General features: G+C 40.3%; 2 protein-coding genes across 2 annotated transcripts in view; both read right to left on the bottom strand.

Moving 5' to 3' along the window:
* The window catches only part of LOC120532173 (oxytocin-neurophysin 1-like), a 6,089-nt gene extending 5,232 nt beyond the window's left edge, over window positions 1-857 (bottom strand). Inside the window, exon 1 of the mRNA XM_039758046.1 lies at window positions 727-857. Within this exon, the coding sequence (XP_039613980.1) occupies window positions 727-846 (120 nt within the window). The 5' untranslated portion in view covers window positions 847-857. The remainder of the gene's footprint in view (window positions 1-726) is intronic.
* A 21,488-nt stretch (window positions 858-22,345) lies between these two features.
* LOC120532738 (sepiapterin reductase-like) lies at window positions 22,346-71,709 on the bottom strand. Its single transcript, XM_039759067.1, has 3 exons — window positions 71,318-71,709; window positions 31,652-31,942; window positions 22,346-22,847 (listed from the first exon to the last, which is right to left on the bottom strand). Exons 1-3 carry the CDS (start codon window positions 71,628-71,630, stop codon window positions 22,657-22,659), a joined length of 795 nt encoding a protein of 264 aa, XP_039615001.1. The 5' UTR covers window positions 71,631-71,709; the 3' UTR covers window positions 22,346-22,656.
* Between the last annotated feature and the right edge of the window lie 380 nt (window positions 71,710-72,089).

Genomic DNA, 72,089 nt, shown 5'->3' with positions numbered 1-72,089 from the left:
ATAAGAAGTACATATTTTGAAGTTGGCATCGCTGATTAACATGCACAAATACGAATTACAATGTCGTCTGTACATGTGACACATAGTTACCATAAAAGCATATGAATATGATTAAAGACAAGAAAGTGAAATTACTCTCATTAAGATATTGTTTAGAATTACACTAAAAACTTCAGGGTCAGGCAGATTTGGAATCAGTACTCTAAACACCCAATTATTGTCTAAAGGCACTTCCTCCTTGACAAGTTCTCATCATTTTAAATTATTCTCAGTGGTTTTAACTCTTTGCTTTTTCGTTAACACCGTTCATTTAATTATTATTATTATTATTATTATTATTATTATTATTATTATTATTAGACCAGGATGTCGGCAAGTCTGTACCTCCACCTCTACTGATCTGTCACCAATCAATATATCTGTAGAAGTAAACTCCTGAAGTTACTTCTGCTGATCTGCGGCGCCACCAGTCCTCACTTATTTTCGTCTGTAAGTGAAAGCTGTTTAAATAAGGTCCGGTACTTACATCTGCTACTAACTAAATATCTAAACATTACCTTTAACATTTTAAAGAGACTTATAAAATGAATCGTTGGATGAATACGGAACAGGTGCCCCGTCAAATCTCTACATGATTTAATCAGCAGTAGGTCCGTGGACCAGAGGGCTATACCGCTCCTCATCTCTTCCCATTTACATCTCAAGCTCTCCAAAGCTCTTACTTACCCTCTTGTAGTCAATCGCTGCCCTTTTCCCACCGATGGGACAGTTTGAGATGTAGCATGCCGCAGAGACGGCGAATAGACTGATTAGGCAGAGAGCGCAAAAACTCGGCATCGCCCACATCTCCTCTGGCAGAAATGGACACTGGCACTGGGGGGCGGAGCACACGGCATTTTATAGCGCCCACAACCAAATCACGCACCGCCCTCTCTAAACTCTAAAACAGCCGCTGAGTTAAGCATAGCGGTAATGACATGTAGGAGCTGCTTACTAAATGAATAGGAACACAATGGACCTCTGCTGAAAAATTTGCAGGACAATGCAAAATTTTCTTTGAATTACAAAATTAAGGAACGTTTATAGAGAGCAATAGAACTAATAAGAGAAAGGGGTAAACAGTGCATTTGACTGAAATTAAACAGCATTATCAACAATATTAGAAAATGAAACCAGATTACATGTAATTTCTTGCTTTTAAAGGCATTTTTACAATAAGCACTTCAGTTACAGTTAGTATATTCCAAATAAATAAGTTGAATAGAGAAGACAGTTATATGAATGGCTGGATGCCATCAGGGTGACTTCCATGTATATGCACAGGGGGAGATTAACTAACCTGTGGGTCCCTAGACTTAAACAAGCCTTGGGCCCCCATGACTTTTCTGTTAATACAAATGCCCCTGGCTCTGTGCACCTTACCTTCAGGTAATGACCCATAGCAACCATTCAATGTAAATCACTTTGTGACATTTGATGCACAAAATTGTGCTTTTAATGCTGTATATTATGGGCCATAGACATGTGCCTTATTGAATACCTGGCTTTTATACCAACAATATGATAGCAGCAAAAGTGACTGAAGGAGTAAGAGTGACAATCAGCTAAACAACACAGTATTAGCATCAAGGTCACTTCTGATAGAGTGGCCAGTCAGGCCAATCAACCCACAACATTCAGAAATCCTCAGGTGCACACACAGCCCACAGTAGCACAAAAACACAGTACATGTCTCTGTCTTCACATGTTTTTTATTCTGGTGTTCTTTGCAGCTAAATCCTTTGTGGTTCCTTTGAAATCCTATTGTTGAAGGGTATCACTTTCATCAGTGCTGGGTTTTTCCTGTCCCACTATAGACCTCACTCTAATTTATAATTTATATTTATCTTCTTTGATAAAAAAACACTCTTTATTGGCATTAGTGACAGGTAACCTGGGATGGACTGTGATCAAAAACTGGACTTTTGTTCAGAGTAGCGCACCACAACTGGCCAGGCACAAGCTATTCTTGCACCCTAATGTGGAAAAGATATGGAAGAAGATGATGCACTCTGGTAGCCCCTAACAGGACCAGCCGAAACAAGAAGAAGAAAACTCTCTATTGATTTATAAATATAATGCACTGGTGCTCAGGTTCTACCTTGACCCTCAACCGATTAATCATTTTTACCTTTTTTATTATAAATTAATCATTTTCACCTTTTACTGAACTAATTGTTTAATTATCTAACCTTTATTCCTTATCTTGTTTGGCAGTAAGAAAACTGCCATAATGTCATAGTTACATGTATGAGCAATTAAGAAACAGTTGTATTTTTGCCATATCTTTAAATGTTTACTTTGTTTTGTCATTTTCTTTCTAATTTTGCTTTCTTAATTGTACCCAAATACTGAAAACGGGTTATATATGCAGAAGACCCCAGGGCAACCAATGGTGAATGGCAAATGTGTGCCCTTAATACGACTTAAATAACCAGAACATTAAAAAGAACAAAACAAAAAAGGCACTCCACGACTTTCAAAGTTCACATACTTGTAAAGTAAAGCATAAAACAGTTTAGACACATGTGAGAATAAAAATTGAACAGAATTTTTCTGAATATGATGTTTTCTTGTACACATAGGTGGTACTTAATCTTTCAACGTCCACTATTCTGATCACTGATTAATAAATTATTTATTGCATGCATGAATTAACTGTTCACATTGAAAACTTTAAAAATGGTGTTTCTGACAAGACAAGCATGAACGAATGTCATTGTCACTGTTCACTTCTACACGATGACCCTACTCTAGCCTCATACGTATAAATCTATTATTTGTTTAGCTGACCCACGGCATAGTATATGCCGCATAATTATTCATTGATGGGTGAACACTTCCTGAAAGACACAGTTGTCCAAATGGGGTGAGTTTAAGGATAACAACTGTCAGTGAATGAAAAGACGGAACTCTGGAGAGAGCAACATATAATTGTCTGAGTGAAAACTGGTTTTGGCAGATACAGGGATATCTTTTTGAAAGTTTGGCCCTGTGCCTTATTAATTGTCATTGCAAAGGCTAATCTAACAGGAAATTGTCTGCGTGTAAAAGTAAAAGGCAAATTTGAATCTGATGGGCTCAGGGAAATCCGGGGAATAAGGACAGTTTGTGAGGTAGGAGCTGTGATAGTTTTACACTCCAGTATATTGCGGTGAATGCTGGTAACAGTCAGTCTAGTGCCATTACGGAGACCTCTTGCTGGCATGAGGTTTCTGAGAAGCATGACGACTGAACCAATTTTAATTTTGAGTTTATGCGGAGGCATGGCAGTGGGAGTAAGACTGTTAAGAAAATCTGCGGGGAATGAAAGTTGATCTACGGAATCGTCTGTGACGATGGAGTCAACACTGGTGAAAGTGACTTCATCGGTAGGGATAAGTTTCAGTACTTCTTCATTAAGGAGTAGCGAGTCTTCGTTGGTGAAGCTTAATATAGCTCACGTACTGAGTTGTTCCGGAGTGACAGTTGAGAAGTCGATGCCTCGAGAGCGGGGGTGGACGCGGGAGGAGGGTTAGAGTTGGCGGGCGGGGCTCTGTCATGCATAGCCCATGGTCGGGTGACTTGGTCGATTTATATATAGAAAAGCAGCCGGAACCAAAAAGAACAATGAAAAGTCAATGTGGCTCAGAGGTGCATGTGGACTGTAGCAGAGAAGACAGTGACTGAGGCTGTGTTTGGTGAGGTTGTGCGTGTGGGCACATGCACAGGCAGTGCACATACCTCGAGAGTGAGGGTGCACGTGGGAGGAGGGTTAGAGTTGGCGGGTGGGGCTCTGTCGTGCGTATCCCATGACGCGGGAGGAGGGTTAGAGTTGGCGGGCGGGGCTCTGTGAGTTGGCGGGCGTGGCTCTGTCGTGTGTATCCCATGGTCAGGCGACTTAGTCAATTATATATATAGATTAAAAAAAAATCTCACTCTCTACTCTCCGATCACACATTTTTCTCATTTGCATTTGTTAGGTGGGGTGGGGTGGCCAAGAGTCAATATCACTGCATGACTGACCAGTGTGGACCAGTCATGTCATCTCTCTCTCTATCTCTCTCTCTCTCTCTCTCTCTCTCTCTCTCTCTCTCTGTCCCGTCTGCCACATCTTACAGCTTGTTACTCCACTTTCCCACTGAGTTATTGGAGGAGGGTTAGGATTCTTCCAATAAGAAAAAAAGAGATTTCAGGGCAGCAAATTAAAAGTGAGATTCCACAATAAATTGTGCATACTGCAATCCAGTTGCTGCTTGAAGATTTCCAATATTTAAATATTTTAACTCAGCATGGTGTGAGTGTAGAGAATTCCCAAAATGTATAGTCTAACAAGGAATTAATTTGATGATACAGGTCTCAATTTGGATTGGAATGTCCCAAATACATTTTGTAAATAATATAAATGTGATTGATGTAATATTTTAGTCTAAGTATATATCATTTGAACAAATTAAAGAATGTCTTTTTTCTTGGCTGAATTTAGTCTCTTAATTGAAATTCTAATTCAATGATCCTATTCCCATAATTTCCCTAAAGAAATACTGCAACCAAAATGGTGTTTTTAAAAGTTTAGTTATTCTAGAGATTAACTCTTTGAAATGAATAGATGTAATTTAGAAAAAATACTCATATCTTCATCAAAACCATTCAGTAACCAGTCAGTAACTCTTCAGGGATATAAACTGCTCAAAAAAATTAAAAGAACACTTTGAAAACACATCAGATCTCAATGGGAAAAAAATCATGCTGGATATCTATATTGATATAGACTGGGTAATGTGTTAGGAATGAGAGGATGCCACATCGTTTGATGGTATCAATTCCTTTATCCTCCAGGAACTGCCTGCATACTCTCGCCACATGAGGCCGGGCATTGCCGTGCACCAGAAGGAACCCAGGACCCACTGCACCAGCATAGGGTCTGACAATGGGTCCAAGAATTTCATCCTGATACCTAATGGCAGTCAAGGTGCCGTTGTCTAGCCTGTAGAGGTCTGTGCGTCCCTCCATGGATATGCCTCCCCAGACCATCACTGACCCACAACCAAACTGGTCATGCTGAACAATGTTACAGGCAGCATAACGTTCTCCACGGCTTCTCCAGACCCTTTCACATCTGTCACATGTGCTCAGGGTGAACCTGCTCTCATCTGTGAAAAGCACAGGGCGCCAGTGGTGGACATGCCAATTTTGGTGTTCTATGGCAAATGCCAATCGAGCTCCATGGTGCCGGGCAGTGAGCACTGGGCCCACTAGAGGACATCGGGCACTCAGGCCACCTTCATGAAGTCTGTTTCTGATTGTTTGGTCAGAGACATTCACACCAATGGCCTGCTGGAGGTCATTTTGTAGGTCTCTGGCAATGCTCATCCTTTTCCTCCTTGCCCAAAGAAGCAGATACCAATCCTACCGATGGGTTAAGTACCTTCTACGGCCCTGTCCAGTTCTCCTAGAGTAACTGCCTGTCACCTGGCATCTCCTTCATGCCATTGAGACTGTGCTTAGTGACACAGCAAAACTTCTGGCAATGGCATGTATTAATGTGCCATCTTAGAGAAATTGGACTACTTGTGCAACCTCTGTAGGGTTCAGGTATCGCCTCATGCTACCAGTAGTGATTTTTTTTTTTTTTTTTATTATTCTGAACATAGCTAACTGCAAAACTAGTGAAAAACAGTCAAAAAAAGACGAAGAAGGAAAAATGTCAGTGGACTCCACCTGTTAAACCATTCCTGTTTTGTGGGGTCATCTCATTGTTGCCCCTCTAGGGCACCTGTTGTTAACTTCATTTACACCAAAGCTGCTGAAACTGATTAACAACCCCCTGTGCTACTTAACTGACCAGATCAATAGCCCAGAGGTTTAATTGATTTGATGCTATACTCTGATTAAAAACGGTTCCTTTAATATTTTGAGCAGAATATCTTGCTAGAAAATAAGCAAAGTTAAGCAGGTTGGTTTTCAAAAAGTTTTTAGCTTGTATAAAGAAAAGTAAGGTGTTGCTAAAAGATTATATTTAATATATAATGGATAATTGTACATTATCTATATACAAATCACTACAGATCAGGGAGCATAGGAATTTGAGAAACTGTATACTGTATAGTTTAAAAAATTCTGGGATATATGATTATCACACAGAAGGGTAGCTAATGAGAACATCTTTACCTTAAACTAAGTCTTAAAGTGGTACCATACCCAGAGCAAATGGTGGACCCCAGGTTTCTAGTAAAGTGGTGGAACGTCACATTGACTGAACAGAGGAAACCACAGTGAAAGGATTTTGAGCACTTAAGGTAGGTGTGGTTAAGTTGACTTCAGCCTCTTTCTAAAGTTTCATTATATATATATAAAACTGATTTTTTATTTTGATTTGGCATGTGTATATTTTCATGCTGGAATCTATACCAAGTTTCTTTATCCATCCTTTCTTCATAGCACTGTGGAGTTTCTCAAACTGTGCTTAGTTCTGAGTCATAGAATCTCTTGTCAAATTTTTCCAGCATTAGTTTCTTTTTAAGAAATTTTAATGATGGATCCATTAGTTTTAGAAGTTTCTGAATGTGTCCTGGAAACTCACAACACTATGCTTGTTTGAGGTCAAAATGTCTTCTTTCTTGCGTGGAACTACCTGAAGGACCAATCACTTACTTTTTCTGAGAAAGAGAGAGAGAGAGAGAGAGAGAGAGAGAGAGAGAGAGAGAGAGAGAGAGAGAGAGAGATAGATAGATAGATAGATAGATAGATAGATAGATAGATAGATAGATAGATAGATAGATACTTTATTAATCCCAAGGGGAAATTCACATAATTCAGAAGCAGTATACTGATACAAAAAAAATATTAAATTAAATAGTAATAAAAATGCATGTAAAAGCAGACAATAACTTTAAATAATGTTAGCATTTACTCCCCCGGGTGGAATTGAAGAGTTGCATAGTGTGGGGAGGAACGATCTCCTCAGTCTGTCAGTGGAGCAAGACAGTGACAAAAGTCTGTCACTGAAGCTACTCCTCTGCCTGGAGATGACACTGTTCAGTGGATGCAGTGGATTATTCATGATTGACAGGAGTTTGCTTAATGCCCGTCGCTCTGCCACAGATGTTAAACTGTCCAACTTTATCCTACAATAGAGCCTGCCTTCTTAACAAGTTTGTCCAGGCGTGAGGCTCCTTCATCTTTATGCTGCCTCCCCAGCACACCACCGCTAGAAGAGGGCACTCGCCACAACCGTCTGGTAGAACATCTGCAGCATCTTACTGCAGATGTTGAAGGACACCAACCTTCTCAGAAAGTATAGTCTGCTCTGACCTTTCTTACATAGAGCATCAGTATTGGCAGTCCAGTCCAATTTGTCATCCAGCTGCACTCCCAGATATTTATAGGTCTGCACCCTCTGCACACAGTCACCTCTGATGATCACAGGGTCCATGAGGGGCCTGGGCCTCCTAAAATCCACCACCAGCTCCTTGGTCTTGCTGGTGTTAAGGTGTAAGTGGTTTGAGTCACACCATTTAACAAAGTCTTTGATTAGCTTCCTGTACTCCTCCTCCTGCCCACTCCTGATGCAGCCCACAATAGCAGTGTCATCAGCGAACTTTTGCACGTGGCAGGACTCGAGTCATATTGGAAGTCTGATGTATATAGATTGAACAGGACCGGAGAAAGTACAGTCCCCTGCGGCGCCCTGTATTGCTGACACAATGTCAGACCTGCAGTTCCCAAGAGCACATATTGAGGTCTGTCTGTAAGATAGTCCACAATCCATGCCACCAGGTGTGAATCTACTCCCATCTCAGTCAGCTTGTCCCTAAGGAGCAGAGGTTGGATGGTGTTGAAGGCGCTAGAGAAGTCCAAAAACATAATTCTTACAGCACCACTGCCTCTGTCCAGGTGGGAGAGGGATCGTGTAACATATAGATGATGGCATCCTCCACTCCCACCTTCTCCTGGTATGCAACTGCAGAGGGTCGAGGGTGGCGGACCTGTGGCCTCAGGTGGTGAAGCAGCAGCCCTCCATGGTCTTCATCAGATGTGACGTCAGAGCAACAGGCGGAAGTCATTCAGCTCACTAGGACGTGATACCTTTGGGACTGGGGTGATACAAGATGTTTTCCAAAGCCTTGGGACTCTCCCTGTTCCAGGCTCAGGTTGAAGATGCTGTAGAGGACTCCCCAGTTCCAACGCACAGGCCTTCAGCAATCGTGGCGATACACCATCTGGACCCGCTGCTTTGCTGGCACAAAGTCTTTTCAGCTCTCTGCTCACCTGGGCTGCTGTAATTGTGGGTGGGGATGTCTCACCTATGCTGGTATCAGCAGAAGGATGGTTGGAGGATGCAGTACTCCGAGGTGAGAGTGGGTTAGGGTGATCAAACCTATTAAAGAAGTTGTTCATTTGGTTTGCTCTCTCCACGTCTGTCTCGATGGCGGCACCCCGCTTCGAGCTGCAGCCAGTGATAATCTTCATCCCATCCCACACTTCCTTCATGCTGTTGTTCTGCAACTTCTGCTCCAGCTTTCTCCTGTACTGCTCTTTCGCCCTGAGCTGGACTCGGAGTTCCTTCTGCACGCTTGAGCTCATGCTGATCACCACCTTTAAAAGCCCTTTTCTTCTGGTTCAAAAGGCCCTTGATGTCACTTGTAATCCATGGCTTGTTGTTAGCATAGCAGCATACTGTTCTTACTGGAACTACAATGTCCATACAGAAGTTGATGTAATCAGTTGTGCATTCAACAGCCTCTTCAATGTTCTCACTATGTGACCCAGCAATATATCCCAGTCTGTAGTTCCAAAGCAGTCTCTCAGAGCCTGCTTTGCCTCAGGGGACCACTTCCTGAATGAGCGTGTAGTTGTAGGTAGCGCCTTCACTCTTGGTTTGTAGTGAGGCTGAAGCAGAACCAGTTTATGATCTGCTTTCCCAAGCGCAGGCAGGTCTTTAACGTTTGCATACAGTAGGTCGATAGTCCTATTTGTGTTACAGTCCACATACTGGAAGAAGGTAGGTAATGTTTTATCCAGCGTTACATGGTTAAAGTCTCCAGAGATTAGCACAAGCGCCTCAGGGTGCTGCGTTTGTAACTTAGCAACTGCCGAATGAATGATGTCACCCGCTATTGCCACGTTCGCTTGAAGGGGGATGTAAACAATGACAACAATGACGTGTCCATACTCTCTGGGCAAGTAATAGGGACGCAGACTTACGGCCAACAGTTCGATGTCCCTGCAGCAAGTGGAGATTTTAACATTTACATGTCCTCACATGGTTTTCCAGAACCCCTTTGAGGCAACATACCAGCATTTTTTTGGTTTTACCAAATTCTTCAAACTTGTAGAAGGACTCTAACAAACCCATGTTGAATTTTCCAACAAACAGCACCTCTAACTTGGCTCTTAAGAATTTTTTTTTTTTTAAGAAGTTTGTTCTCCAGCCAAAATGCTGGGCCTAAGTCTGGTAGGGATGTAGAATGCTTGGAGCCAAAGTCCTCCAAATGCTGAATGACCACAAAATAAAAAAAATGACGCACCAGTACTGCTTGGAGATTCTGTAAACATGCTTAACACAAACCTGGTTTTCTTAAGCTCCTTCAGTTAGAGATGCAAAGGATGTTCTTTTAAATTATCCATGCCAAATGCATATTTATAACACTTTGATTACTATTTTTAATATCCATTCATGTCATACCATAGACACATACATACTGTACATACCTATTTAAATGCAACAGCAGTAAAATCAAATAAGTTTTATTTTTCAACTTAATCCCTGTTAAGAATAACAAATTTGTTACAATGTTTCCAGTTTATTTATGCCTCTGAAATAAAACATTTTGTGCCCTTTAGTAGCTGACTTGACATCCTTAATCAGTGGCATGTTTACCAAGGAACTGCACCTTTACATTGGAGGACAGACAACAGTCACACAGGTCATGTCTGCAGTGGATATGGGACCTCTTCAGATTCACAGTTTGTCTTTGTGCTCTGTGCAATTTTAATTGGATCAAAGTCATAAAGAAGGTAGGGAATGATTGACAGCTTTACTCTCCACTTTTCCCTGACCCATGGTTGAAAATCGCAAAGCAAATCACCATAATGTTGACTGGTTTATGTGGGCTTTTAAAAGCATGTAATCAACATGGATTATACTTGCAGCATCATAAAACATTTTACACACAAGTACTGGCTTGGTCCTTGAATTGACTTTGGTGCAGGAGAATTACTATGCTTCCATTACTGTATTTGCTGTTTGGACTCTGGATCACAATAATGTATATAATTCAATTCCTAATTATGATAAGCTCCTTATATTTCTGTCAGTCTGAATTCACTAACTTGTGATTCTCTTTGAAATTTTGATGTGGTGATGCTTTTTAGGAGTCAATATTCTGGGTGCTAAATGTGAACACACCATGCTCATATTTAATTGTATGAAAAGGGCAGATTCAACTGATCAATTTGTGTATAGGTGTACAGCTTCACGATTGACATATGTACAGATTACAATTAAATTCTTACTTGCATATACTGATTAACATGCAACATGCCATCACTCTCCAGCACCAGAATTAGTGAGTATAAACACATATTGAGCTGGAGGTAGCAGAGTTAAAGATGCTAAAATTTGCATTGGGTGTGATGAGGATGAACAGGATTAGAATTGAGTACATTAGAGGGTCAGCTCAAGTTGGATGGTTGGGAGACAAAGTCAGAGAGGCGAGATTGCGTTTGTTTGGAAATGTGGAGAGGATAGATGCTGAGTATATTGGGAGAAGGATGTTAAGGAAAGAGCTGCCAGGGACAAGGAAAAGAGGAAGGCCTAAGAGAAGGTTTATGGATGTGGTGAGAGAGGACATGCAGGTGATGGGTGTAACAGAGGAACATGCAGAGGACAGGAAGATATGGAAAAAGATGATCTGCTGTGACGACCCCTAATGGGAGCAGCCGAAAGAAGAAGAAGAAGAAACACATATTGTATAGTGTTTTCTATATCTATCAATGCAAAGTAATGATTAACTTCAATAATTTTTAATTTTCAATAGTTTTTCAGTGCTGGGCTTGAAAGGAGAAGAGTACCAGATCAGAATGCATTGAATTAGTGGCATTAATAATACCTAGGATCCCTGCGGTGGGCTGGCGCCCTGCCCAGGGTTTGTTTCCAGCCTTGCGCTCTGTGTTGGCTCCAGCAGACCCCCGTGGCCCTGTAGTAAGGATATAGCGGGTTGGATAATGGATGGATGGATGGAATACTTAGGATTAGTTTTTTGCAAGATCAGAAAATCTAAAAAACTGTCAGTTGCAATGAACAATGTCTTCTATTGTAGAACACAAGGACATTTGCTTTCTAGCAGATAGGTGAATGCTTTGCCTACTTTTGTAGCTAACTGGTTCAGTTTTGTCATTTTTTCATGTAACATAATTCCAATTAAAGATTTCTTGCTAAATCTATAATCCTTACTCAGTACATCCTAATAGCTGCTGTACTTGATATCTTTCTATGGTGTCTGCTATCTCACATTCTTTCATTTTTAGATTCTCCTTTATGAATCGGTCCATAGAGGCAACATTTTATGTTGTTGTTGATGTCAAAGGCCAGGAACCTCAGGGTATCTGGAAAGATCTCCTTTCATGACAGAATTCTGCATCCCCTTGACCTTGGCATTTAAAATGGCCTCAACCTGGTACATGCTGACTACATGAGAATGAATCTATGAAGACATTTTTTTTATCTATCTTTAGAGATTCAATGGTAGCTGAATACTTGTTTCAGCATCCATGTTTTCTTGATTTTAAAACAAAGAAAAATAAGCTTTTAACAACAGCTGTTAAAAACTACAGACCTGTCAAATTATTCAGAACTAGCCAACCCGCGGCGTACCATATGCCGCATAATCAGGCCGGTTTTTTAATGATTTTTAAGCAGAGGGAGAAAATTAACATTTGAAAAATCGGTAATGTAATAAATTAGCAAGAAAAGCAACATTGTAACAATGCACGGAACGAACCAACACACAATCATCCACGACTGAAAACTGGCGCACCATCCTCGCGCCTTCTCCTGCCAGATGGAGGGATGGGGATGCACGGCGTGAAGAGTGGAATGCAAGGAAAGGAGAATGACGTCCATTCAGCTCCCTCCGTCATGCTAGTCTGCTGATTTCTCGTTCAGTATGCACTGCCCGCTCATGTGTCCACCACCAACTCGTCACTTGAGTCGTCGTCTTTACATAGTCCAGATGTACCTGTGAGTGACGTAGACTTTTCATTGCTCTGTGCGGTTTTGGCAGCTATTCTATATACAGTATAATCCACCAAGATACCGACCATGGTAGTAGCGAGGTGGGAGGGGGGTGTGTACAAAGGGTTGGGACGCAACCAGTGGGAGCATATGAGTCGCACTTACACTTAGTGGGAATTCCACGGTTTGCAGTCCGAATGGGGTTCAACGGCAAACCCACGCCAGGGAGACACACGCTCAATGTCATGCATAACTATTTATTGAATGCTAAACACTTCTGGAAAGACATGGTTGTCTAAAACGGGTTGCTGTGAGAATACAACAGTAAGTGAATGAAAAGATGGAACTCTGGAGAGAGCAAAATATAACACACTAGTGAACCCGCGGCATAACAAACGCCGTTAATTATTTATTGATGGTTGAACACTCTGGAAAGACACAGTTGTCTAAATAGGGAGGGTTTGAGGATACAACAGAAAGAGAATGAAAAGATGGAAGTGTAGACTTTTCATTGCTCTGTGCGGTTTTGGCTGCCTTTACATATATATAATCCAACCAAGACATCCGATCACGGTAGTATCGAGGGGGGTGTGAACAAAGTGCAGGAGGATCTAAGAATGTTTGTCGCGGATGCGAATTGTTGCATGTAGCATGTAAAACAGTTTGCTATGGTGCATGCGGGCGTGCATCGTAACTGAAAACTCGGTTTTTAAAGACTGCCTACTTCAGTGTGTTTTAACCTCAGTTGTAAAGGATTGTTTTATCCATGGGATACCCCTTGCAAACCGTTTCACACGCTGCATATGGCAATTCACCTCCGCGAGAAACATGCCTCTATGAACAGTCAATGTAGCTCGGAGGTGCATGACATTAACCTGACCTGCACTGCATGTGGCCTCTACGACAGACGAATATAAATGACGCCATTTTTTCTGTGTCTTCGCATCCGAGTTGGTGGGCGTGGTCCTGCGAGTTGTTGTCGTATCCAATGGTCTTGGAGATGGTGGGCGTGGATCTTTCCTGCGTGCACCATAGGTGTCTCACTTGTCGGCAGCTTAGTGAATCCACGCCCCTTCTGGCGTGCTTTCCATGGTTGTCTTGCCTTAGTGAATTTTATATATATAGATAGATACTTTTATAATACTAGGTATACTTTTAAAAATAATAAGAATACTTTTTATAATTTCCAAGCATACATGTACTGTATATTGTTGACTACTTCAGCATATGTGAAAGTCCCTAGAGATACATGTGATATACTTGATTAAAAACACAAGGAAATTTCACCTTTTCAATTATTTGAGCTGAGCTTGGAGGTAGGGTAGCTAAGTGTCTGGGAGAGGAGGATTGTTTGTTGATTAATTGCTGTATGAATAGTGTAGGGGGGAAGGTGCTTGGTGCACTGTTTTATAAGAAAATAAAAGAGTCTTGGACTTTTACTTGGTGTTTGGAGTGGTACCTGAGGGTTCAAGAGGTGGATCAGAACCACTACTGCGACAATATCTAAAAAGTATTTCCAGAAATCTGACTTTAGTGTTTGTCTTAACTGTGCCACCTTTCCCTGACATCAACTCAGTGAAATTTTGTTACCACTCCTCCATGTAAAATTTCTTCAGCTGCAAGTTAATTGTGGATTTTCTTGCATGTACTGCCCATTTCAAATCCCCTCACCACATTTGAATGGTATTCAGATCAGTGTTTTGACTAGGCCAGTCTATAATCTTCCATTTCTTCTTTTCAATCCATTCAATGATGGATTTATTAATGTGCTTCGGGTCACTATCATGTTGAAAGGACTATTTCTGGTTCAACCTCAACTTTCAGACAGATGGTCTTTTATTCTCCTCAAGCAAACTTTGATATGATGATGAATTCATTGTTTGCTAAATGACTGAAAGCTGCCCATGCCCTGAGGCAGCAAAATAATTCCAAACCATAATATTTTGAACATCATGCTTCATAGTTGGTATGAAGTTCTTCTCCTGAAATGTTGTGTTTGGATTGTGCAAAATATGTCTACTTTTATTGTGGTCAAACAACTCTATCTTTGATTCATCTGTCCAGAGCACTTTGTTCTGTGAAGCCTGGTCTTTGCTTATATATTCAATGGCAAACTGTAGTCTTGCTGTAATGTTTCTTTTGGACAGCATACCTGACATATTTCTCATGCAGGTCAAAATGTGCGACCTCTTTCTGATTGAGAATGCCTACACTTTGATGCCATCTTTTGCAGGAGTTATCTTCTGGTCTTCCAATGAAATTATTGGGGTCCTGTAGACTTCTTTTAGAAGTAAATGGTCATCTCTTGGGCTGAATTAGTTGGGATAGCAAGTTGTGGACAAACTAGCAGTCGGTTGAGGTCTATGCAACTTGTAGATGATGTTCTTTACAGTGAAATGGTTTAATTCAGATATTTTGGTAATCTTTTTTAAATCTCTTGCTAGACTTATTGACATTCAAAACCTTCTTTCTGGAGTCCTTAGAGATAACTTTTTTGATCTTGATAACACCACACACGTCATCAGCAAAGCTTACACCACACCCTAGATATCTGCAGTTAAAAAGTTCCATCCATCCCTAAGGAGTTTCTAATCATTGGAACACCTGATTCTCATTTTATTGATTCAAACTGGTGATGAATACAGGGGTGTAGTTGCTTTTTCCATGTGACAAGTCTGCCTTTTTGTTCATTTAAGTTATGAGAATGAATATACCATGTTAATTTCATGTGTTCAGGTATATCACCATTAACTGCAGGGACTGTTTCCATGAAGATCTGCTGTTTGCCTGTTAAACAATGTTGAAAAATTCAACAATTTGCATATGACCCTATTTTAATACACTGAATCTAATCTTTGGACACTTACAAAATTAGCACCACAGAATGTTCATGCTAATAGTGTTTTCATCACCCTTCTTACATTTATACATTCCCAAACTTGCTTAATCAAATTCAGGGTTGTTGGGGACAGAGCCTATTTTGACAGCTTTGGGTGTAAGGCAGGATCCATTGCAGGGTCCACCCACATCCACACTCATACAGGTTCAGTTTAGAGTCATGAAACTAACCCAATGCATATTTTTAAAATTAATTTAAAAAAAATCATATTTCTGCATTTTGCTCCTCTTTTGTTGACCACATGGCGATTGGAATTACAACTGATGTTGACAGGATAGATTGTGGTCTCATGCAACCCTGAAATGACCAGTATTGAATAGGTATGTTTTTAATAGCTATAGAAAAGAATTCCATAGTTAACCTTGTTATGCTACGCCCTACAAGCACTATCATGATCATGATCATAAATGAGTAAATATTAATAAGTGTCCTTTACTCCTTTCAAACAATAAACACCAATAGCCTGTGTGAAATAACGAGTCTCAACACACTAAAAAAGGTTTGGGGCAGCCACCCGTATATTGTTCCTAACTGCAAAAGGATTTTAAAGTGCACAACTGATGTTGCTTGATTGAGTCTGTAACCCAGAAGTGACTTCAGTCTGGGAGCCGGAACCGGAAGTGATGTTGACGTTGAATCAGGCAGGTTTTCCCGTATTTGATCTGCAGAATTAACAGAAACAGGTTTAGAGCACCCCGCCACCCCCTGGCCCGGCGGGTAATCACCTCCACTTGGTCAATTTAGCTCACTCCTATTCGCACGTGTGTGACACCTGAAATAAATGATCAGCCAATTTCCTCAAGTCAGGGTCTAGCATGATTGCTCATCACAAGACCCTTCGTCTCCCCAGTTTTCACAAGTTAGTAGTAATAGGGTTATTGTCATTTGTACTTTACTATTTGCACTTTCTGGTTAGATGCTAAACTGTATTTCAATGTGCCTGTACAATTGTAGTGGTGCCACATGAAGGGTGATGTCTTAATGTCTTTTGTGCTGAGTCGTGTCTTTCTTAGCGTTGTCCTATTGATGTAGTCTGTGGTGCATCTGTGTAAATGTAGTCCCCTGGAAACAAAGGGGCAAGGAGAATGCTGCAGGACCATGACCCCTCAAGGTAATTTTCCTATTTACCCATCAAGTCCATCAGGGTTACTTACTATTTAAAGGAGAGGGGAGAAAGAGAAAAAAAAAATGAGTTGATAAGGCAACCTATACCTATCCACAACTTGCTGCTCTAAATGCCAGACCTGTAACGGACCTGTAACGATATTTCCTTTCTCACAAAACCCCGGGGTTCAGTATTATCAAGACTCACCTAGGACCATATGGTGAGACCATTTCTTTATTTTATTTCAGGAAAGGAGAGGACAATCGAGTGTTTCCATATTGCAGTTACCGCTGGACAGTTTCTAACCGGTTCAAGGTCATTTCCGTTAATCATTTTCTGGACAATTTCCTAGACTTTACTTGTGATATGTGTTTCTTGTGAATCATTTCTGTTCTATGTTCGGGGTGATTGAAGGGAGGGTTTGCATTGTATTTTTATTGCTTCACCATTTATTATAATATTCTGCCATTCACTTTGGGGTTGTGAGTGTTAGGTAAGGGTAGAGGTGAGATATTTATACCGTTTGGCATTTTATTTCACTTTTTCAAAAATATATATATTCACTTTATTAATATACTTAGTGTTTGCCTTTTTTGCCAATTTGATAGCTGATTGGGGAAGTAATTTGAAGAAGTATGGTTTGTCTAAGTCTAACGCCCTTTGGGTTGTCAGGCCACAGGTCTTTTGCAGTATAGTTGCCGGTCCAGACAATTGGGCCAGCTGACACATACGCGGTGCCCCCTCTGAAGAGCTAGATCTAAGATTAGTCATGCTGTCTGCCCTTTGTTTTCAGCTTCCCAAGTTACAATCATGTCATTTTTGTGTGCCGAGCAGGAAGATACAATCGCTGACTTGCCACATTGTGATGAAGGAGTAGCCTGGACATAGCATGTCACAGTCAGAGCATGTTCAGAGGTTCAGAAGGTGGTGGATTCGTTGCAGTCTCTGTACGTCAATGATCACCATGGACCCGAAGAGGAGCACCAGGACAACTCTTCGCCTCTGTGGGAAGATCTAGCAGAGCAACTAACTCTGCTGGACGAGAGATTTACAGAGGTAGCCTACTGTGCATTGGCACGCAATGATGACTTCCGGTCTCGGATCAGCAGTTCCCAGGAGGAAATAAAATAGCATATTGATGGGCAACTCAGACTCCTGGGGTGGAAAATTTACGTGCCTCCAGAGGTGAGATCAGCGCTGGTAGGATTCTTTTCAGGGAGAGGTTAGAAGAAGTCTCCAGTCCTCCCGCTGGCCACCAGTCCATTCTACACCTCCGGGGGTTAGGGTGGCTGAAAATGTTAAGCCTTTCCCAAGTTGGGGACCCACTACACAACCAATGATGTTCTTAGCTTTGTGGAGTAGGGGGAGGCCTACCTAGCTGTCACTCCCTTATTGGATGAAGAACTTTTGGGAATGATAGGAGCATCCCTTTCTGGGCCAGTGCACAGCAGGCGGCTAATGATGTTTCCTGAAGGAATCATCAAACCCTCTTCCTCCTCCTGGGTGTCCCCTATAATCCTCGTTAAGAAATCTGACAACAGTTACTGTTTCTGTGTGGACTACAGAGGAGTAAACATGAAGACCAGGCTAGATGCATATCCCATATATACTGATGACTCTGGTGTATGAGATCCTGGAGTTGCTGCATGGAGCTCCCTTTTTAACACTCTGGATCTCCGCAGCGGCTACTGGCCGGTGCTGATGGATGAGGGGACTAAGAAGAAGACCACAGTCATCACCCCGGAAGGCTTTTTCCAGTTCAAAGTCATGCCATTCAGGCTTAAAAATGCTGGAGCCACCTTCCAGCGGCTCATGGAGCAAGTCATAAAGTAGTTGATCAGCAAAATATGTTTTATTTATATCAACAATGTCATCATTTACTCCACTTCTCTCGAACAACATCTCCAGGACTTGGATACAATCTTCCGGAAACCGTGTGATGCCCACTTCATACTGAACACGAAGAAGTGTACCTTCCTTCAACCCCAAATCCACTTCCTCAAGCACGTCATTTTATCAAAGTGGGTCGCTGTGGATCCTGAGAAGACCTTGGCCATCCGGGACTGCCCCCACCTCCCCACTCATCTGAACACATTGCAATGCTTCCTGAAAGTTGGTGGGGTGGTACCATAAATTAATTCCCTGGATAGTTGACATAGCAGCCCCACTGAATCAACTAAGGCAAACAGATGCCCCGTGGGAGTGGACTGCTGAATGCCAGGATACGGTTGAACAACTTAAGGCTCAACTGCAGATGCCACCTGTCCTGGCACAACCAAACCCACAGCTCACCTTCCAAGTTCAGACAGACGCCAGCAACATTGGGCTTGGTGCCATACTGACCCAATTTAAGAACAATGAGGAGCAAGTAATTGCATATGGCTCGCAGGCTTTGCACGGTGCCGAGTGCAATTATTCGACGGCTGAGAAAGGAGTGCTTGGCTTTTGTGCGGGTTGTAGAGAAGTGGAAGCACTTTCTGGAAGGGGTCGAGTTTGAAGTGTACACTGATCACCATGCTCTGACCTAGGCATTTAATCAACCGAAGACCTCCGCCTGACCGACCAGGTGGGTGCTCCACCTTCAGAATTTTATGCTCAGCTGACTTATAAGGGCTGTAGTAACATCATGCCGGATGCTCTCTCCAGGGTATCGGAGCCACCAGGGATGGTGTGCTTGACGGAGAGAAGATGGCACTATCTTTGCCCCATAGCTTGCAAAATCTGGCTCCAGCACAAGCTACCAGTCCCTTTCGTCAAGATCTCCGGAAAGGGCTGGATCAGCAGTGTACCGACAGGGTGCACTTCATCGACCTCCAAGGGGTGTTATATTTGTCATCCCAGAGGTGCTCATCCCAGAGTTTCTAGAATGCTATAATGACAGCCCTTTGAGTGGTCACCTTGGATGAACAAAGACCCTTTTAAAGATCCTGGGGTCAGCTTGGTGGCTTTCCATCCGTAAGGATATGGGCCATCCTGTCAAGAACTGCCGGACACGTCAGCGAGTCAAAAACTAACCTGTTAAAATCTGCCGGATTGCTACAATCAACGATCACTAACAGACCGGGGAGGTATTATGAGTTGACCTAATCGGACCCTTTCCATCCACACGGTCCCAGAAGACTGTCCTGATGTTGGTTGTACTGTAGATTACTTCTCAAAGTGTGTGGAGCTTTTTGCTCTGACACTAAGACTGGTAAAAACTGATCCATGCTGAAGTATGAGATCTTCACTCGCTGGGGGGTACCAAGGACCATCCTATTGGACCAGGGTCCTCAGTTCACAAGCTCAGCCTTGGATGAACTGTATGTGGCCTGGGGCATGAAAAAGAATTCAACTACAGCTTACCATCCCCAGGCCAACTTGACTGAGCAAGTGAACATGAACCTGAAGAGTATGATCGCTTCCTATGTGGGTGAACGGCTTAAGGACTGGGAAAAGTGGATCCTCGAGCTCCGGTTTACCCTGAACACTGCAGTGCACAAAGCGACTAGTGAGAAGCCTGCTTTGGTAGCGCTGGGCAGACAGCTCAAGGGTCCACTTGGCTGGCTCATCTCTGGCTCCCCTAGTCCAGATACCACCACATACAATAACGTACACCAATTAGATGAGTTCAGGTTGAGGATCCAGACTTGCCCAATTATACAATGCCCACCGCAGGGAAGCACACTTTTTAGCAGGAGATCGGGTTTGTATTAGGGCTCACTACCTTTCTGATGCACCAGCTTCCATGCCAAGTTATCGCCTAAGTTGTTAGGACCAGCTATTATCATAACTCAAACAGGTGCAGTGAATTATCAGATTCAGAGGAGTATCGGCACCGCTGCAAAAACAGACATAATTGATGTGGCCAATCACGGGCGTACTTCAGCACTCCCTTGGCCAAGATTTGCGGGGGTGGAAATGTAGTGGTGCTACATGAAGGGGGACAACTTAATGTGTTTTGTGCTGAGTCGTGTCTTTCATAGCATTGTTCTGTTTATGTAGTCTATGGTGTGTCTGTGAAAATATTGTCCCCTGGAAACAAAGGGGAAAGGAGAATGCTGCAGGACCATGATCCCTCAAGGTCATTTTCCTGTCCACCCATCACGTCCATCTGGGTTATTTATTATTTAAACGAGAGGAGGGAAAGAGGAAAAAAATGAATTGAGAAGAAGGAAAAAAAAAAACACCACCAAATGCATCACAAGAGACAAGAGAAATGCCGATCCGAATCATCACATACCTATCCACAGGTGGATGCTCTCAATGCCAGACTTGTAACAATCTCACTATTCTCACAAAACCCCAGGGTTCAGTAGTATCAGGACACACCGAGGACCATATGGTGAGACCATTTCTTTTTTTTATTTCAGGAAAGGAGCAAATAATCAAGTGCTTCCATTTTGCAGTTACCGCTGGACAGTTTCTAATCAATTCAAGGTCATTTCCATTAATCATTCTCTGGATAACTTCCTAGACTTTAAGTGTGATATGTGTTTCTTGTGTGTCATTATATGTTTTATGCTCGGTGTAGGGTGAAGGGAGGGTTTGCACTGTATTTTTATTGCAGCAACGTTTCTTATAATATTCCGCCATTCATTTGTGGGGTTGTGGATGTTAGGGGAGGGTAGAGGTGAGAATACAGTTTTTCATTTATATATTCGCTTTATTAACTTACTTACTGTTTGCCTTTTTTGCCTATTTGATCTCCAATTGGGTTGCCAGGCCACAGGTCTTGGTGGTGTAGTTGCAGGTCCGGACAATTGGGCCAGCAGTTACACAATGACAATAAAGCTGAAAGTAATTTAATGTGTGAATACATTTGCCAAGTCAAACATGCAAAAAAGTTACTGCAGCCTAACACTATACTACAGAGAGTCATTGCAATGAAAGAATCTCAGACAATCACGTACACAAACATGAGACAAGTTAAAGAGTTTTCAGAAAAGGGCATAGGATTTACATTTGAGAGAATGTACATTTCTGCAAATAACAGTTATTCTCAATTTGAGCTGCAGAGGAAATCATGTAATTTTCAGAAACAGTAAAATTAGTAGTACCCTATGATCAAAGAATATCCCACAATGCATGTAATGGAGTGATATAAACATATAGTACTCCTTCCTTGACTGTTCTCAAACAACTTCTATTTAACTTGCCGAATCTTGTCTCCATTGACTCTGTGGGACTGTTATGTGTAAATGATATCAAATAGATATTTAACAGGTCATATTTTGCAAATTGTGAAGAAGTAAACGTTGGTGGATTATAGGAAAAGTTCCCCTGGGGATATTGCAGGTGCTATACACAAAAGTGTCTTCATCATTTTCTCAGATAGTGTCAAAAGAACACAACATATGTACTACTATTCTGTTAAAAGTGGACATAAATTAATACACAAATAAAACAAGACCAGCTTTTCAAGCTTCTTTTAGCAAAATGTAGCTAATGTTGTTCTTCATTTCCACCAGTGTTGTTTCAGGCGTTGAAGAAGGGTCCATTTCTGTACAGTAGTGTCACTGAGAATACGCAGCAGTTTATGGGCAACACTACATTAACAGCCTTTATCATTTTACCCCTATTCATAGTGTTAACTAGTCTTTTTCTTTTGTTAATATGGGGATATTTATGTCTGGCTAAAAGCAAAAGAAAACATTGCTGTGCCAAGTCTCCCATAAAACAATTTTTACATCAATCTAGTACAATAAAGGTTAAATAAAAATGAATATATATTTTTTATAAAAGTAGCTGCTGAAAGAGGTTCAAAAATATACTATATTGTAATAAGCATTTTACAGGAAAGATATATAATCTGGGGCTGGCTGACCAAAATGATCACAGACATTTTTTTAATATGCAATCTTGGCAAAAAAATTATTAACAAAGAGTTTGGAGGAAGAAAGCAGACTGCGAAGTTTTAACTCAAAGTCTTTATTAGTTTGAACATACTAAGGTATTGTACCATGTTAGGCATTATGAATGTAGTGAGAATTCAAGCAAAATGACACCCGTTATTGGCTAACTAAAAAAAAGATTACAATGTGCAAGCTTTTGAGGCAGCTCTGGTCTCTTCTTCAGGCAAGATGTCAGAAAGAAGGGGCCTGAGTGGTCTTGAAAGCTTGCATATTGTAATTTTTTAGTTAGCCAATAGAAGGTGTCATTTAGTTTGAACAAAAAGATTGACTGGCACATCATTTTTGGAATGTTAGGAATCATACATTAAAAAGAACATTGGAGGCACACCAAGCAGAAAGTAAAGCTACATTACTGGAAAAAGCAATTGACATAGCAAGGAAAACAACATAGCTATAACTTAAGACTTTCAGACCAGCCGCTGTCCCAGTAACAGACATGTATGGCTTGGCTGGTCAGAGTGGTGGCCCATGACACAGTTACTTATCAGAATACAAGTAGTGTTTACACATCATAGAAGTCTATATGACATCCACTTTTGAACTGATCTTTTAAAAGAAGATGAACTAGTTTGCTGGTAGATTGAGAACAGGAGATAAGCTGACCAGATTCATGCAATCTGGCACATGTCTCACGCAATTCAGAGTCTCCAGACTGAGAACGTGCAGCCACCTGCATTTCAGTATCCAGGGGTCCTAAAAAGATTAGAGAATAAATTGTCAGTGTTGCAATTTTTTTTTCATTTTGTCAAAAGCACAAACACTTTTGAAAGCATTGACTAGCAACCCTCAATTATACGACTAAACAGATTTAAAAATAAATGGAGCTTCAGACCAATCCAGATTAGGATTTTCCAGGTGACTTCTTTTCCCAGTTTAGGAATCTGACTAGACTATGGGTTATCCATTTCACAGGGAGTTTTTTTTTGTTGTCTTCTGCCCCTTTGGGTCTGCATCAATAAATTAATTACTTGCAATGGTAAGGACTTGTCTAGACGTTTTACTTTGAGTTCTGTTTGCAACTACCTCTCCTCTTTATCAAAAAATAGATGAATACAAACTGTCTACTGCCAAATCTGGTCAATCCAATACATGCTTGCTAAATTATAATAAATGCATCAGTTCAGATACAGCCTTGGCATTGTATAGTGTTTTCTATATCTATCAATGTAAATGATTATTAATTTTAATAATATTCAGTTTTTATTGGCATTATTCTAGGTGTAGAGATACACCAGGAAACTGGGGTAAACAGTAATATAAATCAATAAACAGAATAGTAACATGATCAATGAACAAGCCATTAAGTAACACTTATGTGATGAGTGAGAAAATATACAGTTGGTGAAGTGCCTATAAGCTTTAAGCCAAGACTAAAAAACAAAAATAGTCCTTGAATTAAGAACCGGAAGTGTACAAGTGTAGCTGTTCTGATATGTTACATTGAATGTGCCCATTGTGTGAATGGTTTTCATTTTTCAAGGTTATTTATCATCTTTTGGTGCTACAAAACTGCAGAGAAGGGACCATAAGAATGCCCTAGTTGTGGCCTCTCTGTTCCTGAGAAGAAATAGATGCCGGTTGGTTGTCCTTGCTGGTTCCCCCTCGCTTCTGCTATAGAAGGAAAGCAAAGTTATAGAAATAGAGAGTGCAGAATCTTAAATCCTTATAGTGTCAAACATCTTTCAGCAACTAAAGTGCCTGGGTACATGTGAACTATAAGGTTCTTGGGGAAGGAAGGCATAAATAGGCAGTCTACGGCTCTCCCTGGAGGCCCACAATATTTTCCTCCAGCTCATAAATCATTTGCAAATTATTCTCAATATCTTGAGTTTTTTGTGTTAATTTCCACCTCACTGCTCAAATGACAGGATGTGTATTAACATGGTGAAGGTCTAGAGATTACTCTTGATTTTTATTAACTCAAAACTGTTTGCTGTCTTGTTATTAGGAAGATCAGCCGTTGAAAACAGAACAAATCTACATAGTAAGACTTGAGATTATGTGACTCTGAGAGAATGAAACACCTTGAATCTGTGGTTTATCGAGAGTTGTCTGTCAGATGCCTGGACCCCCAACCCCTTACCTTTTGATTTATTTTTTTAAATTTGACGACTGTCTCACCCAGTTGATGAGAATTACAGCTGTTCTGTTTGAACTTCTCTAGTCTCTAAAGGCTGTTACTGCCTGTCTCTGCATTGGTTATTAGCCAACGGGCACATTTTATAATTCTGTACTTTACTTTTGTTTTTTATATAACATATATGCCAAAAAAACAAAAGCAGATGCCGTAATTTTCTTGAATCCCAGCTCAGGCTATGTGTGATTTGCATTTTTTCTCCATACCAGTCTTTACCCTGAATGCTTGGGGTTTCTTACTACATGTCAGTTACTTGAGTGTTTGGTAGTTAATGAAATCTTATTTGTACATATGTAAGTGTAAGTTTGCCCTGGGACATACTGGTGTGCCCTCCAGGGTTAACTGAATTGATTCCAGCCTGAATGGAAGGACTCAGTGGTAATTTTGGGGTTCATACCACCTTAGAAGGACTTCTAGGAAAAGAATGAAGACATTTTATTGCAAACTTACACCCAGCTTTTCTTTTAAAACTTATCAAGCCCCACCTTATACAGCCACAAAAATAGTAAGCTCACAGTACAACTGATTTTAAGTAAAACTGATCTCTTTCATGTAGTCTATTTACTCTGTAAGCTTCTGCAGTTGCTTTTATTGCTGTTATAATCCAGACTTTGCCTTATATTTTTTCAGCTTTTTGTTAGCCACTAAAAATATTAAAATACGTTATTCTGGGGGGTTTATAAGTCAAGGAATTATATGTGGTCGGATTGTTTGTTTTTTTTACTATTCAGAAGTAAAAAAAACCACTTTTTGAAATAACACCATTTTGGATTTATTATGCACATTCCCATTTTTTACATTTTTTGGTGCAGTTTCCGGACTAGGACGATTGGGAATATGCTACCTGTGACATAGGTGTATAAAGATCAGTGTCGTATACTTCCTGACTGTCAGAGTTTATGAATAAATCAAAATAAAAAAAAGTTGCATTTCTGTTGCTGAAATTCTTTTCTATTCTTTGACTTTGATTAAAGTCTTGCGTTTTGGCAATATGAAATATTCTAGTTCTGATTCTTTTCTTACATTTCTCATTCCATGATTTTGTCTCACATCCTAGCCTTTGCTTATTTCATTCCTGCCCTTCAAGTTAGGACCATGGCTTGTTTTTCTGTGATGTATTTTTTTTTACTTTAAGTTCAATACAATTTTCATTGTGCTGGAAAAATGACAATAAAGGCTTCCTTCCTTCTAATAAGCAGAAAAACAGCCAGGAAAACAAATTGTAACCACAGGAGGAAATAACAATCTCCTTCCCAAATTACCCTGCAAACAAGGGTCCATATAGGATTAAAATTTATTGTTGCTCATGCATGCCAGTGAAATAGGCCAGACTTACTCAAGAGCTCCAGAGAAGAAAGAGGAATTTTATAATAAAAAAAGGGAAAATTAAGGATTCAGATTTCTGGCATGGTGCTAACTAACCTCCAACCAAATGCACAGCATCTTGCCATTTCTTACATTGCAGCTATTGATCCATACTGCTGAAATTTCAAGTAAAGTTAGATTAAAGAAAGAGGATTTCCAAACGTTTACAGAGAATAAGTCAGGAGATTTCTTGTGAAAGGCTATGATTAGTTTACAATCAAGATCCATCTTATGATTCTATTTAAACTGCTGCTACCCTGTGTAGTCAGTACAATAATATACCTTGACAAAGACACTCTAATATACAGGCAATAATTACATTGTTCCATTTATCACATTTTTATTTGTTTTATAAAGGACTCTTTTACAGTGCATGCTCTGGATAAACCAGTTCTAAAACTGAAGGATGGATAGATGGATGCTTTTCAGCGTATGTGGTAATAGGCACTATACAAAACAAATTTATATCACCCTCTATACATCACAATTCAGTCCTCTCCAATTCAGATCTCACCACACTAGAATCCATCTATTTTTCTCTATCTAGGTCTTCAATTACAGAGTCTACATGTTTTATAGAAAGGTCTTTAATTTCTACCCAGAAACATTTACTAAAGTGATTAACTTAAGGGCAGTGTTCGCCCCAGAAATGTTTTCCAGCCGGGTGGCATGAAAAAGTAGCCGGGTGGGGACCGACGGGGAAATTTGATGGTGGGGAAAATTAAATGTGCACTATTTTTATTAGATAATTATTATTAATTATTTTCCAATGCTCAATGCTTCCTTTTTTAAGATTTGACACTTGTGCCAGAATATTTTTAAAATTTAAGAAGTATCCAATTCATGATCCTACAACCCTAACAAATATTTTTAATAACAATTGTTATGACATAAACCAATAGGCACAATATTGTCGCTATCGGGAAGAAAAGTGAAAACAATTTTTTTTAAAAAAAGTATGGGAAACCTAATGAAGAAAAATTAAAAAAATATTCCTCAAAGCCAACTTGCATATACAGAAGGTATTTTCATTTCAATATTTATTCTTCTTTTCTTCCTAGAGAGCCAGTTGTCTGCAGGTTTCCCACAATCAAAGCTGTGCTCACTGGGATCACTAGCCCAATATGAGCTAGTTTGGCTAAATTTGTAAATGACTCTTTGAGCTCTGTCGTCGTTGCCATTTTTACTGAAATCTGTTTTGGACTGAAGTCTTTGTATGATTGACTTCTGATCATTTTTGATGCAACTGTCCATTCTTGCCTGCAACTTTCATATTTTAAAATTGGAGGGCTAGCATTTTTAGAGTAATGATCAAAAAGAACTTAAGCAGACTCACTTGAATCGTGAGTTTCTGCATTGAAAACTTTTGAAAAGCTGGAAATAATTGGCATGTCAGGAAATCTTGTATCTAGGTGCTTGACAACTGTCTCTAGGTATTTATCATATATTGCAGTTTTGAATGACATTACATCACTCTGTGTATAAACAATGCGGAGATCTGACCATTCTTCTGCCAGACAAGGCTTTGAAAATATCTCCCAGGAGTGTCTTTCAACTCCATGATGGACAATTTTGTGGTGAGCAAAATTGCCTCAATTTCGGTAAGATTGACATCTTGCCTTTGCCAAGCCTTAGAGAAGTTGGACAACAAAGGTAATATGTCTGAAAGCATCATCAGAGAGGAAACAAAATTGTATGTTTTAATACATCTGCTTAATCCTTCAGCTGTGATGTAATTTCATTCAGTGGCCTTTCTTTCCAGTGCAGCTATGACACTCACCATACACTGTCGTAGTGACTGTACTGCAAAGTCATGAGACAGCCATCTAGCGTCATTGGCTATTTTCATCTTAATCTAGGGAATGTTCAGAATATTTTGAATTTCTGTTAAACCAGCCATCCTAACTGAAGAATTTTGGAAGAAATAGAACAGCTGCCTTAAGATGCCATTCAGTTTTGATAAATAAGGTAAAGCAGCTGCTTGCAAGGGCCAATCGGTGGTTTCACACAGTGGCAGCTGATCAAGAGTCCAGATGTTTTATCTTTAAGCAGTTTTGCCACACCTTTCTGTTTCCCAGTCATAACAGCTGCTCCATCTGACCCTAGTCCAACCAGATTAGCAGTTTTCAAGCCTAGAGTGTCCATAGTCTCACTCAGTGTGTTGGTTATAGTCTCCGCTTTGTCATCAATCATATTGCAGGTTGATACAAAACTAGGTCTGACCTCTTTAGTGACCTGACAAGCATATTTAATGTAAATAATTAATTGTTTTACAACCGAGATGTCTGTGGTTTCAACACATAGAGTACTGAAAAAATTTTCAGCGTGTATATTTTTCAGTATGTTAGACTTTATTTCTGATGCTAAGAAATCCAGCAGCTCTTGCATTATTCTTTCAGAGGTGTAATGTGCATTTTTACCAACATTGAGATGTTGTAAAAAGGAACAACCCATTTCTTTACAGTGTTCCAACAGCTTTTCAAACAACGTTGTATGTGGCAACTCATTTTTTGCCAACCAATGCTTGGATCTTAAAGCTCCCACAAAGGCATCTCTCTATAAGTTATTTAACACAGATACAGATCTTTCAATTTGACCGATTCCAGTCTGCTCTAGTACACGCTTTCCTAAAAGGTCAGCAGAAGACTCAATGTGTGTTTTACTTTTTTTCATGGTCCAGCAAGCTTTTTTTCGAATTCTTGTGCATGGCACGTTTACCCAAGGTAACTCCCTCCTTGGGGGGAGTTTGTTTGAATATTTCATGCACAATTAGCACCACATACCATTTTCTTTGACCATTAGCCAATTAAAATCTTTAAACCATTGTTTGTTTATGCTGGAAAAGCGGTGCTTAGATTTATCAATTGGCAGAGTGTGTGCTGAAGAGATTTCCCCTGATGGAGCAGCCTCTGCAATGTCTTTGTCCGAAATTGCCACATGAGGAGTTGACGCCGCACCTTCATTAGTTTGTGGTGTCTCTTTTTGCTCATGTTGGTAAAATGTTTGGAAAAAAATTGAAAGTAGCTATGAATAAGACTTTTGAGTGGGAAAGTGAGAATCTGTAGGATATTCAATGCACACTTGCACTACGGCAGGGCAAGATATTAACAAAAAAGGATCACTTTAACAAAACCCTCAGCAATTCAGTGACAAACCTTTTGCTCAGGACACAGTGTGTGCTTCAAGGGTTTCTGCACACTTTTTGCAATATGGATGCAGGTCCAAATATATGCAAATATAAGAACGGCAGATGGGGTCACATTAACAAGACCCTCAGAATGAGCAAATATAAAAATGGCAGAGGGAGTCACTTTAACAGGAACCACAATGAGTGCTACAAGGATTTTTGCACAGAGAACACTATATATTTGTTTGCTATGTAATGAACAAGAAGAGAGCAGCTGTACATTTAGCAGCACTCACACAGGCTGCACTGACACTGAGAACAGAGATGTCACTTCCCGACGCCCTTTTTCTAATATCTGACACGATGGTTCCACTGGTCCTTTTTTTATTTTATCAGTCCTCCTCTCGCCCGCCCACCTCCACATCCTCTTTGCTTGTGAACTGCCGCTCCGCTCCCACTATTAGCATGCACAGCCCCCTTTCACCTGCCCACCTCTCCATACTCCTTGCTACTATATTAAGATGCTCCACCCCCGCTATTATGATGTACACCCCATCTCAAAAGCCCACCTCCCCATACTCTGTGCTTGTGAATTCCGCTCCGCCTCATCCCCGCTATTAGCTTTAGCATCGAGTGATCGGCAACATCCAGTCCTGCACCTCTTCCCCCCGCCACTTGCGATCCCTGCTTCTAAAATATTGCCCACCCTCCTGCTTGTCCATTGCCATCTGTGCAAATCATTAGATCTGCCTGTGCTTGCAGATTTGCAGCTGTCATCTCACAATGTCATGAAAGATGACAGCCGGGCGCTCAACTAAATTAGCCAGGCAGAGCGCCCGGCTAAAAGACGCTAGGGAGAACACTGAAGGGTATATACAGTGCATCCGGAAAGTATTCACAGCGCATCACTTTTTCCACATTTTGTTATGTTACAGCCTTATTCCAAAATGGATTAAATTCATTTTTTTCCTCAGAATTCTACACACAACACCCCATAATGACAACGTGAAAAATATTTATATTAAAAATAAAAAAAATTGAGAAAGCACAAGTACGTAAGTATTCACAGCCTTTGCCATGAAGCTCAAAATTGAGCTCAGGTGCATCCTGTTTCCCCTGATCATCCTTGAGATGTTTCTGCAGCTTAATTGGAGTCCACCTGTGGTAAATTAAGTTGATTGGACATGATTTGGAAAGGCACACACCTGTCTATATAAGGTCCCACAGCTGACAGTTCATGTCAGAGCACAAACCAAGCATGAAGTCAAAGGAATTGTCTGTAGACCTTTGAGACAGGATTGTCTTAAGGCACAAATCTGGGGAAGGTTACACAAAAATTTCTGCTGCTTTGAAGGTCCCAATGAGTACACTGGCCTCCATCATCCGTAAGTGGAAGAAGTTCGAAACCACCAGGACTCTTCCTAGAGCTGGCCAGCCATGTAAACTGAGCGATCGGGGGAGAAGGGCCTTAGTCAGGGAGGTGACCAAGAACCAGATGGTCACTCTGTCAGAGCTCCAGAGGTCCTCTGTGGAGAGAGAAGAACCTTCCAGGAGGACAACCATCTCTGCAGCAATCCACCAATCAAGCCTGTATGGTGGAGCAGCCAGACGGAAGCCACTCCTTAGTAAAAGGCACGTGGCAGCTCACCTGGAGTTTGCCAAAAGGCACCTGAAGGACTCTCAGACCATGAGAAAGAAAATTCTCTGGTCTGATGACACAAAGGTTGAACTCTATGGTGTGAATGCCAGGAGTCACGTTTGGAGGAAACCAGGCACCGCTCATCACCAGGCCAATACCATCCCTACAGTGAAGCATGGTGGTGGCAGCATTATGCTGTGGGGATGTTTTTTCAGTGGCAGGAACTGGGAGACTAGTCAGGATAAAGGGAAAGATGACTGAAGCAATGTACAGAGACATCCTGGATGAAAACCTGCTCCAGAGTGCTCTTGACTTCAGACTGGGGCAATGGTTCATCTTTCAGCAGGACAATGACCCTAAGCACACAGCCAAGATATCAAAAGAGTGGCTTCAGGACAACTCTGTGAATGTCCTTGAGTGGCCCAGCCAGAGCCCAGACTTGAATCCAATTGAACATCTCTGGAGAGATCTTAAAATGGCTGTGCACTGACGCTTCCCATCCAACCTGATGGAGCTTGAGAGGTGCTACAAAGAGGAATGGGCAAAACTGGCCAAGGATAGGTGTGCCAAGCTTGTGCCATCATATTCAAAAAGACTTGAGGCTGTAATTGCTGCCAAAGGTGCATCGACAAAGTATTGAGCAAAGGCTGTGAATACTTACGTACATGTGATTTCTCAGTTTTTTTATTTTTAATAAATTTGCAAAAACTTTTAAGTTAAACTTTTTTCACGTTGACATTATAGGGTGTTGTGTGTAGAATTCTGAGGAAAAAAATTAATTTAATCCATTTTGGAATAAGGCTGTAACATAACAAAATGTGGAAAAAGTGATGCGCTGTGAATACTTTCCGGATGCACTGTAATGTGCTGAATTCAACCATATTGAGTCTATCATGGCAGCATTAAGCACAAGGAAAGAACCAACCCTGAAAGGGGCCCTACAATATTGCAGCCACCACATACACACCCATAAGCACATTTACACAGGGCCACTTTAGAATTACCAATTAACCTAGCCTACACATCTTTGGCATACAGGAGAAAAACCTACACAGAGGTGGAGAGGAGAACATGCTATCCCTATGCTGACAAATCAGGCAGTTATGCTAACAAATGACAGGGTTGCTACTATTTTTCAATATCTATAGTACTTCCTTCAAAACTTCACAAATATTTACTAGATCAGCCCTTCTCTGATTTAGTCTTCATGAGTCGCCTTTTTGCTTTACCTGGAGCGTAGTTCAATACTCGGATATCAGGGTTTTCCTCAGCTAGCACTTGGAAGAGCATGTTTCTGGCAGCCTTTGACGAGCAATATAGAGACCATGACTTGAAAGGTTTCAGAGCACACAGGGAGCTTATGTTGACAATGGTTCGTTTCAGTCCTGGTCTTTTGACGAAGTGCTTCAAGAGGGAGGCAGTAAGGCACAAAGCCGAGCTAAAATTGAAAGAGAAGTACTGGTCGACCTCTTCCAATTCTGTCAAATTGACAACAAACTTGGAGATGTCTCCTAAGGATGCTGTAACAGAAAAAGGGTGAGACATGAAATTTTATCACAGTCAAGACTACAAAAATAATAAAGCATAAAACTGCTTGTGATTTATCATTACATCAAAGAGTCACACATACTGTATGACGTTAACAATTTCATAAATCCTTTTGAAAGTTTAATATCTCAGTAAGTGCTGAAGAAATACGTAAATAAATACTTACCAGCAGTTTCAGCACAACAACAATTTATTTCTTGTATAGCCAAAAAAATATCACACAAGGAATGCCTCAAAGGGCTTTAACTGTCCCCGTTTTTTGTTAGCTCCCCAGTCTTGACTGTCTAAGAAGTAAAATAAAATCAAAAATTTTAGAGAGAAAAAAAATGGAAGAAATCTTGAGAAAGGCAATTCAGAGAGAACCTTTTCCGGGGAAGCTGGACGTGCAATGAGTGTCAAAATAATGGGGTAAATGCAACATATAAAACAGAGCACAAATAATCATCTTCACTGAGCTTGATGTTCAATCTATCATTGCCACCTCAGATATACAACAGTACAAACTACTTTGTTCTTGCACAAATCTCCTCACCAAATGCAGGTGCAGAGCAGCATGACAACCCAAGGTAAAATGTAAGAAATAGATTATACCACTCATTAAAAACAGAATTATCACATACCTGTATAAGGATACAGATTTGTTAAGATACATCAAAAACAAACAACAACAAATTAGCATAAATGAGAAAACAACAAGAGAAGCTAATTGTAGAACCTTGGCTAGATTGTTAAAAAGAAGTTAGACAAGCTGCCTCCCCACTACTGGCCATGTTTGTACAATATGAGAACTACAATAGTGCTTGCATATTTTAGCTTTAACTATAAAACAGCCCTAAAATGTATGCGTTGTCAATATTTTAATGTTTTCTTCTGTGCCTCACTAACAGCAATAACCTAATATACAGAAGTGTGATTGTCAAGGGCAGCCATTCACTGTCACAAAGCCCTGGTCCAGATGTAAGAAAACAAGCTCTAATGCAGACAGTAGGCTATATAGCTTATGGGTTCTTGGGAGGGTGTCTTCCTATTCCTATTCCCTAAGCAGGAATATAAACATGACAGCATTTGCAAGAGTGAAATGTCCCCACAAATTTCTTGGGGCATTGTTCTAATCTACCCAGTAGTGTACAGTTCAGCAATGTTGGGAACCTGTATACCTGGCAGAGTAATCAGCTCAGATGGAAACTTCCTGGCACTGGAATGGATCCTTACAGTGGAAGTGTTATCACTGATGAGGACTGCCAGTGCTGTGCTGCCCTGGGGACAAGCTGATGTCCAGTTGTCTGAAGGTATGTACAATCATTTTTTCCCCTCCATTGACATCTTGTTTTAAAAGAATAGGTTTCTAGTGGGAGGACTGATCGTGAACTAACTTAAAGTATTGAATTGAATTATTAAAGTGCTAAGACATTAAGACCCCGATTTAAAAAGTTAATAGAAACCCACAAATTTGACATTTGATAGTGGTGTGGTCACAATTTTGTTTTTAGCTTTTTTCCATGATACTGTGTTTTACTTTATCCTTACTTTATATACTGTATAAGTGTGTACAGCAGACCCTGCCATAACAAAGACGGGTCTCATATCTTAAAAGACATACTTCCTCATTCACTCCTGGATACTCATATCCTATGACCCATTCATTTACATCACATACACACAAGTTATATTTATGCATGATAAGGAATGTAGGGATTTCAGTATAGTATTTTTAAAGAATAAGATAATCTTCATTGACTACATTTATTCACCAGTGTTTTCTGTTCAGTAACCTAAAAATAGACTTCTTTAAATCAAAAATAAAAAATTCATACATTCTAGTATTAGCAAAAGATAATTTGGTAAATACCAAAATTATTCAAGATATCTACACTAACTATTTAAGGCTGCATTTGTATCAAAACATCCTTCAAGTGAGGTTTTTCTAAATTACTTTGTCTGGCTTGTGACATTAACTGTTGTAAGATTTATGTTTGCATCAGTATATGGAGGAGAGGTTAGCAGGATAATACTTACTGAAGAGTAAGATTTAATAAATTAGTCAAAATAATTCATATTTCAAATGTCACAAACCCCTGAAGGTTTAAGGTTTCAAATGTCATCCTTTGTCTTCTTTTTATATTTGCTCAAACCTTAAAGCTATTTTTGTGAAATCAAATTGATCAACTAAAATTGAATCCATACCCTCAGAATTCCTATATAACAGCCAGTCTTGTAAGCATGTTAGAAGGTTGCCTTTCTGGGCTCATTTAAGTGAAGACCCAAGACACAAGAAACATAACTGCTAAATGTCTTGTCTCTTTACTCACAGCTCTGAGGATACACCCAGTGAGGTCAAGTGACTCCACCCCTTCCAGTCCACAGGCTACTAGAGCAGGGTGCTCCCAGGAGGAGGTGTTGAATTTGTGTATAAGCAGATAGAGGTCCCTCCTGAAGCCTGACCACTCTTTAGAGTTTTGTTACTGCAGCCAATGACTGTTAGACTTTGTTATTGCCAAGTTTGACTACGATTCCAGAATGAGCTACTGAGCTGGACTGATCTAAACTGCAGCCACTACTCATAACTGGAGACAGCATCCTATTATTTTAATATTCAAATACTTCTGGCACATTTTAGTTGTTATATTAATTAACAGAATGGCACGGTGGGTAGCGCTGCTGCCTCACAGTTAAGAGACCTGGGTTCGCTTCCCGGGTCCTCTCTGTGTGGAGTTTGCATGTTCTGTGTCTGCATGGGTTTCCTCTGGGTACTCCGGTTTCCTCCCACAGTCCAAAGGCATGCAGGTTAGGTGCATTGGCGATCCTAAATTGTTCCTAGTGTGTGCTTGGTGTGTGGGTGTGTGTGTATTTGCACGCCCTGCAGTGGGCTTGCGCCCTGCCTGGGGTTTGTTTCCTGTGTTGGTTGGGATTGGCTCCATCAAACCCCCATGACCTTTTAGTTAGGATAAAGCGGGTTGGATGATGGATGGATGGATATTAATGAACATAAATTTGGCTTAAAAACTGATCAGATGAGAAGAATCAAAATTTAGAATGATATTTCTTTAGCAGTTCTTACAACTACATGCCTCGGCTATTATGTGCTTCCATTGACTCAGAGTGGTCTGTCTTGTTAATTAAAACATTATATGCTGACCCGTATGAATGTCTTTATCATTTGGATGTTTTGAAACATTACATAAATATATTTTATTTTGGAATGAACATACATAGTAGGTCCATTCTTCACTTTTGTGGACTAGATACATTTACAGATAAGTGGGTTAGAGAATGGATGCAAACACAACCCATGCATTTTTATTTCTTAACTAATTCAGAATGGGTAAATGTGGAAAAAATGAAAGCCTTTTTTACCTTGAAACAGCAGAGTGATTTTAACTTGATTTAATTAAACTAAGTGACCTTGCTGCTTCGAGTGAAGCCTGATGTGACATAAGAAGCTAGAGGCCAGAGCACATAGTAAAAACTGCATGCTCCCATAGACATACTTGTTCACCTGAAAAGAGCTACACAGATAAACTATCCATGCTATATGAAGAGAAAACAATTTGCACTGATCCTAGAAAATGGATAAGTCATGTGGCCTCTAGTACAAACCGGATTCCAAAAAAGTTGGGACACTAAACAAATTGTGAATAAAAACTGAATGCAATGATGTGGAGATGGCAAATGTCAATATTTTATTTGTAATAGAACGTAGATGACAGATCAAACGTTTAATCCGAGTAAATGTATCATTTTAAAGGAAAAATATGTTGATTCAAAATTTCACGGTGTCAACAAATCCCAAAAAAGTTGGGACAAGTAGCAAGAAGAGGCTGGAAAAAGTAAATTTGAGCATAACGAAGAGCTGGAAGACCAATAAACACTAATTAGGTCAATTGGCAACATGATTGGGTATAAAAAGCTTCTCAGAGTGGCAGTGTCTCTCAGAAGCCAAGATGGGTAGAGGATCACCAATTCCCACAATGTTGCGCAGAAAGATAGTGGAGCAATATCAGAAAGGTGTTACCGAAAAATTGAAAAGACTTTGCATCTATCATCATCAACTGTGCATAACATATTCCGAAGATTCAGAGAACAATCTCTGTGCGTAAGGGTCAAGGCCGTAAAACCATACTGGATGCCCGTGATGTCCGGGCCCTTAAACGACACTGCACCACAAACAGGAATGCTACTGTAAAGGAAATCACAGAATGGGCTCAGGAATACTTCCAGAAACCATTGTCAGTGAACACAATCCACCGTGCTATCCGCCGTTGCCAGCTGAAACTCTACAGTGCAAAGAAGAAGCCATTTCTAAGCAAGATCCACAAGATCAGGTGTTGTCACTGGGCCAGGGATCATTTAAAATGGAGTGTGGCAAAATGGAAGGCTGTTCTGTGGTCAGACGAGTCACGATCCGAAGTTCTTTTGGAAATCTGGGACGCCATGTCATCCGGACCAAAGAGGACAAGGACAACCCAAGTTGTTATCAACGCTCAGTTCAGAAGCCTGCATCTCTGATGGTATGGGGTTGCATGAGTGTGTGTGGCATGGGCAGCTTGCATGTCTGGAAAGGCACCATCAATGCAGAAAAATATATTCAGGTTCTAGAACAACATATGCTCCCATCCAGACGTCATCTCTTTCAGGGAAGACCCTGCATTTTTCAACAAGATAATGCCAGACCACATTCTGCATCAATCACAACATCATGGCTGCGTAGGAGAAGGATCCGGGTACTGAAATGGCCAGTCTGCAGTCCAGATCTTTCACCTATACAGAACATTTGGTGCATCATAAAGAGGAAGGTGCGACAAAGAAGGCCCAAGACGATTGAACAGTTAGAGGCCTGTATTAGACAAGAATGGGAGAGCATTCCTATTTCTAAACTTGAGAAACTGGTCTCCTCGGTCCCCAGACGTCTGTTGAGTGTTGTAAGAAGAAAGGGAGATGCCACACAGTGGTGAAAATGGCCTTGTCCCAACTTTTTTGGGATTTGTTGACACCATGAAATTCTGAATCAACATATTTTTCCCTTAAAATGACACATTTTCTCAGTTTAAACTTTTGTTCCGTGATTTATGTTCTATTCTGAATAAAATATTAGAAGATGGCACCTCCACATCATTGCATTCAGTTTTTATTCACTATTTGTATAGTGTCCCAACTTTTTTGGAATCCGGTTTGTACATGAGCAGGGAGCAACATCAAGATACGAATAGACGAAAAGATAGTGGACTCTGACTATGAACGTAAACAAAATTGTAACCAATGCAAACAATGTTTTAACCAGTGTCAGGAATGCCAGGGGCAACGACCCGGCCGGGACGCCGTGAGGGACCGGATGTGGGTCTGTGCCCACCCTTGATCACGTGGGGGCCGCGCCATCCTGGTTGTTTTGGGGGCCACGGGTCGAGGGCATGGAAGCCCCACCCTGTAGGGGCCCGTGGTCACCACCAGGAGGCGCCCCGATGCCTTGGGGACCTGTTACCTCAGCACTTCCGCCACACCAGGAAGTGCTGGGGGGAAGAATTAGGAGGACAGCCATTGAGCTGCCGGGAGAACAGCCGGCACTTCCGCCACGCTGGGGCGTGGCCAACAGGGGGAGTACCGGACGGAAACCACCTAGAGCTCATCCGGGAGCATATAAAAGGGGCCGTCTCCCTTCATTCAAGGCTGGAGTCGGGTGGAAGAAGGACGAGGCAGGAGCAGAGATTGTGGAGGCGGCCCGAAGAAAAGGCATTGAGTGGCCAGGACTGTGTGTTTGGGGTTTGTGCACTTTATTCTGTGTCTGAGTGACATCTCCTAATTGTATATAGTGTATATAATAAATACATGTGGTGGTGAAAAACATGTCCACCTGTCTGTGTCCGGGTCGGCTCCACACCAGTTACATTTAAAATAAACACTTATAATGCTGCTTATTTAAATGGTAGTGTGCTCCCAAATCATTTGTGAAGACAGGCCATTCACATCTGCACAAAAAGCCAAGAATTCAGGAGAAGGAGAGGAAATTAAAGGGTCATTGCTGCACAGTGTTTCCAGGTCCCTCTAATCTCCTTGGTTGAATCTCTAAAGTTTTTAGGGAAGCTATACATAAACATTTAAATGATTTGCAAGCTGGTAATAAGCTAATGCCAGAGTTGTTCATAGGTTATCTGAACTCTTAAGATACCAGCAACAACACTAATGTAATTAAAAAAGGTATACATCATAATGTAGTATTTTGAGTGTAATATTGAGTCTTGTATGTTGTTGCTTCCTGTGTAAAGTATATACAGTACTCTTAAGAGTGGTGCAAGTAGATGTATACTGGCAGTGCCAACTCTGACAATCTGTCCTGAGCATAAAGATGCACATATACAGACTTGTATCACATGGGAAAGCTGCCTCCCACTGAGACTTAGCTGGGGCATGACCTTTGCAATGGTTAAAATTATCTGAAAAACAGGTTTAAAAAAAAACAAAAAAAAAAAACAACGCTTATTGTAATCTATTTGGATAGTCTACCAGCAGGAAAATATAATTGGCATAGCCAGGACTGTGTGACCATGACACAACACCTAGAAATAACATTTACTTTTCTTATGAATTCTCTTCCATGTCTTGGAAACTTTATTTGAGCAACTGACCCTTTCAAGCTTACTGCATGTGCCTTATTTTATAGATGCTTGATACGGACAGATTCTACAGAATTTTAATATAATTGAAAAAAAAAAAATGCTAGTCATGGATGGAGCCCCAAAAAACTTGTGGGCCACCAATTGATGATCTAGTTTACAGGATTCTGCACTCATAAACTGAAGTGATATACAGTGGTGTGAAAAACTATTTGCCCCCTTCCTGATTTCTTATTCTTTTGCATGTTTGTCACACAAAATGTTTCTGATCATCAAACACATTTAACCATTAGTCAAATATAACACAAGTAAACACAAAATGCAGTTTTTAAAATGATGGTTTTTATTATTTAGGGAGAAAAAAAAATCCACACCTACATGGCCCTGTGTGAAAAAGTAATTGCCCCCTTGTTAAAAAAATAACCCAACTGTGGTGTATCACACCTGAGTTCAATTTCCGTAGCCACCCCCAGGCCTGATTACTGCCACACCTGTTTCAATCAAGAAATCACTTAAATAGGAGCTGCCTGACACAGAGAAGTAGACCAAAATCACCTCAAAAGCTAGACATCATGCCAAGATCCAAAGGAATTCAGGAACAAATGAGAACAGAAGTAATTGAGATCTATCAGTCTGGTAAAGGTTATAAAGCCATTTCTAAAGCTTTGGGACTCCAGCGAACCACAGTGAGAGCCATTATCCACAAATGGCAAAAACATGGAACAGTGGTGAACCTTCCCAGGAGTGGCGGCCGACCAAAATTACCCCAACAGCGCAGAGACGACTCATCCAAGAGGTCACAAAAGACCCCAGGACAACGTCTAAAGAACTGCAGGCCTCACTTGCCTCAATTAAGGTCAGTGTTCACGACTCCACCATAAGAGAGAGACTGGGCAAAAACGGCCTGCATGGCAGATTTCCAAGACGCAAACCACTGTTAAGCAAAAAGAACATTAGGGCTCGTCTCAATTTTGCTAAGAAACATCTCAATGATTGCCAAGACTTTTGGGAAAATACCTTGTGGACTGATGAGACAAAAGTTGAACTTTTTGGAAGGCAAATGTCTCGTTACATCTGGCGTAAAAGGAACACAGCATTTCAGAAAAAGAACATCATACCAACAGTAAAATATGGTGGTGGTAGTGTGATGGTCTGGGGTTGTTTTGCTGCTTCAGGACCTGGAAGGCTTGCTGTGATAGATGGAACCATGAATTCTACTGTCTACCAAAAAATCCTGAAGGAGAATGTCCAGCCATCTGTTCGTCAACTCAAGCTGAAGCGATCTTGGGTGCTGCAACAGGACAATGACCCAAAACACACCAGCAAATCCACCTCTGAATGGCTGAAGAAAAACAAAATGAAGACTTTGGAGTGGCCTAGTCAAAGTCCTGACCTGAATCCAATTGAGATGCTATGGCATGACCTTAAAAAGGCGGTTCATGCTAGAAAACCCTCAAATAAAGCTGAATTACAACAATTCTGCAAAGATGAGTGGGCCAAAATTCCTCCAGAGCGCTGTAAAAGACTCACTGCAAGTTATCGCAAATGCTTGATTGCAGTTATTGCTGCTAAGGGTGGCCCAACCAGTTATTAGGTTCAGGGGGCAATTACTTTTTCACACAGGGCCATGTAGGTTTATTTTTTTTTTTCTCACTAAATAATAAAAACCATCATTTTAAAACTGCATTTTGTGTTTACTTGTGTTATATTTGACTAATGGTTAAATGTGTTTGATGATCAGAAACATTTTGTGTGGCAAACATGCAAAAGAATAAGAAATCAGGAAGGGGCAAATAGTTTTTCACACCACTGTAAATAACAGCAAAGTTAAATTATTTTTTTTCTTAGTGTTACAACAGCTGACAAGTACAACACTACACTATTGAGCTCAGGACCAATGAAAGCAGGGAACTTGGCTTGTAGGACTGCATAAATTCTGTAAGTGAAGATGTCATATTTTCAGATTAACCAGACTTTGAGATACAGCAGGTGAAATGCTCAGGCTTTAACAGCACCCATCCCTGGGAGTGAGTTTTAAAGATTTCTCTCAGAGCTTTTGAAGACAGATTTCCGGTTGACTGGAAGTTGTGGCAAGCCTAAGGTGATTTTTTTGGAGTTGGGCAAGTTTTTTTCTTCTTGAAATTGAATCATTACAGAAACTGTAAAAATATCTGCCTTGTACTTCTTTAAAATGAGCAACAACTATAAAGGAAGGCCTATACAGGGCAGTGAAATATTTTGGCTTATTTTTAACTTTTTCCTCTTTGAAATTATTATATGGTACAGTTTTCACTAAATTTTGCCTTTAATTTTCTATACTACAGGGACATTCAACAGGCCTCGAATATTCTGTTGTAACTCCCGTTAGGATGAAACAATTTGAAACTAAAAAATATATAGTATATTCCTTACATATGCATAATCAATTGCATTACATGTGATGCTGGAAGTGGTTTCCATTTTCTTCCAGACACATTTCAACATGGTGTTCCATGTTCCTGAATGTATTGGCAAGCGTCTTGGGGGAACAGCAGCAATTTCATGTTGGATGTTTTCCTTCAAATCTTCCACAGCATGAGGCTTGTTCTGGTAGACTTTTCCTTTGAGCATACCCCAAAGGAAGAAGTCAGGTGGTGTCAGATCCAGCAACCATGGTGGCCAAAGCCCCTTTGAAATTACCCTGTTTCTGAAGGACAACTCGGTCTCTGCAATGCTCCTTGCCGATGTGTGACATGTTGCTCCAACTTGAGGAAGTAAGCTTCCGTTAACTAACGATCATCCAATTGATTCTGACATCTCTTAAACGAATTGGTGACCCAATAGGTTCACACCATGAAGACGCACAACTCAATACTGTAGACCACCATCCAGATGAGAAGTCAAGTGACTGAGTGAAGGGGTACAAGCGGTATGCACCCAGAAGTTGCAAATGGAGGTTAAACGTCACGATGGATGTCCTCATTGTTCCAACGCAGTGTTCATCTTGGCTTTTTCGAAGCTCCACATACTGAGGACCACATTGCACGTTGTTTCGTTCAGATTGCTTTGTCTTAGCAAGAGTTACTGCAGAATATTCAGGGCCTGTTTCAAGTGAATCTCCCTATATATGTCATCAATATGAAGAACATCGTGTCTTCTTGGAGTTAACTGAGAAATACCGTACATCAGATTTTTAGAAGACTAATTCATCACTAAATATTTTTGTTTAACTCTTTCCGCAATCCTGTTATTAAGGTTTAAGAGCCACATCTGAATTTTTCAGAGACAATAACTCTCTCTTTTAATGGGAGAAGTATACCTGTTTACAGGCAGTGGTTGGGCAGAATTACAACAGAACAGGCAGATTTGCATTACTGCTGTGCTAAAACAAGAAAACTGTTACTTTTACAAATAAAGATGGCAAAAATTTTAGAATTCTGTCACCATCAGTGCCTATTATGTCACAAAATCAGTTTCTTTGGTTGCTGCATTGATCAAACATACTTAAGTTGCTGACAGTTGTACCTTCACCTCTCGAAGTACACTAGTAATAAGTAATAAGCAAAAGAAAAACACTGGGTTTCTGTGTTTTTTTGTAGAGCAGAGACAACAATTAAAAGAAACAGGCCAGAGACCTTAAGACACACTACAGCCAAGGTCATTAACGCAATGCGATAAAGTAGCAAACTGTCACATTTCTGGGAAAATGTCTTGTTCTACTAATTTTGCTACATTTTTTCTTTGATTGAGGCTATTGTTCAATTACTGTAGTTTTTGTGTTTTGGCATTCATGACGTTTTGACCGGATGAAATAATCAGACAACACAAGTATGTATTGTAATGCACGTCCATACAGAGGTTTAATGCAGCATATACTTTATTACATATACATGTAGAATGGGGAGGACAGAAGGAGGTACATGCTTCTGAGTAAAACAACTTGGGTAAAGAAAATGACTTTTGCTTATGTTGGGGGGAAAAACTATTTTTGTTTTGCTTTTTTGTTTTCTTTTTTTTTTTTGTGTACGAGATGCTGCATGGGAACCCAGAATCGAGTCAGAGCTTCCAAGTCATATCAAGGTCTCGCTTTTGTTTTGTTCTGATCTTGTGAAATGAGGTAACTCTTTCAGAGTGATGGCTGTCTTGTGTCTATTCAGCACTGACCCTCCAAAGTGAATACACTGTTTCAGTCAGGCCACCACTAGTCTCCAGCTGCCCGTGTTTGTTTATTCATCCAGCCAGCCTAAAGCTTTAATGGCAGCTGTGTAGCTTTTCTATTGTCTCTATAGCATACCAATATAAAAATGAAAACGAATAGGTTACAAATCCTCAAGATCATTCTTATAGGACATCAGATTAATATTAAAGGTCTATTTCTCCTTCTATGGTCCAGTTTCCTCTTCCTGATGCAATTTTTAGGATTAAACTAACTGTGCTTGAAGATTATATTAAATTGATTTCATGACTCTTCTTGAAATGCCTGCCTTCGCTGCTTGCTTCATATAATTCTCCCCAACACCTACATATTCTGCCATTGAGATATAGGCAGAAAATAATGAAAATGACCAGGAGAATGAGATGTAGTCAGAAGTCAACCTGTTTGTCACCTTAAAAATCAATCTTAACTCTTTTACCTAAGCCAGAAACAGAAACGAATATTTGTAGTAAGAAAAAAAATGCTGAAGGACAGTTTTTTCAAAGTAAAAATAGGAAACTCGTTGCTAAATTTAGTCTACTTGCAATCAAAGATAACCAGGAAGTGCACAGCACCGACCTTTATCCCTGTCACTGCAGTGATAACATAAATCACGCAGTTTTGGCAATCTGTGTCAAATGGCAGCCTGAAACACTTAAAATATTTTGATGACTTCAATATGTTGTTCCTACAGTCATTCGGAGTACATAATTGGAATCCTGGTATTCCAAAACCTCTAATAGAGGAAAGGAAAACTGAAACAGACATCAGATAAGCAAAAAAGAATCACACAAGACACCAGGAGCAAATTCAACATTAGTTTTTAGTAATTAATACCATCTGTGTCTTTTTATTTTTAACTTTGCTGAAGGGTTCCTACTGAATGGTTTTCACTTTGGGCATCATTTTTTGGTTATAAAAACATCTTAACATTTCAACATTATGTTTATGATATTTTCACGCTGCCTTTTTGTGTTCAGGTTTTTGGATGCTCACACCTATTTGTAGCTGTCTGGTTGGCTGGCTGGCTTCAGCCATATTGTTTACAGGTTTTTGTGTTGTCATATCACACTGTGGTCATGAGGCATTTTGAAGATGGATATGAAAAACAAATTACTGCATGGTGGCTCCTTTTAAAAATCTGTTCATAGAGACAGGATTTATTAGTGTGTCTATTTCACTTTGCTTTTAGTTTTGTACTGGGCTTTGATGCTTGGTATTTTTGACCCGAGTCATTTAATATTTTATCTCACATCTCCAGGTCCTTGAAACTTTTCTTTCTATTGTTAACTCCTTTCTTACTGTGTTAGTACAGCCTACAGACAGAAAATCTCTAAAGGAAATGTCACTTACTCCTTTAACATTTTAGTTTGCTGTTACAAATTCCAGTATTTGATGGAACAAGACAGTTCTCTTTAGCTGTTGTGTCCACACAGAAATTTTCATAAAAGTCCAAATTGATCAATTTTGGATGGAGGGGCAGGGGTTTTCTAGGGGAGTAATATTAAGAGAAAAGCCAGATGTTGCAAAAAGATATATGCTAAAATCATACTTTGGTAACCAATGTATGTTTATCAATTCGCTAAACTCAAAACAAAAAACAAAGCCAAAGTCTAAATCATAATCAAAAAGAAATTAAATTATTCATAAACCACAGTCTCTCACAAGGTCTTACTTTATGTTAAACTAAGTTCAAATGACTATTCAAGACTGCACAGCAATCATATATAAGATGTTTACCATGCTATTATGTAATGTGTACAGCATGTGCCTATCAACTGAAAGCATTGCAGTGAATAAATTACCTAAAATGGTGGTGTAGGAAATGTCAACTATAAAAATATGAACATAACAAAATCAAAGTAGTACTTGCTTAATTCTGACATTTACATTTTGCAGCAAATGATGTGTAATGGGTGAAGCATGCACAAAGAGCTCACTTAATAAGACAGTAACCATCGGTACTTTCTAGGAGTTCACCTAGTACAGGAATTACAGGTTTTCATTCTAACCCTTTTACTAATTAGCAACCAGTTTTCACTGCTAATCAACTCCTTTCCCTTCATTTTAATAGCTCATGTTTTTAAGGATTCGGGCCTCTGAACTGATTCCTTTCTTCATTAAATGGCAACCAAACATAAAATGAGACGTGAAACGAGCCAACAGATGACCAGCTAAATTAGAACAAATTCCAGCCAATTTCACTCCAACCAGTTTGTTAATGAAAAGCCAATTCTTGCTATTAATTAAAACCATTATTGAATATCATGACTTGTTACTGCTTTCATTCTGCCACAGCAGACTGTTGATGTTCTGTTTTTTCTAAGACCACCGTCAAGATGTAACATGACAGAGACCTTCACCTTTCTTTATTTTCAGGTTAGCTGGTGATGTGGCAGCTTGTTTTGTGTCTCATTGTTTGGCTGCTCACTAACAAAAAACAACTAAGGGGTCGGAATCACAGCAATTAAAACTAAGGCCAAACAGGTTAATCAACAGCAAAAAACAGCTCACTAATTAAGTAGACTGTTAGAATGAAAACCTGCAGCCACTGCGGCCCACCAGGACTGGAGCTGGACACCCCTGACCTAGTACAACCTGTATGGCCACCTGTTAGCAAAAAGAAAAAGTATACATTTATGCATTCTGAAATCCCTTTAATCCAATTCATGGTTGTGTGGGGATGGAACCTATCATGGCAGCAACTTGAATAACATAGGAAATGACCCCAACAAGGTGCAAATCCATAGCTTCAAAGTCAGAAACAGCAGATCATCCACATGAAGTCAATGGAATGATTTTTAAGTATAAACTCGCATTTTATTTATAAAAACATCAAACATTTAAGAAAGCCTTTCCTTCTCATAACCCTTCAGTACTCACATCCACAATCTACTTTAATTTTCAACATTTCACTGACTAACTTTTAACTTTATTTTAGTATCAAAACGACTGTGAAAATAAATGCACTTCTTGATTCACCTTACACAATGTTTTTGGTAATTATTTTGTAAAGTCCAAGTAATTGTGTTAAATATGAAATGTTCTACAAAAAATAAAAATTAACTTGAGTGCTTTATTGTCTTACAAATAAATGGTTGAGCTGTAAAAGATGTATAAATAATTGGCAAAAAAAGACCAAAAAAAAAAAAAATACACACATGTACACAGAAAGTCAAGACATTAAGAGAGGAAACAATTTAATTTTATAGACAAAACAAGGGGCTTGCTATGATTTCTCAATTTCAGAACACAGATTGGGTGTTAGAATTCATTCAGAGCACTTTTCTAAGATTTCACTTTGTCCAACCAAGTTGGGGGGCATGCACTGGTACATTGCGTTGCCGCACACACTACATGGAGAAACAACTTGGGATCCTGGTTTGCAACCTCCTAGGCAGACACGTGGTCCAGTCCCACCCTCCGGAAATGACCCTCTATCTGCCGCTGCCAGGTGTTACATGGGCGAACCTCTGGCCTGGTCCAGCCACTCGGGTGCCCAACAATGGGGATCTTACGGGCCGGATCACCCTTGGGGAAACGCGCCACATGGCCTTATTGTCGTAACTGACGCTCCCTCACAATGCAGGTAAAGTGCCTCATTCGGGACTCCATGAGCAACCGCTCATTCGACACAAAGTCAAGCCAATGGTACCCAAGGATTTTCCGGATATACACAGTACCAAAGGAGTCCAGTCTTTGTCTCAGGTCTCTGGATAGTGTCCATGTCTCACAACCATATAGCAAGACAGGAAGAAACAAGACTCTAAAGACTTGGACCTTCGTTCTTTTTGTGTAGATATCGGGAGTGCCACACAGCCCTTTCCAGCGACCTCATGACCCCCCCATGCTCTCCCAATCCATCTACTGACTTCATAGGAAGAGTCACCAGAGACATGAATGTCACTGCCAAGGTAAGTAAACCTCTTGACAAGGTCAACACTCTCTCTGCAAACAGACACACTGCTGATGACTGTGCCCAAGAGGTCATTAAAGGCCTGGATTTTGTTTATTATCCAGGACACTCGCAAGCCCAGACACTCAGACTCCTCACTCTGTCTCTCGATCGCCCCAATCAGAGCCTCCATTGACTCCATGAAGATCACAGCATCGCCAGCAAAGTCAAGATCCGTGAAACTTTCTTCACCAACAGATTCCCTACATCCGCTGGACCCCATGACCTTTCCCAACACCCAGTCCATACAAGCATTGAACAGAGTAGGAGCAAGACCACTCCCCTAACGAACCCCAGAATCAACTGGGAAAAATGTAGAGGTCCTGCCTCCACTCTGCACAGCACTCACAGTACCAGTGTAAAGGCCAGCCATGATATCCAGCAACTTTGAGGGCATCCCGCGAACCCTCAGAATGTCCCACAGGCTAGCTCGATCAACGGAGTCAAATGCTTTGTGAAAATCGACAAAGGCTGTAAAGAAACTCTGCCAATATTCACGTTTGCGCTTCATGAGAACCCTCAGTGCCAGGATGCGGTCAATGGTAGACTTCTTAGGCATAAAACCAGACTGTTCCGGTCGCTGGTAGGTGAGCAAATGATCATAGATCCTATTGAGGACGACCCTAGCAAGGACCTTACCTGGCACCGAGAGCAATGTTATCCCCCTGTAGTTGCTGCAATCCAGGCGATCACCCTTCCCTTTACAGATAGGGATGACAACTCCCATTTTCCAGTCAGTTGAGATAATGCCAGTTTCCCAAATGGCAGCAAAGTTTGCTTGCAATGCCAGGAGGACAGCCTTACCACCAGCCTGGAGAAGTTCACCCCGGATACCACAGATCCCTGCAGCCTCCAGCCCTCCAATCTCCCCAACCCCTCAGCTGGTTCACTACCTGTGCAATCTCAGCGAGATTGGGTAGTTCACAGCTAATTGGAGGATCAGCCTCAAGAACCGGGGACCAATGGTTTTCCAACATCCAAGCTGGAGGATCAGCTTTGAACAACTGCTCAAAGTAGCCAGCCCAGTGGGTCACAACTGCAGTGTCATCCGAAATGACCATTCCATCAGCTGCCCTGACTGCGACTCTCCAAGGAACAGATTCAGATGTGCGTAAAGCTTTGATTCCTCTGTAAGAAGGACGTGGTTTGCTAGTCCACAGATGGTGCGTCACTTGCTCACAGATTCCCTCTAACAAACGCATCTTTATCTGCCCTCAGAGCCCTCGCAGCTGTCCTTCTCAGTTCCTGGTACAGACCAGAGTTGCCATTGAGCCGTGCGCTGCGACTCCTCTCGATGATATCTAAGGTGCCCTGTGAGATGAAACACCTCCTTCTGGGAGCACCGGTAACACCAACACAACCCTCAGGGTCTTGTCACGGAAGGTCTCCCACATCATATTAGGATTGGCAGTCATACCCAAATCTGAAAGTTCCTTACACAAACAGTGTGCAAACTCATTAGAATACTCAACCTGTATGGCAGTATTCTAATTCTGCGTCCATGTTGTACTCCACTTTCTTACTTGGCTAACTGGAAGTCAGAGTGGTAAAAAGTACATGTAGGTGTGAGACAGCACTCAGGAGTACACCTGGACTTGCAGGCAAAATTGCAAATGAACTCCAGAATGCAGGTTCATTAAGGTCTCATCTCATCCGTGCAATCCAATTACACATGAATACCACTTCAGCAAATGAATAGTATTTTGACAACAGCACTCTTATTACTAAGCAAGTAACAAATGAGGGGGTGTTTACTGCAGGCCGTAAGAGCTACCGAGTGAAAGTACATTATGCAATGCAAGGCATTGCCCTTTAATTATTATAAAACTAGAAAACCTTCTGCAACAATGCTTGCAAACATTACATGAGAATAAATAACTGGTGAGTGTTTTTTCAAGTATTACACCATAAGATTCAATTTCAAACAACAATTTTGAGAGCGAAACACTGATTCAGAAATGGAATAAGTCACTTGTCAGCACAAAGTAACCTTTATGTTTGAATAGGTAAAGCTAGCTATCATTTTCTGATTTTCAAAGTTGGGTATTGGTTCATGATTTTAGTTTTTGTATCTTCTACTCTTCACCACTCCTTCTCTTGAATGTTACTTATAACCTGTTCTAAACCGCAAACACCATATTACCATCTTCAGCCATTACAGACCACACAAATATACACAGTACTTTGTCTGCTGTGTCTAAAACTTGTTTCCGGCTACTTGCATTGCCTTTACTCTTTAGTCCTGGTCATTATTATGAGTGGGCAGTATGGTCAAAAACCTATCTCATGCAATATTTAGTGGTTTCAGTAGATACTGGCATAATGTAATTTGTATATAATTTTCAGACTGGAACATATTTCTTAAGAAATACACTACTGATCTGATTAATTGTACACAGAAGCACACCTCTTCTCTGTCAAAATGCTTATTGATGCTCTGGTACTCCTAAGATTCCATAGTAGGTACTGTACATAGCAGGTATCATCTTTGGACCATAAAAGCATACTTTCTCAGTCTCTCAAACAAACATGGTTTCTTCCCGTTTTGTCTACATGTTTTTGTCTACTTACTAAGCAGGCTGAACTGCACACAACTCTGGGTGATATTCTTAAAGGGAAAGGCCCACTAACGACAGACCATTTATATATGTGTCCATAATGTTGTGAGTACACTGTGAGAGACAGAATGTACACTAAAAGAATTAAGAGACAAGCACTAGGAGATAAGAGATTAATGTTTTAAGGAATCAGAAGAATTCGTAGGCGAGAAAGCCGACAGTTGGTAGACATTAAGCCCAAAATTCCAACACTGAAGCCAAAATGCCACACAAAATTCTCAAGTCAGTGGACTATCTAAAGTTCAAGGGCCAAAACAAAACAATAATTCCCCTGATCAAAAAAGTAATAAAGCTTATGAGACTCAAAAGATTGGTTTATAAATACACAAAAGCTGGATGTAAGGCATATTTTTTCTGACATCTTATTTACTGTAGGTAGGACAAGATGATATAATGCACAATGTAAGTGCCATGTTTCATTACCAGCAACAGGCACTGCAACAGTCAATCATTATGATTGCTTCCACGCAAACCGAGTACCAAACGGCAACAAGACCATCATTGTCACAGCGAAAAAATAAACAGCAGCTTGGAAAACAACAAAATATTACTATTTGAATATGTTCAAGAACTATTTTGAACAGAAAAAAAGGGGGAAATCACAACACATACACAAAGACATTGCATTTAAGAGACTGATACACTGACATAAAATCACATTTCCAGTTTCCCTTTGCTTGCTCAGATTTTTAGATGTTTTATGTTTAAATGTGTTTACAAGTTTTTCACAACTTTTTTCATAACAGCAGACCATTTTTTTCACAATCCATACCATATGAAGAACTTCATCTGGTATATCAGATTAACTGCCTAATTGCCCAGTCCTACAGTATGTCTTCTTCTTTCAGGCTGCTCCCATTAGGGGTCGCCACAGCAGATCATCTTCTTCCATATCTTTCTCTCCTCTGCATCTTTTTCTGTTACACCCATCACCTGCATGTCCTCTTTCACCACATCCATAAACCACTTAAGCTTTCCTCTTTTTCTCTTGCCGGGCAGCTCTATCCTTTGCATCCTTCCCCAATATACTCAGCATCTCTCCTCTGCACATGTCCAAACCAACACAAAGTCGGCTCTCTGACTTTGTCTCCCAACCGTCCAACTGGAGCTGACCCTCTAATGTACTCATTTCTAATCCTATCTATCCTTGTCACACCCAATGCAAATTTAGCATCTTTAATTCTGCTACCTCCAGCTCTGTCTCCCACTTTCTGGTCAGTGCCACTGTCTCCAACCATATAACATAGCTGGCCTCACTACCGTCCTATAGACCTTTCCTTTCACTCTTGCCGATATCCGTCTGTCACAAATCACTCCTGACACTGTTCATCACCCATTCAAACCTGCCTGCACTCTCTTTTCACCTCTCTTCCACAATCCCCATTACTCTGTATTGTTATTCCCAAGTATTTAAACTCATCCACCTTCGCCAGCTCTACTCCTTGCATTCTCACCATTCCACTGACCTCCCTTTCATTTACACGCATGTATTCTGTCTTGTTCCTAATGAACTTCATTCCTCTCCTCTCTAGAGCATATCTCCTCCTCTCCAGGGTCTACTCAACCTGCTCCCTACTCTCACTACAGATCACAATGTCATCAGCAAACCTCATAGTCCATGGGGACTCCTGTCTAATCTCGTTTGTCAACCTGTCCATCACCATTGTAAATAAGGGCGGGCTCAGAGCAGATCCCTGATGTAATCCCACCTCCACCTTGAATGCATCCATCACTCCTACCGCAGACCTCACCACAGTCACACTTCCCTCGTACATATCCTGTACAACTCTTACATACTTCTCTGCCACTCCCGACTTCCTCATACAATACCACAACTCCTCTCGAGGCACCCTGTCATATGCTTTCTCCAGGTCCACAAAGACGCAATGCAACTCCTTCTGGCCTTCTCAATACGTCTCCATCAACACCCTCAGGGCAAACATCACATCCGTGGTGCTCTCTCTTGGCATGAAACCATACTGTGGCTCACTAATCATCACCTCACTTCTTAACCTAGCTTCCACCACTCTTTCCCATAACTTCATGTTGTGACTCATCAATTTTATCCCCCTGTAGTTACTACAGTCCTGCACATTCCCCTTATTCTTGAAAATCTGCACCAGAACACTTTTTTCTCCACTCCTCAGGCATCCTCTCAATTTCCAAGATTCCATTAAACAATCTGGTTAAAAACTCCACCGCCATCTCTCCTAAACACCTCCATGCTTCCACAGGTATGTCATCTGGACCAACGGCTTTTCCATTCTTCATCCTCTTCATAGCTGTCCTTACTTGCGCCTTGCTAATCCGTTGTACTTCCTGATTCACTATCTCCACATCATCCAACCTCTTCTCTCACTTGTTCTCTTCATTCTTCAGCCTCTCAAAGTACTCTTTCCATCTGCTCAACATACTTTCCTTGCTTGTGACTACGTTTCCATCTTTACCTTTTATTACCCTAACCTGCTGCACATCTTTCCCAGCTTGGTCCGCCTGTCCAGCCAATTGGTACAGGTCCTTTTCTCCCTCCTTAGTGTCCATCCTCTCATACAACTGATCATACGCCTTTTCTTTAGCCTTTGCCACCTCTCTCTTCACCTTGTGCCTAATCTCCTTGTACTCTTGTCTACTTTCTGCATCTCTCCGATTATCCCACTTCTTCTTTGCCATCCTCTTCCTCTGTATACTCTCCTGTATTTCCTCATTCCACCACCAGGTTTCCTTTTCCTCCCTTCCTCTGTCCAGATGTCACACCAAGCACCCTTCTTGCTGTCACCCTTACTACATCTGCTGTAGTTTCCCCAGCTCTCTGGTAATTCTTCTCTACCACCCAGTGCTTTCTCACCTTCTCCCTAAACTCAACCTTGCAGTCTTCTTTTTTCAAATTCCACTATTTGATCCTTGGCTCTCCCCTCACTCTCTTCCTCTTCTTGATCTCCAACATCATCCTACACTGCTTAACTACACTTTCCTCTGCCACCACTTTGCAGTCTTTAATCTCCTTCAGATTGACTCTTCTGCATAGGATGTAATCTACCTGTGTGCATCTTCCTCCACTCTTGTACGTCACCCTATGTTCCTCCCTCTTCTTAAAATACATATTCACCACAGCCATGTCTATCCTTTTGGCAAGACCCACTATCCTCTGACCTTCTTCATTCATCTCCTTGACACCCATCACCTCCTTGTCTCCTCTGTTCCCTTCACCAACATGTCCATTGAAATCCGTTCCAATCACCACCACTGTTCATCACTTCATCCAACTCACTCCAAAAATTCTCTCTCATCCATTGCACACCCAACTTGCGGGGCATATGCACTAACAACATTCATCATCACACCTCCAATTTCCAGCTTCATAATCATTACTCTGTCCGACACTCTTTTCACCTCCAAAACACTCCTGGCATACTGTTCACTTCAGAATAACCCCTACTCCATTTCTCCTCCTATCCACACCATGATAGAACAATTAGAATCCACCACCGATCCACCTGATCCATTTACTCTCTTGTATACACACACAATATATCAACCTTCCTTCTCTCCATCACATCGGATAGCTCTATCCCCTTACCAGTCATACTGCCAACACTCAAAGTTTCTAACCTCCGTTCCACTCTCTTTACCTTCCTTCTCTCCTCCAGACACATCTCCCCCCTCTTTTCCTTCTTTGGCCAATAGTAGCCCAATTTCCACCAGCACCCTGTTGACTAACAGTACTGGTGGAAGTCGTTGTTAACCTGGGGCTCAACCGATCCGATATGGAAATTTGCATTGTTGTCTGCAAACTGATTTGACAAAATTTTACACTGGACGCCCTTCCTGACATAACCTTCCCCATTTATCCGGGCTTGGGACAGGCACAAAGAAACACACCGTTTTGTGCATCCCCTGTGGCTGGGTTCCCTACAATATGCATTACCATAAATTAACACAGCTCATTTCCTTAGCATGATGGTAGACTGCTTCATCCTGCCAAACCGCAACTGTGTTATACACAGATAGAATCTTTCTTAATTTTACCAAATGTGGTACCCTTTTTCTTTAGTCTATTAAAGGGTCATAGATTTAAATAAATTTGTTTTATCCTAAATGTGAACTGGGTGGCCCAGCAGTAGTGCTGCTACCTCACAGTATGGATACCGGGGTTCGCACCCATGTAGTTTGCATGTTCTCCACATGTCTGTGTGGGTTTCAGTTTCCTCCAGTAGCCCAAAGACATACAGGTTAGGTGAACTGGCAATGCTGAATTTGCTCTAGTGTGTGTGTGTGTGTGTGTGTGTGGGTTCTCCCTGCAATGGTCTGGCACTGTCTAGAGAATGTTCCTGACTTGCGTCCTATGCTTGCTGGGATAGGCTCCAGCCTCAGGAAACTGTATGGTATATATGTAACATTGAATTGTGTTAATGAGTTTGAGTATGTTTACAGCTGTATCTTCTCAAAATTATGCAGTTTAAGTAATTAAGACAGAAGCTATCTCCCAGACCCTACAAATATGCCTAAGCACTAAACTCGTGGCAAAGATTTGACATATAGTATATTCCCATTTCTTTAAAATGCTGCCCACAATATTCAGGTTTTTAATTGGCCCCCACACAATTTTCATATTTTCATCTATTTTCTGTGGGTAAATTATCATTTACATTAGCACAATACAATAATCAACTATATCAATAATCAGCTGGGGCCTCATGTATAAACAGTGTGTACGCACAAAAATATTGTGTACGTCCACTTCCACTCTCACATTATGTAAAGCCATGCACATTCTCATGCCAGCTCAAACCACTGCGTTTCAAGTTTTTAAACTCAGTTCTGCAAACTGGCGACACCCAGCGTCAAAGCAGTGCTAGTTCCTGTGTGGTTTTCCTTTATTTTTTAGATTCACATCTCTGACATGACTTTATTAAATACACTGAAATTAACCAAATATCGTTTTTTTAGTTTAAGGCATCTGATTACAATCAACCTGCAACCATATAATGATGCACATAATGGCCAAACTATTACAAATACCAAAGCTGTTTTACCGCTGTTACTCTCACCTCTGACCACTCAGAGTATTTTAACCCATTGTAGCCCAGTGTGGAATCACAGCTGTACAGTAGCTGATCAGAAAGCTTTATGGTACATTGTGTTAAGAGCGGAGAGAATTAAACCGGGATACAGAATCTACCCGGGAGAACATTTATAGCACATGCTGCCTCAGCCATACGAACAATGTATTTGAAATGTTTCCATTCAGCAAATGCTTCACAGCCTTTCCTATACAGACCTCGCAGTTCAGAAAGTTTCATCCCAAGAGCTCTAAACACACTCAATCCATCCATCAGGTGCTTCCGGTAGAACGGTTTGTACTTAAAAGTATTATTACACTGTACATTTACATTATAGTTGTAATATTGCACAACCTGAGCCACTTATGTTTTTATATTGTATATTTTTCATTGTTTTTTCTTCATTTTGTAGTTGTTTTACCATTTTATAGGAAAATATGTTTATGGAGGATTTGCATATTGAATCTAATTGTACCATACAATATCCATCCATCCATTTTCCAACCCGCTGAATCCGAACACAGGGTCACGGGGGTCTGCTGGAGCAAATCCCAGCCAATCCTGGGTAGGGTGCCAACCCACCGCAGGACACACACAAAGACACACTAGGGCCAATTTAGAATTGCCAATCCACCTAACTTGCATGTCTTTGGACTGTGGGAGGAAACCGGAGCGCCCAGGAGGAAACCCACGCAGACACGGGGAGAACATGCAAACTCTACGCAGGGAGGACCCGGGAAGTGAACCCGGGTCTCCTAACTGCAAGGCAGCAGCACTACTACTGCGCCACCGTGCCGCCTACCATACAATAACAATAAAGGAATTCAATTCACTTCAATTAAAGACAGCACATCTTTATACAAAGTAGATGATGAAGACTGGCTTCTAGGTCGATTTAGATTTCCAAGCATTATCTTCTTGGTGCTCTTCATATCTTAAGATGAAATGTAGTGAAGTATGTATATTACATTATACAGATAAATGTGTAACTTCATTCAAATAATGCATACGGTTAACAATTAAACGTACGGACACAGTGGACAGTGGTAGCAATGAACTGGCACCCCGTTCAGGGATTGGTCCTACCTCATGCTGTATGCTTGCTGGGACTGGCACAACCCTGGATGGATAGATGGATGGAATAATTAAACATGTACTATGAAGATATTTCAATGTTCCTTAAAGGTTTTGAAGAATCTGTGTTCTAAGCTTACACAAGGCTTGACATTTATTAAAGAGCTGACTGTGTAGCAATTGGTTAGGTGGAGAAAGAAAAGGAATGATAGGGGTTAGTACATTTGAAAGAGACAGTACTGCTTCATTGTTATGTTATTGAGGGTCGCGCACAGCGCAGCATCTTGCAGGAGGCAGGAACAATCACTGGACGGGGGACAGTTCATCACTATCACTGTGCCACCTTGCCCCCATGTTTAATACATGGTTTAATTCCTACCATCATGAAAATTATATCAAGTATACATTTTAGTATTTTAACTGTTCAGAGAGCTGTAATATCATGAATGTAATGTATTCTGTGTCCTGTCTGCGCAAGAGAAAGCTTGTTTAAGAAGCACATAGTGATTCACACATATAGAGTACATAGAACCCTAATTTAATGTGCTACTTTAGTTACGATGGGATTTGAGAAACTAGTAAATTAAAAGATTTTAAGATTAAGTTTATGACGTTCTACTTTAATGACAAACTACGTGATTGAAGTGGAAATTTTGACCTTTTTTTCCTACTGTGTCCCCGTTTATTTTCTTTTTCTAATATGCTTCCATACGATACTCAAACGGTGGGTCACAACTCGCCTTTTCACAGCAACTTTGATATTTGACCAATTCTTTTTTATTTTGGGCACTGTGTGACTTTCTGAACTTTAACTGTCACTCGATCAACTTTCTTCTGTTGTTTATACCATTGCTTTAATCAAAAAATATTTTTTTCCTTGCCTCCACTAGGTATTTGTTGAAATTCTCCCATGGCCCCCCCCCGCTTTTGCCATTGTTTTTTCACAGAATGCTGAACATAAGGGTTATTTATATTGATCTGCATATTCAAAAAGGTTTAATTCTGGTAGGAGACGGGGTGGGGCGGCAGAAGCATGCATGTGCGTTACATTTCACGCTGACCAGGATTTACATAGCTGAAGAACATGGAAGTTGGTGTACGCACAGATTTATGCATTTGGATTTTTTTGTGAGTATGCATGTTTCTATTTTTGTTTGTATGCCATGTTTTAGTGCGAATTCTAGGCATAGCATTATACACAAGGCCCCTGGGCTGGTCTTTTAACATCGAGGAGCTATATAAGAAAGGACAGAGTAGACTCTTTTCTTAGAAAATTGTGTTCCTTTAATATGTCTAAGTGACATTCTTCACATGTTCTATAACTCTGCAACAGCCAGTGTGATTTTCTATGCTGTAATAAAGAGGCCCATCGAGTCAACAAGCTGATTAAGAAGGCAAACTTAATAATGGGATGCACGCTCAATCCAAGGTAGTAGCAAAGAAGAGAATGAAAACAAAACTGGTGGCCACTACAAACAACACTACACATCATCTCTCTGACACACCAACATTGAGTTCCTTGAGCCAGTGAATCATTCAGCAGAAGTCTGTCAAGAAACCCTACTGGCTTATCTTTTGTTAAGTCAGAAGTACTCTTACCATGTATTTGAGCAAGGTTCTGGTTGTTGTTTTTGTTATAATAATTTTATGAACTTTTGTAGAAACTAAATCCCTCCCTTGGGGCAAATAAAGTACTACCTAGCTACACATTTAAATCTTAAATTATTGCTCTAAATTTTACTAATAATAATTGACTCCAAAACAAAACAGAAAACTGCCTGTATGTCACGGTTTCCACCTTATCTACCAGGTCAGAAAGCTGCCTGTGTGTTACTGCTCCCGTCTTATCTACCAGCTGCAGGACAGAAATAAATTGAATAAAATATTTTATTTTAAATTTGCATGAGGAATGTTCAAGATTTTGTGCATCAAAGGTCACCTTCTTCATAGCCTTGTTCTCCCATACTTATATGCTGCTGTATCTTCCTTCCTACCTTCCTAATTTATACTAGTGCTGGGAGGTATACTGGTTCATACCGAAAACCGTTTTTTAATTTTGTTACGATATGAATTTTTCTTATACCACAACGCCGGTTTAAATAGCCTAAACAACGTTCGGAACGTGGTGCAACAGGAATGTTCTGGACATAGTAAATTTGTCATTAGATACTGGGGTCTTCCCAGACTGTCTTAAAACTGCTGTAGTTAAACCCCTACTTAAGAAACATAATCTCGACCCCTCAGCTCTTGAAAATTTTAGACCCATCTCTAACCTGCCTTTCTTAAGTAAAGTTCTGGAGAAGGCAGTCATTATGCAGTTAAATGACCACCTAAATAAACATGCTATTCTTGATAAATTTCAGTCGGGTTTTAGAACAAATCACAGCACAGAAACTGCACTCGTTAAAGTAGTAAATGACTTGCGGGTAAATGCAGACAGAGGCCATTTATCTGTTCTCATCCTCTTAGATCTGAGTGCTGCATTTGACACCATTGATCACAACATTCTTAGAAATTGCCTTAGTCAATGGGTGGGCCTCTCTGGCACAGTCTTAAATTGGTTTGAATCCCTACCTGACAGGGAGAAAATTTTTTGTTAGTTGTGGGAATTACAACTCGAAGACACATGATATCCGATATGGTGTTCCACAAGGCTCTATCCTGGGTTTGCTGCTCTTCTCAATCTACATGCTTCCGTTAGGTCAGATTATCTCAGGGCACAACGTGAGCTACCACAGCTATGCTGATGACACACAGCTGTACTTATCAATAGCTCCTGATGACCCTGATTCTATTGATTCACTAACAGAATGTCTGACTTGTATCTCAGAATGGATGAATAGTAATTTTCTCAAGTTAAATAAAGAGAAAACTGAAATTTTAGTGATCAGCAATAATGGATACAATGAGGCTATTAGAAATAAACTGGATACATTAGGATTAAAAGTCAAGGCGGAGGTAAAAAGCTTAGGGGTGATTGTTGACTGTAATCTGAATTTTAAATCACATATTAATCAGATCATTAGGACAGCATTTTTTCACTTAAGAAACATAAGTAAAGTTAGACCGCTTATATCACTGAAAGATGCTGAGAAATTAGTTCACGCGTTTGTTTTCAGTCGACTAGATTACTGTAACGCACTCCTCTCAGGACTACCCAAAAAAGATATAAATCGTTTGCAACTAGTGCAGAATGCAGCTGCTAGAATCCTAACTAGGAAAAGAAAATCCGAACACATTTCTCCAGTTTTAATGTCACTACACTGGTTACCTGTGTCATTCAGAATTGACTTTAAAATTCTGCTTATGGTTTATAAAGCCTTAAATAATCTCGCCCCATCTTATATATTGGAATGTCTGACACCTTATATTCCAAATCGTAACCTCAGATCCTCAAATGAGTATCTCCTTAGAATTCCAAGAACAAAACTTAAAAGAAGTGGTGAGGCGGCCTTCTGCTGCTATGCACCTAAAATCTGGAATAGCCTGCCAATAGGAATTCGCCAGGCTGATACAGTAGAGCACTTTAAAACACTGCTGAAAACATATTACTTTAACATGGCCTTTTTATAACTTCAATTTAATCTTAATTTAACTTAATCCTGATACTCTATATGTTCAATTTCCTCAAAATAACTATTCATGGTGGCTCTAAAATCGGTACTGACCCCTACTCTCTTTTCTGTTTCTTTTTTCCGGTGGCCTGCGCCACCACCACCTACTCAAAGCTTCATGATGCTCCAACAATGATGGACGGATTAAAAGGCAGAAGTCTACGTGACCATCATCATCATCAAGCCCTTCCGTGAGAATCCTAAATCCAAGGAGGACTGTTTCATTTATGCTAGGTAGAATGCCCAGAGGGGACTGGGCGGTCTCATGGTCTGGAATCCCTACAGATTTTATTTTTCTCCAGCCGTCTGGAATTTTTTTGTTTTTTCTGTCCCCTGGCCATTGAACCTTACTCTTATTCGATGTTAATTAATGTTGATTTATTTTGTTTTATAATTGTGTCTTTCATTTTTCTATTCTTTAATATGTAAAGCACTTTGAGCTACTGTTTGTATGAAAATGTGCTATATAAATAAATGTTGTTGTTGTTGTTTAAGGAGGGGACCTTTTTCACTGCTACACTGCTAAACACGCATGCAATGGAGTACATGCTTTTATTGGAGGTATTGCGTGGTGAAAATGAACAGAGAACATTCCGAAACTGAAGCTGTAGCAGACAATAAATTTGAACATGATAACACAGAAGAACTTTTGCTGAAAAAAAATGAGTCATGTCTGTTGTCTGGAGATACTTTGGTTTTAAAAGCTTGGATGTGGACCATTATCATTTTCAAATGTGTGAATACTGTTTATATAGTACTGGATAATACTGCAAGCCAAGTAGCACTTGTTTTATTTTTTTTTTCCAATACTGTGTTATGTACATGGGTACTGTGTAATAGGAGCCTGTAGGGGACTGGCATCATCACACTTCTTCCCACATGCGAGTTTGTTGAACCAACACCGTCGATAGTTGTGACTGAGATGAGCTGAAAAATCTCATTGAAGCCAGGGAATGGTAGAAAGTGCTCAGGTGTTTTTAGTATAAACAGTCAAAAGTAAAACCAAAAAAGTGTCCACTGTGCAGTGTTCTCAAAAAAAAGTACACAAATCCTTAAAACCAGTGATGAGGGGGAATAAAACTCATAATAAATAAATCCGTTAAAATAGAAGTTAAAATGCAGTCTCTCTCCTCAACCGATCACAGCCCACCACCTTCTGTCTCCCTGGCTCACCCATCACTGGGGGTGCCGGTGGAGCCTCTGCAGCCCAAACTCCTTTCTGCTGACCCCCATCTTGGCTGCCGTCACACTGCACAGCCAGACCGTCCGAGGTCGGCACACCTCCTGTCTTCCTTCGCGCTCACTCAGTCGATCCATTGGGAGGTCTTACATCTCACTTGCTCCACTCTACACGCTTAAGGCGCTTTTCCACTGCATAGTACGGCACAGCACGGTTCAGTACAGCTCACCTTGGTTCGGCTCGGTTCGGCTTGGTTTGCGTTTCGACTGCAGTTTAGTACCGCTTTAGAGTGGGTGGGATTATTCCCGTGTCGTTATAGTTGCGCGCCTCTACTGCCGTGACACCGTGGAACTTTTACAACAACACGCAGACAACGACAACACTTTAGCTCGACGACGCGCAAGGGTAAGCATCTAAAAAAAGCACATCACTAGCTAACTTTTATCACTGTTGCAAAGCATAAAATGAACTTAATTGCCAGTGTAACATTAAAATGGTGATTCTGTATATTACAGATCTTCCACATTTTGCAAAAAAGTCGCCACAGCAGACCATCTGTTTGGACATTTAACCGTGCTTCAGAGTGGTGGGATGTGATTGTTCCCGGTTTTACAAACACTCAGTGGCTGGAGAACTTTCGAATGTCTGAAGAAACATTCATCCACTTATGCAACAAACTGCGTCCAGCGATGGAGAGACGGGACACAAACTTCCGCGTGTGTGTACTTAAAAGAAAAGAATAGCCAGTGAGGCAGTAATGACGATTTTCTCCGGCCAATCAGTGACCAGCAAAGTTTACACGTCACGTTTTGGTAACGGTTCGGCGCTTGGAACCTCAGCTGAGGTGGTACTAAAAAAAGGACCAGGTACCAGGTACTGTTCCCAGTGGAAAACCCCCAAAAAGTGAGCTGAACTGAACCGTGTCGTGCCGTACTATGCAGTGGAAAAACGCCATTAGTCAGTGGGGTGAACCAGCCCCTAGAGCGCCTCTGCCTGTGCTCCCTCACAGAGCCCCAGCTCATGCTGCCTGCTCCTTCCTGGTGTCTGGATCGTCTCCCATGACTGCCTTTTCCCTTCTGTTCTAACTTTTCTTTTTACCTTCCCCCTATCCTGCCATCCCATAAATATACATCTCTGTGGGCGCAGCACCTTAATCACACGCCGCAGGAAGCTGATGAAGCAATTGCGAACAATCGCACCTGCACTCGCCCCAATTACCACATCAACTCCCCACGGCCGTGCAATCGCGCCCACAGAGACGGATATGGCTAACTGGATTTAAAAACTGGCCGCATTTTTTTTTTTTTTAATTGTTATCATTTATTAGTTTAAATATTATGCAGTTTAATGATGGCAAAGGTTTTTTTAAAAGTCACTTTAACGTGTCAGTGGACAGAGACTGTTAACATTAACAGAAAGTGTAGTTGGTTTACAAGAAATATTTACTATTTATTCCTTTTCTAAGGCATGTTCAGTGCAATACAACTTTTGAAAAGCACCTCTGGATATTTTACGAAGTCTAAATGCCTCTTTGGATGGTTGAAAATATGCTGTCAAAGTTATAGTTTAAGTTGTTTACTAAATTTGTTCAATAAAAAGGTTCTATATTTTGACTGCAACTGTCATGCAATGTGATTCCTTCTCTTCATTAGTGCCAGCCCCCTGAAAACTTTAAACTTCACTTTATGGGGCCATGCAAACCTGTATTAATACTTGGGTGCACATTAAAATGTTTTTTTTGTACAATGTACAATTCTCATGACAGTGGAATTGGTTATTCTTAGCCGGTCTACTGCAGTAATTGCAGTGGAAAATGTGGTTAACATCCACTCATGCATGGGGAAAAAAATACCGTTCAATACAGTAAAACCGGTATAATTTTGAAAAATAACGTGATTTAGAGTTTTGGTCATACTGCCCAGCACTTATTTATACTTTTCTGGATTACAGCAGTGTTTTGAAAAGCGTGACCCTAATTAAGTAGGTTGGAAATAAGGAACTGTTGCACAGCTCAGCCTGAAAGAGATGATTTCTCTCCATTTAGTGCAACCAAATTACTGGAGGTAATCTATTTTTGGCAATACAGCAACATATGCATAAATACTTGGTGGGGATTAGTTCCTCACAATGATTCCTGAAAAGGTGCCGGTACAGTGAAACGTAAATTGCTGTGATACAATAATAGTCGATCGTAGCACGGGGGTTGGGGATGGTCCCTCCCATGAAGATTCCTAAAAAAGTGCGGGTACTCACTGGTATTCTAAGAAAAGGGGTCTATATGATGAAACATAAAATTGCTGCATCTTAATGATGCAATAACAGTCGATTGGAAAGTGAAGTTGTTCCTAATGAAAATTAACAAAGAGGAGCCAGTAGTCACTGGCATGCTAAGAAAGGCTATAATGAGTCAGATTCTGCCCTGTGTTTTGACTTCACTTTGGATTTGTGATTTTTTTGGAACCATTATTGGGGTGTCTTATTGTCTAGGCAAATCCTTTATGCATTTTATGCTCTATGAAGCTTCATTGTTTGACTGAACATTTTTGTGAAAATAAAACCTTTTTATAAAGTTCTGTGTTTGCCCTTGTTACTAACCAGGTTTAGTGGTTTTGGAAGTGCTTTTTGGGTCTTACGTGCTTTGAGACTCCACAGTCACAACAATAACAACACACCATACCATATCAGATCATAAACGTTTTACTCTCTGTCAGGATCACAAAGGCCCAAAGCCTACCTTGAAAATCAAGCTCAAAGCAGGAATCAAACATGGACCGTATTGGCCAATCTATACAATGGTTTGCAAGGCAATCCATTCATTAACTGTAAATATGCATATTTGCATTTATTCTATAAATTAAAAGAAAAAAAATCTAAATTTTAAGTTTTATAACCTCTCATCTGACATTTTACCTGAAAGCAACAACTCACTTTTGAAGAAATATTTGGCTTATTATTTGGACTTTCATAGTTCACTTCATAGTTAAATGGATGTATCCAAGACAACATTTTTCATCTTGAATATTATAAATTTAATCAATCTGTTCTGGGCTTTATCCTGCCTTCCACCCAATGACAGAGGGATAAGGTATGGCTCAAGACACCCTGTATTGGATGAAGTAGAGTGTGCATTTAGCAGTGGACTACATATGGCTAGTTCCTGCCTTGAGTTCTCTCCTGTAATTTGGAATTGTAATAACTGCAGCTTTATAAAAAAAAAAAAAAAAAATCAATGGATGCATGCTATCTGGTTCGTCTTGGCAGGTAGTCACCCACTGAGGCTGACCATCTAATATTGTTTTTTATATTGCAGAATCAAAGACTGATGGATAACAGGGAAGTGCCACCTCTTACAGGACCAGCTGCATTAACCAATTTAGTTGTACCAAGGAGAATAAGTACATGTAGGAACAGAAGCTTTGACAAATTACATACATTGGCAATCTCAAAACTAAATTAAAAAGGTGGAATGTCACAAACACATATTTAAGCAAAATACAAAGACTTTCACAAAGCTTTCACAGAGGGCTCATATTATAAACCTAAATCCACCCACTAAAGGACAGCTGCACAGGTACTGCTGCTGAGAAAAAATATGAGATGGGCAGACTACAAGGCTGGGAGCAGTGATAGAACGGATCATGGGTGGAGTCATTGCCTCAAACTGACAAATGGCTGAACAAGACTATAGTGCAACCTTAAAGCCATAATTTGATGGATGGCAACAACACAACCAAGAATGCAAATTAATCATTTCCCTGGTAATTGCTACTCAAGTCTCTTTCCACAACAGTGAGATACATGTGTATAAAGGAACTGGCAAATGGTTATAATTAAGGATGGTAGAATGGGTAGACTATAGATGCCATGTGACACTGAACATAGCATTAGGAGAGAAAGTCACACCCACTCTCATGGCAAAAAATGCGTATTGCCATGATTTATGTGGACTGAAAGAGTGAAAGCAGAGAGATGTTTTTCTAAAGTATTCATTTGTTTTCATATGAAGCATTCACACATCATTTCTAATTACATATTGCTTTGCACTCAGAATTTTAATTTTGCATCCATCAATATTACAAACCGATAATATTAAATATAAAAATATATAACATAAACTGTATACTAAATACACTGGAGCCGTCAAATTTGACATCTATTAAAGAGCTGGAAAGGACAGGAAATCGGGGGGCTAGTACTTTGAAAGAGACAGTACTGCTGCAATGAATTATTTCATTGAGGGTCGTGTACAGGGCAGCAAGCATCTTGCAGTAGGCAGGAACAATTTCTTGAAGGGGCGCCAGCTCGTCACTACCACCTTCCCCTCTCTTTCCAATTCAGATTGGCAATTATTAAAATGAATTTGCTTTCCATAATCACTTTTTTTAGTTCTATGCTCCCTCCCTCTCCCCCACCTAAGTTCTAGCAAACTATTAAGTCACTGGCATCTTTGTTCCTTTGGAATCACAAGAGACCATCTATTAAAGGAGAGGGGGACTCCACATGTCCTGAGCACAGACCTCAGCTGAGAACAGAAAAAAAAGCAGCTTTAGTATTTGGAATAGTTTGGTCATTCTGTGCATCATTGTATGGTTACAGGTTGATTACAATCAGATGCCTTAAACTAATAAACAATATGTGGTTAATTTCAGTGTATTTGATAAAGCCGCATCGGAGATGTGAATCTAAAAAAACCAAAGGGAAACCACACAGGAATAGTAGCACTGCTTTCACGCTAGGTGCTACAAAAATCCATGTCTCTCTGTATGTCTGTCCGCTTTTCATGAGAGAACTACTTAACGGATTTAGTTTGGGGTTTTTTTCTATAAAATTGCTTGAACATTTTGGTTGATTTTGCGACCTCTCTCATCGTGCTATGTACCATAGATTGCTTGTGGTACCGATTTATTTAAGTGAATCTGAGAGAGACAGAGCAGGCCAAGTGGAGGGATTAAGCCTTACTCATGCACCAGCCTCAGGGTGTACAGTGGTGTGAAAAACTATTTGCTCCCTTCCTGATTTCTTATTCTTTTGCAGGTTTGTCACACAAAATGTTTCTGATCATCAAACACATTTAACCATTAGTCAAAAATAAACACAAGTAAACACAAAATGCAGTTTTTGAATGATGGTTTTTATTATTTAGGGAGAAAAAAAATCCAAACCTACATGGCCCTGTGTGAAAAAGTAATTGCCCCCTTGTTAAAAAATAACCTAACTGTGGTGTATCACACCTGAGTTCAATTTCGGTAGCCACCCCCAGGCCTGATTACTGCCACACCTGTTTCAATCAAGAAATTACTTAAATATGAGCTGCCTGACACAGAGAAGTAGACCAAAAGCACCTCAAAAGCTAGACATCATGCCAAGATCCAAAGAAATTCAGGAACAAATGAGAACAGAAGTAATTGAGATCTATCAGTCTGGTAAAGGTTATAAAGCCATTTCTAAAGCTTTGGGACTCCAGCAAACCACAGTGAGAGCCATTATCCACAAATGGCAAAAACATGGAACAGTGGTGAACCATCCCAGGAGTGGCTGGCCGACCAAAATTACCCCAAGAGCGCAGAGACGACTCATCCGAGAGGTCACAAAAGACCCCAGGACAACATCTAAAGAACTGCAGGCCTCACTTGCCTCAATTAAGGTCAGTGTTCACGACTCCACCATAAGAAAGAGACTGGGCAAAACAGCCTGCATGGCAGATTTCCAAGACGCAAACCACTGTTAAGCAAAAAGAACATTAGGGCTCATCTCAATTTTGCTAAGAAAAATCTCAATGATTGCCAAGACTTTTGGGAAAATACCTTGTGGACTGATGAGACAAAAGTTGAACTTTTTGGAAGGCAAATGTCCCGTTACATCTGGCGTAAAAGGAACACAGCATTTCAGAAAAAGAACATCATACCAACAGTAAAATATGGTGGTGGTGGTAGTGTGATGGTCTGGGGTTGTTTTGCTGCTTCAGGACCTGGAAGGCTTGCTGTGATAGATGGAACCATGAATTCTACTGTCTACCAAAAAATCCTGAAGGAGAAGGTCCGGCCATCTGTTCGTCAACTCAAGCTGAAGCGATCTTGGGTGCTGCAACAGGACAATGACCCAAAACACACCAGCAAATCCACCTCTGAATGGCTGAAGAAAAACAAAATGAAGACTTTGGAGTGGCCTAGTCAAAGTCCTGACCTGAATCCAATTGAGATGCTATGGCATGACCTTAAAAAGGCGGTTCATGAGAGAAAACCCCTTAAATAAAGCTGAATTACAACAATTCTGCAAAGATGAGTGGGCCAAAATTCCTCCAGAGCGCTGTAAAAGACTCATTGCAAGTTATCGCAAACGCTTGATTGCAGTTATTGCTGCTAAGGGTGGCCCAACCAGTTATTAGGTTCAGGGGCAATTACTTTTCACACAGGGCCATGTAGGTTTGGATTTTTTCTCCCTAAATAATAAAAAACATCATTTAAAAACTGCATTTTGTGTTTACTTGTGTTATATTTGACTAATGGTTAAATGTGTTTGATGATCAGAAACATTTTGTGTGACAAACATGCAAAAGAATAAGAAATCAGGAAGGGGGCAAATAGTTTTTTCACACCACTGTATCTTGTATCTGTTTAGCTAGTGGACAAGAGAACTACTTAACAGAGTAGATTGGGCTTTTTTCTAGAATTTGCTTGAACATTCTGGTTCATTTTGCAACTTCTCTCATCGCGCTAAGAATCATAGTTCACTTGCAGGAGCAAAATATTAGCGCTAATCTGAGACAGATGATACGGGCCGAGGGGAGGGGGAAGTGTAGGGAGCTGGGTAGGGTCCTCCTTGCTGTCCTGTTTCACTTCTGTGCAGGCAAAGCTGCGGGGAATGGCTAGTATATATACACGGTGAGTCAAATTATGTTGACACTAATGGTAGTGCCATGTATATATTTATATACAATTTTTGTGGACAATTGATGTGCCATATATGGTAGATGTGTTGAACATAATGGCGAACAGGTTGAGACATTCCTGTATATCAACTTGCACATATGAAGTATGTTTTGTGAAAAAATTGTTTCCACTGTTCAAATGTTAATACAATTTTGACTCATATTGAACAGGCTATGAAAATGCAACATTTAAGTCACGTGCATAGTTTAAAAGGTGGCCAGGGTCCTGTAACAGATACACTATGGTGACAAAATAATTTACATACAAAAATATATTTTTAGGCCACAACTAATGTGATGCAGTATTAGCGTGACTGCCTTTCATGTTTGCATGCAGGTCCACCTCTGTTTGCTCCAGTTTCCTCAAACAGTCCAAAGTCATGCAGGTTAGGTGAATTGACAAATCTAAATTAGCTTGTGTGTGTTCAACCTGTGATGTGTTGCACCCATTGCTTGCTGGGACAGGTTCCAACTGTGTCGTGACCCTGCTCTGGTAAGAGGGTTTAGAAAATGGATGGATCAACGAATACTATAATCCATTATGCTCCAAGCAACACTCTTCATTGCATGTTGCCTATGATTAAAAAAGACAGAAAATCATTCTGTACAATTCAGTTATAGATTACTGTTTCAGATTCAGCTCAAGAGAGATCACTTCAACTTGAAGATTTTGTCTACATGATCTTTCTTTTACACATCTGATAGCCTTTGCCATCAGAAAAATATATTGTCAAGTAATCAGCATGAGAGAGTGAAACTGCAACAGAGCTTCTGCCTGTATGTGTCCTCTGTACAAACAGCTAATCTTTACTATATGTTACATTCAACCCTGTGACAAAATATTTTTAAAAAATTTCAAAAAGTCATATCTGTCTCATATTGTAAAGTAAACAAATAACAGGGAGCCGCCCAACTTTTAAATCAGATAACTAAACCCTGGATTGCATCAGAATATTACTCTATGAATACAATTTCTAATTTGTTTAAATAAATAAAGTGCTTACTTTGTCACAATTACAATAAGTAGTTTTACAAACTTAAATAAGCAATGTTTTCCACCATTTAAATATCATTAGCAATATCTGTGTACTTGTAATTTGAAACTTCTAAATGTTTCAATGCAAGAGAGACTTCATATTGTAACTTTACGATATTTGGTATGGGGTGTAATTTCCATATAGTAATTTACATTATACAGCAGTACATATGTGGCTCTGAAAAAAAAATGCAATTATTGTTTATGGTTTGTCTGGCCAACCCAAGCCTAAACGTCAAAGTTCGCCCACAGTGTATGTACAGCTTAATGTGACTTTTCCTTCAAGGCAGCACAACACACTTCATGGGAGTAGCTTATATTTTGGAGAGTATGGAGTATTGTAATGTAAGCTAAAAAGTCACACTTAAGTAAATAATATGACCTAATTAGATACTACACTGTTGTTTCGCTGCACTTGTTTCTCTATCATTACATAGTTTCATTCCCTAAAAATGCTCAAAAATCATGAACTGCTAAGAACTACTATACTTGTTAGTTTCTCTAATTTACTATGATCATTTTTTTTTTGTTTGGGAGGCACCGCCACATTGAATTTTTAAAGATTTGATTTTGGAAGACACCTCCATGTTTTTCTGTCCAGGTCCTGAACTGATTGATGTCATTAACTTGGACTTGAAAAAGGTAGGGTTTACAACAGTACTGGTTGAACACTCATCTACACAGGCCCAACTTGTCTTTCAGCAAGAAAAAAATGATTTTGTTCATTTGCAAACTTGTATGTAAAAAAGAAAATGTGATATTGTGTAAAACTGATAAACTCACTGTATTTCACTACACAGTGAAAACAACCGTTAGTGCTCCTATTTGACGTGTGGGTTTAGCTGCCACATCTTTATTTACATAACATTCTCAAACCAGCTGAATATTTTCATTTTTCTTTAATGTCGAAAATTCAAGGACAACGCAGTTGAAGACAACAATCCATAACTCTAAAGCGAGTTTCGGCTATAAAATAAAGTGGAGGATTATACTACGGTTGCCTATTTCACAGCTGTTCCTATAAAGAGTTGATACAATCAACATGTGTTAAATAGGTGTTTAATGTACATAATAATTACTTAACCTATTTTGTAATGTTTACGCTTTCCCCACACATCTCTGACCAAAGCAGACACTTTACTTTTCATATTACATTCAATTTTAGAACAAACCATTTTTTGTATCATCCGGTTGTTGCCTTAAGAGATTCTGTAAACGAACTTAACATGGGTAGAACTATCATCTGTCCATACCGATCTTTTCACACAGACCACAGTACGGATCTGTGTGCACTCTCTGGCCCAAGAGAGAACACAACTCATAGATGTTCGGGGAAGTGTTTAAAGACTGCATTGTTAACCCATAACTACTCGCACTGGTGTATTTTGTATACCAGTCTCAGTTATTTTTGTCCAACATACTTTTACTTGAACCTACCAGCAGTCTCCGCCATCTATCCTCAGCTTGATTCAGTACAAGTACAGTGTCACAATGGTTTCCCTCCAGTGTGCCCCAAGCCAGTTTTATGAGTGGATGCACTGTCGTAAGTTCCATATGGTGCACTTGGTACACAGTATGACAACAATGACTTTGTCTGCAAAAAACACTCAACAACTTAAGTAAAGTGTGATACATGTGAAAATCCTGTAATGGATGAAAGTGTAATCGGTGACAAATAAACACGGGAGAAGTGGATTAGGGTTATTTTCCGATAGTCCTTGACGGTGTCATACTATTCATCTATACGTTATTAAATGACATTAAAAACATACAATTTAGATTGCAATATTTTATATTACAACCTCACAGGGTGCACACGATTAGCCATTTTAACAATGGCGCATAAACCACACCATTATGAAATGACAAATGCTGTGAAGAGTTAAAGAGTTAATGAAAAGACAGAACCAGTTGAGCACTGGGTAACACATAGATACCACTCGATAGAAAAAGTAGTGGCGAGCTCAACTGAATTAGCACTTCTCTGACAAACGTACGAAACCTGGTTTCAAATGAATTTTTTTTTTTTCTCGGATTGATTTTGGCAAAGCTGTTAAACATACTCTCTACCGCCCACCACCTTTATTCTACTGAAACCTCGTGATCACCCACGTCACACTAAACTCAATTGGATAACTTTTTATCCTTTATTGAAAAAGAAAATCTCTCTTTTCCATCAATATGTTAGCAATAAACGGGGACGCAAATGGGACATTTCGGAGAAAACAGTCAATTAACAGAATTTTCCGAGTTGTGACGTAATGATGACCTTTCACATTAGTTTGTTAAAAATAGAAAATACTAAGCCAGAAATGCCATTTATTTGCTTGAATTACATTTGGAGCAAAATGATACGCACGATTTATACACGTAATTTTCATTTTATTTTCGCGAAAACAGTATTTTCTTTGAATGCATTTTTTATTGAAGACAAGTAGCAAATCCACCGTGACTTTTCTCCGACCCCGTGAACTCACTAAACTGGGAGGTTGAGAAACGTCGAGACTCAAACCCGATTGCACCGAAATGTTTTTTCCCCTCAAAAATTAAGTTTATTAAATTCTTTGCACATTCAAAAAAATAGAACATTCTAACATTTTAAACATACAATTAAAAAAACAAAGTAGCCATTACAATAAAATTGTAACGTTAAATGAAGCTGAAAAGCCTTAACAAAGCAATAGCCTTATTTAACTTTTTGGTTTGTCGCGATCGCAAACTTATTAAAGTCATGGAATAATTCAACAAGTCAGAGAGTAGAAAAGCTATAAATCATAGTATCCTTCTGAAGAGTCATCTTGTGTATGTAAAATTAGCGAGTATAATAATATAGTATTCGTCTGAGTTAAAGGAGGAATTATTAAAACTTAAGTATGTATGAACTTTGAAGTGGTATATCTCTACCAAGTCTTTTTTTCCCCCCAAGCCTAGAAAAAGGTATAACCAAAAGGAAGTTAAAAAAAATACACAATAGACTCTGTAGCCCCCATAGCATCGAAAAGTCAAATAGCAAGTTAACCCAGCATAAATCCTCTACGAACTTCACTGGTAGCTACACAATCCCTCCGATCCTCAGGTACCCGTAGTCCCACTACAGCGTTACCTGCGTTGTTGATTAACAGCATATGGTTAAAAGATGATGTTTCGGTTTCTGTCAGCACTCTGACGACTTCCTGTAGACCCTCCTTCTTTCCAAGATCGGCTGCCACATTTTTGATCTGTAAGGTTTCTTCGGTGACGCCAGACGAGCGGATTTCAGCTTGCAGCTCTCGTAGCTTTCCCTCGCTTCTCGCGATCACCACAAGCATGGAACCCGACTTCAATAGTGTGCTTAAATGCAGGGCCAGGCTGTGGCCAAAACCTCGGGACGCTCCGGTGACAACGCACAGAGCTTTGCCTAAATCTATTGCTTCCATTACCTTACAGCCTACGAGTAACACTGTCACTTAGAGAAGTAATCGTTGCTAAATGTCTCAGATTTCGACTAATACATTGGACGTGTCAACGATGTTAGCCCCACCCACCACTTTTGTCATGAACTCCTGCCCCGCAGACATTATCTGCTGCTGACAGTCCTCGATCTCCCTATTAACTACCTTTCAATCGATTATTACAGTATATGCATTTTAGTACATTCCAGACATTCATATACGTACAAAATTGTTTCAAAAGCAACATGCAAAAAATCTGCCACACATTACAACGAAATAACTTTCAAATATGTAACTCTACAAAGCCGGAAATTTAAACTGCCAAATATTTATGAAAAAGGCTAATTGAATTATATAATAAGGTATGTTTACAGAACGATTACATACAATTGCACATAACAGTAACCCCAATATTCCAGCATACTGTAATTTAGAGTTTCTTCT

This window comes from Polypterus senegalus, chromosome 7, assembly GCF_016835505.1.
Source record: "Polypterus senegalus isolate Bchr_013 chromosome 7, ASM1683550v1, whole genome shotgun sequence".
In the NCBI taxonomy this organism is placed as follows: Eukaryota; Metazoa; Chordata; class Cladistia; order Polypteriformes; family Polypteridae; genus Polypterus; species Polypterus senegalus.
This window is presented reverse-complemented; position numbering and strand designations above follow the sequence as displayed.

What these genes read in the sequence shown, in the direction of transcription:
- LOC120532738 (XM_039759067.1), bottom strand. Translation starts at nt 71,630, where the DNA reads ATGGAAGCAATAGATTTAGGCAAAGCTCTGTGCGTTGTCACCGGAGCG. An exon ending in GCTGTTAATCAACAACGCAG is followed by an intron (nt 31,943 to 71,317) that starts GTAACGCTGTAG and finishes TTTCTGTTACAG; the next exon opens with CATCCTTAGGAGACATCTCC. An exon ending in AGTATTGAACTACGCTCCAG is followed by an intron (nt 22,848 to 31,651) that starts GTAAAGCAAAAA and finishes TAATCTTTTTAG; the next exon opens with GACCCCTGGATACTGAAATG.